The 71,017-nt window shown below is 48.6% G+C and overlaps 7 protein-coding genes across 7 annotated transcripts; 3 read left to right on the top strand and 4 right to left on the bottom strand.

The window, feature by feature from the left end:
- Window positions 1-11,298: 11,298 nt before the first annotated feature.
- Window positions 11,299-18,423, bottom strand: LOC141057125 (lysine-specific demethylase 8-like). The gene is made up of 3 exons (XM_073553671.1): window positions 17,861-18,423; window positions 12,867-12,949; window positions 11,299-11,483 (listed from the first exon to the last, which is right to left on the bottom strand). The coding sequence occupies exons 1-3, from the start codon at window positions 18,342-18,344 to the stop codon at window positions 11,319-11,321; spliced, it is 732 nt and encodes a 243-aa protein (XP_073409772.1). The 5' UTR covers window positions 18,345-18,423; the 3' UTR covers window positions 11,299-11,318.
- Window positions 18,424-26,988: 8,565 nt separating this feature from the next.
- Window positions 26,989-29,502, top strand: LOC141057123 (histone H1.5-like). The gene has a single exon (XM_073553669.1). It carries the CDS (start codon window positions 27,043-27,045, stop codon window positions 27,655-27,657), a length of 615 nt encoding a protein of 204 aa, XP_073409770.1. The 5' UTR covers window positions 26,989-27,042; the 3' UTR covers window positions 27,658-29,502.
- LOC141057124 (histone H3) lies at window positions 28,896-29,502 on the top strand. The gene has a single exon (XM_073553670.1). It carries the CDS (start codon window positions 29,039-29,041, stop codon window positions 29,447-29,449), a length of 411 nt encoding a protein of 136 aa, XP_073409771.1. The 5' UTR covers window positions 28,896-29,038; the 3' UTR covers window positions 29,450-29,502.
- A 4,191-nt stretch (window positions 29,503-33,693) lies between these two features.
- LOC141056991 (histone H4) lies at window positions 33,694-34,005 on the bottom strand. Its single transcript, XM_073553465.1, has one exon. The coding sequence runs from the start codon at window positions 34,003-34,005 to the stop codon at window positions 33,694-33,696; it is 312 nt and encodes a 103-aa protein (XP_073409566.1).
- Window positions 34,006-35,894: 1,889 nt separating this feature from the next.
- LOC141057121 (histone H2B 1.1-like) lies at window positions 35,895-36,345 on the bottom strand. Its single transcript, XM_073553668.1, has one exon. It carries the CDS (start codon window positions 36,324-36,326, stop codon window positions 35,949-35,951), a length of 378 nt encoding a protein of 125 aa, XP_073409769.1. The 5' UTR covers window positions 36,327-36,345; the 3' UTR covers window positions 35,895-35,948.
- A 275-nt stretch (window positions 36,346-36,620) lies between these two features.
- Window positions 36,621-37,088, top strand: LOC141057120 (histone H2A type 1-like). The gene has a single exon (XM_073553667.1). The coding sequence runs from the start codon at window positions 36,644-36,646 to the stop codon at window positions 37,034-37,036; it is 393 nt and encodes a 130-aa protein (XP_073409768.1). The 5' UTR covers window positions 36,621-36,643; the 3' UTR covers window positions 37,037-37,088.
- A 31,698-nt stretch (window positions 37,089-68,786) lies between these two features.
- On the bottom strand, window positions 68,787-69,706 carry LOC141056984 (histone H3). The gene has a single exon (XM_073553460.1). It carries the CDS (start codon window positions 69,248-69,250, stop codon window positions 68,840-68,842), a length of 411 nt encoding a protein of 136 aa, XP_073409561.1. The 5' UTR covers window positions 69,251-69,706; the 3' UTR covers window positions 68,787-68,839.
- Between the last annotated feature and the right edge of the window lie 1,311 nt (window positions 69,707-71,017).

The raw sequence follows: 71,017 nt of genomic DNA, 5'->3' as shown, positions 1-71,017 counted from the left end.
AGAAATACAGAATTCCCCTATTACACCTTGCTCATGATATTCCTACTGCTGGCCATCAAGGCAAAACCCGCACCGAGAGGCAATTGACTCAATCTTTCTATTGGCCTGGGATTTCCCAAGCAGTGGCGCATTTCTGCCGAACTTGCGACATATGTCAGCGTAGAGGGCGACCCGGAGATCACCCAAAGGCACCCCTGCAACCGCTCCCTATAATAGAAGAACCCTTTCAAAGAGTAGCTGTTGATATCATTGGACCTCTGGCTAAACCAAGTAAATCTGGAAAGCAGTACATTCTCACTGTTGTGGACTATGCCACCCGATATCCAGAAGCGGTGGCCTTGTCAAGTATTTCTGCAGCCAAGGTGGCCGAGGCCCTGGTTACCATTTTCACCAGAGTAGGATTTCCCAGTGAGATCTTGTCGGACCAAGGCTCCCAGTTCATGTCAGAGCTGGTCCAGTGTCTGTGGCGCACCTGTGGAGTACGAGCGATCCGCACGACCCCGTATCATCCCCAAACAAATGGACTTTGTGAACGATTTAATGGCACTCTGAAGAATATGCTGAGGGCCTTCACTGACAGAGATTCAAACTGGGAGAAGTACCTACCCCATCTCTTGTTTGCCTATCGGGAAGTTCCCCAGGAGTCCACTGGGTTCTCCCCCTTTGAACTACTCTATGGAAGAAAGGTCCGAGGACCCTTAACCCTGCTCAAGGAATACTGGGAGGGGCAAGTTGAAGATACAGGGGCCCCTGTTGTCCCTTATGTCCTAAAGCTGCGAGAAACCCTGGCCCAACTTGATAGTTTTGCCCAGAGTCATGTGCGGATGGCTCAAACCAGACAGAAGACATGGTATGACCGTAAAGCACGCTACCGGGAGTTTGTAGAAGGACAACAGGTCTTAATGATTGTTCCCCATCGGCAGAATAAACTGCAGACAACATGGGAGGGTCCCTTCCGGGTTCTCAGAAAACTGAATGACACCAATTACCTTCTTGCTTTAGATGATCAGGGGCTAAGACAAAAGACTGTCCATGTGAATATGATTAAGGAGTACCATGACCGGACCCTTCCAATGATAGCAAGCTGTCGGCTAGCTTCAGAGGACGGTCAAGAGGATGAGGACTCCCTACCTGATCTCCTGGAAGCAGCGAGAGCCCCATCCACTGTGGAACAGGTTCCTCTGGGAGATCACCTGGATTCCTTACAGAAAATCCAGATGCTGGGAGTGCTTCAACAGAGACGTGCTGCTTTCTCATCCCAACCAGGTCGAACCACCGTCACCCAACATCATGTGGACACTCAGGGCATCCGTCCCATACAACAGGCTCCTTACCGGGTACCTGAATCAGTTCGAAACACCATGCAGCACGAACTGGAGGAGATGCTACAGCTTGGGGTAATCCAGGCCTCCCATAGCCCTTGGGCCTCTCCTGTGGTGTTAGTACCCAAGAAGGATGGGAGTACTCGATTTTGTGTGGACTATCGACGACTAAACGACCATACCGTCAGTGATCCTTACCCAATGCCTCGTATTGACGAACTTCTAGACCGACTGGCTGGATCCCGATATGTCATTATCTTTGATCTCAGTAAGGGATACTGGCAAATCCCTCTGACGGAGGAGGGGAGAGAACGGTCCGCTTTTATAACCCCCTTTGGTCTGTATGAATTCCTAAATATGCCCTTTGGAATGAAGAATGCCCCGGCCACCTTCCAGAGAATGGTGGACCAGATCCTCCGGGGATGTGGTGACTTTGCTTGTGCCTACTTGGATGATATCGCCATCTTCAGCCAGACGTGGGAGGAACATCTGAACCAAGTAGCCGTTATTCTTGACCTGCTTCTTGCAGCAGGCCTAACCATTCGACCAGATAAATGCCAATTGGGGATGGGTGAAGTCCAGTACCTAGGGCATAGAGTAGGAGGAGGGAAGCTCCGTCCCGAACCTGCCAAAATCCAGGCTATTAGAGACTGGCCTGTACCCCAAACTAAGAAACAAGTTATGGCTTTTTTGGGCACTGCCAGTTATTACCGAAAATTTGTTTCTCATTTCAGCACTGTGGCCAAGCCTCTTACCGACCTGACCAAGAAAACGATGCCCTGGTTGGTGATCTGGACTCCAGCCTGTGATGAGGCTTTTAACCAGCTGAAGGACGCTCTGGTCTGTGACCCTGTTCTGGCTGCTCCAGACTACAAGAGGAGATTCATTGTGCAGACGGACGCCTCTGCTTATGGACTGGGAGCTGTCCTCAGCCAGGTGAATGCAGCTGGGGACGAGCACCCCATTGCCTACCTCAGCCGGAAACTGCTGGACCGAGAAGTGGCCTATGCAACTGTTGAAAAAGAATGTCTGGCTGTAGTGTGGGCCCTTAGGAAACTAAGGCCGTATCTGTATGGACGAGAATTCACTGTCATTACTGATCACAATCCCCTCACCTGGCTGAACAGAGTCTCTGGGGACAATGGACGCTTACTACGATGGAGCCTGGCACTGCAGCCCTATAACTTTACCATACAATATAGAAGAGGCAGCCAACCCCAAAATGCAGATGGACTGTCCAGGCAAGAGGAGCCCTGAGTCCTGTCAGCCATGCCTGTGTGTACTTAACCAGTGACCTGTAGAGGTCCCTAGTACGTACACAAATTGGGAGGGGAAGGGATTGTCATGATTTGTAGTTTTGCCCTGTCCTGTATTTTGTATAATATGTCATGTAACTTTCCTCTGGTTGTATTTGCTGTAAATTAACCATGTCTCCTTCCCCCAATACTTTGCAATGTCTTGTGATGTACCTGGACCATAATCTAATTTAGGCTTGTGTCAACAGCTAGTGGAACTTTGGCTATTGTTTTCCTAAGCAGAAGATAACCTACAATACACATCCTGTAGACCAAGTGGAGCCCTTACATTTCTAGACTCTTCTGATGGACCAAACCATTGAATAGTAGGTGTGACCCCTACCCCCCTTCAGATGGACTGATCCCAGGAGCCCTGACAATACATTCTTGCTTTAAGATCAGATGTGAGTTGGATGCTAAAAGAGAAGGACGAGGCTGTCTGAGGAAGCTTCGGCCTCTGTGCGATCGTGGTGGATTTCTGGGACTCTTAAAGGACTATGGTTTTGTGATCTGGCACAAGGATTGTCGGGAGGTGCCCCCGAATCAGTTTCCTGTGGACTTATTTTGGGACTCTGCAAATTACCTTCGTGTTGTTCCTGTTTTTTGGTCAATAAATCTGTTGGATTATTCCTACTACCAATCTTAGATATTGTTGGTGTTCCCCCCCATATTGGGACATGGTAATAGGCGTCGGTAAGATCTATTACTGCCATGTAGCAACCCGGGTCGAGTAGCTTCACTGCTGACCCCATGGTCTCCATTTTGAATTTCTCTGTTCTGATGTATTGATTCAGGGCTTTGAGATTGAATATTGTTCTTAGTGACCCATCTGGTTTTGGCGTGAGGAACAGAGTGCTGTACAATCCTCTCCCTACTTGATAACACGGTACTTTTATTAGTACCTCCTTTTGCATGAGGAGTTGAATCTCCTTTTCTAGCGTGGCCTGATTCTTTTTGGCTACCCGGGTCACTTTTACTCTTTGAGGTGGAAGGCTTAGAAAACTTAGTCATAGGCCCTCGGCTAACAGGTCGGTTACCCACTTTGAGGCGGGCAATGCTACCCATTGATGGACAAAGAACCGAAGCCTTCCCCCAACCGCCCTGGCGTCATTGCTTAGTATCGGGTCTCGGTGTGGTTTTACTAAAGGGGAATCCTTTCTCTTCTCCCCTCCAGGGTCTGCCCCGCGTGGTTCTATCGTCTGGCCGCCCTCGGCTCCCTCTGTTCCCTGCTCCACGAAAGGACGAGCGAGCTTCAGTCCACCGACGCCTAGGGAAGGGGAGTGGAAACCGTTTTTTCTTATCTGACACTTTTTCTAAAATTTCGTCCAATGCTTTCCCAAACAGGTATTGACCCTCACAAGGGACGGCGCAGAGTTTAACCTTTGACTGGAAGTCTGCCGACTAGTTCTTTAACCAAAGTGCTCTGCGGTCTGAATTTGAAAGGGCGCATGCACGGGCGGCACCTCGGACAGAATCTACTGCGGCATCAGCCAGGAATCCCGCTGCCTTCTGTAGGGAAGGTATTGCCTCCAGTAGTGTCTCCCTAGGGCATTTATTCTTAATTTGGTCACTTAATTCGTCTAACCACTTGACCATAGCGTGCGCTGTACAAGTGGCAGCCACCCCCCGGCTTAAATGACTAAGCCAATGCTTCCCAAGCAGATTTTAGAAAAGCGTCTGCTTTCTTGTCAAGGGGATCTTTTAAGGTGCCCATGTCCTCAAATGGCAATGCTATTCCCCTGGATGTACTAGCAATGGCGGCATCTAGCCTGGGAGCTTTTTCCCATTTATCGCATACCTCCTCATCAAACGGGTATTTACGTTTGAGCGCCTGCGGTATGGACATTTTTTTGTTGGGTTTCTTCCATTCCCTCTTGATCAAATTTAACAGGTTATCATGGAAGGAAAAAACCTTTGTATTGTCCCGTCAAGATTGCTAAACATAGCATCTTGAGTTGACTTTGGCTCTTTTGGTGTTTGAAGTCCCATTGTGGACCTTACAAGCTTTAGTAATTTCCCAATGTCCTCAGAAAGGAAATATGGACGACCATTTTCCTCGTCCGAGGAGTCTAGGTCCGAGTCCGAGGGCCCTATCTCCCCTTGTTCTTCCTCAGACTCTATGTCTGTAGTTATTTCTGTGGGAGGGAGAGGAGGAGGTGGGGGCGGGGGTGAAGCAGTAGTTATATCGGAGCCAAGTGTAGTCTGCTCCTTTAATTCATCTTTTACCGTCGACTTTACTTGATCCCGGATCATAGTTTTAATGCTCTGGAGCAGGGATGGTGACTCTTCGGCCACTGTTTTTTTTAATGCACGAGCGACAAAGTCGCTTCTCATAAGATTTAGCTAGTGCCGTTTTGCATAATGCAGATTCCTTGTTGTGCTTTGATGTGGCCTTTCCCTACAGAATACATACATAGGGCAGTTGTTAATATATTGTGCTGCCTTACAAAAGGCACTCACCTGGCCCTCTGGGTACCCCGGTAGCAGGTGGCTCTTCCTCCTGCGCGCGCATCTCGCCTTCAGGATCCATATCTGCGCTCCGCTGCTGATCTGGCTCTACAACTCCGAAGCCTGTGTGCAGCCTCTCAGGGACCAGTGGCACCTGCCTTGCCTCCTTTTTATGGAGGAGCGGTGCGCGCTTCTGGGACTGCTCCCGCCCGGAAGAGCCCAGTACACCGCTCCCCCGTCGTGTGACGTCACTTCCGGTGAGACCCCAGAAGCCGTCGCCACTCAGTCGGCGCCAGCGTCATGGTGGCCATGCCTCCCCCAGCCCAGCCTCCCACTGGAGCGGCCACCAGGGAGTCTCACGAGGAGGACACCACTCACAGCGCCCACCGAGCTGGTCTGACAGGCGCGCGCCACCACGCCTCGCTGCCTCTCCCCGCGGAATTCGGCCTCCTGACCGGACGACATCAGAGGGGGATCCCTCCGGAGGTACGGACTCTGCAACCGGCATCCGCCTGCGGGAAACAGGAAACCAAACTGAGGAAGAGAGGTGCCGCCCCCTTCTTATGTCTCTGCTACAGGTTTCCTGTTTCCTGGGGGCAGATACCATCTCTCATGTCTGCGGTGCTGTCATGGGGAAAGAAAAAAAAGTGTATGTATGTGTGTATGTCCGGGATTGGCATCCGCACCGTCGCAGCTACAGCCGCAAAATTTGGCACAGTCACACGTCTGGACCCCGAGAGCGTCACAGGCTATGTTGTGAGGCGAAATTTTAACCCAGCGCGTTCCAATTCTCCAAACAATTTTGCCTATTATTCTTAACATTTCTATGGTGTTATCGTCCTTCTGTAAAGCTGGAAATAACACAATTTATTACCGTGCCAACACAGACCACCCTCTGACACAGACTGCAGGGGGAGCCTAGTATCACACAGGATAGGATTAGATATACAGCTCAGCAGTCAGTATCACACAGGAAAGGATTAGACACATGGCTCAGCAGTCAGTATCACACAGGACAGGATTAGATACACAGCTCTGCAGTCAGTATCACACAGGATAGGGTTAGATACACGGCTCGGCAGACGGTATCACACAGGATAGGATTAGATACACGGCTCAGCAGTCAGTATCACAGGAAAGGATTAGATACACGGCTGAGCAGTCAGTAACACACATGATAGGATTAGATACACAGCTCAGCAGAAAGTATCACACAGGAGAGGATTAGGTACACACCTCTCAGCAGACATTATCACACAGGATAGGGTTACATACACAGATACACGTTTATCAAAAGGCTCTTGAATGAGTTGAAAAAAAATACTGTCAATAATTGGGTAATCATTTAGTTAATTTGTGTTGCAAATCTGTAGTGTTGAATATATGATGTGAAATGTTTTTATGTGCAATATAATCATTATAATTTGCTATAACTAACCACAGTTAGTTACTATGCCCAGGCAACGCCGGGCTCTTCAGCTAGTATATAATAAATTGGGTACAGTAATTCAGTGCAGAATGTGCTGAATATTTTTTCATAGGAATTTGGGAAAGTTATGAAATATCCTATGAATGGCTGTTCTATTCCTGATCTAAGGCTACATTCACACACAGCGTTTTTTGAGGATACGTTTTTCAGCTGCAAAAGCAGATCAGATTTTCAAAAAAAACTTATCACCTGAAAGGTTTTTGAGCTCATAGATAATGTTTTTCAATAGCAAAAGCAGATTAGAAAAACGCCACCCAAACTGACATGCTCATTCAGCCCAAAAACGGATCCTCACAAAACGATGTGTCTGAATGTCATATCTTGAAACCCATTGACTTTGCTGGGATGCCCAGTCACTGCATTTTACTGCAAAAAACGGATCCGCAAACACGCTGTGTGTGAATCATGGCCGTAGCCATCGAGGGGCGGGGGGGAACCTATCAAAACTCACTTGTATGCTGCAGTGCTCCCGTCCTGCACCGGCTCCAGACTGCAGGGGGCAATCTCCCCTCCTCTGTCCTGTCTTCTGCCGTCTTCACCAGAGAGAGGAGGGGTGCCTGCCCTGCACAGGATCTGATTCCTGGGCCCCGAGCTGGAGAAAGTGAGAAAGTTGTGCACACGCTGCAGCTGGCAATAAGAGATAGTCTGCAAGAGGGACATGCTGGAAATCTGATTGGAAAATTCCATTTTGAGGAGACGTGTTGGGAAAGGGGCAATTGTCGATCAAGCCACTCAGTGCGGCAGCACTTATTTAATGATTGAGCGATTGCTTGAACTAAAACCGTTTCTTATAGATATGGCGAACCCTCAGGTAACCCTAAATGAAGGTCAATGGACACAGGTGGCTGAATTGAAGGAATTGCTTAATCACCTATTTACCGTGACTAAAAAATTACAAGCTGAGGATTTAACTCCTGGCATTTTCATAAGGGAGTGGAAGAACTTGCTATTTTGCCTGTCCCAAAGAGGAGGTTTAATCGCAGATGGCATTTCTGCTTCAATGAAATGGAGACAGACACAGCTGTTGGAAAATAATTTTTTTCTGGCAGCTGTTTATGTGGACCCAAGTTATCGTATATTGCTTGATGATCAACAGCTTACTAAAGGAAAAGAAGCTCTGACTGAGGTAGCAGTTAGGAAGAGTGGCCTACAGGAGGACTGCCAGGCGCAAGAGGACTTGGGTCCTGAGAGTGCTACTGCTGCCATATGTTCTCATCAGATGAGGAGTTTGACTTTGGCATGTATTTTGATGACATGGAGCAGCCAAAGCGTTGCCGCAAGGAAAAAGATTTCACTCCGTCTCCTATAGCAAGCAGATTGACCATATTTCAGCAAAATGTTTCATCAAAACTGACTGTGCATAAGGCAATTCCTTTATACCCGTAAATTGTTAGAGATGTTGTCCATGTGGTTACGGCTTTGCCTCCAACCCAAGTTACTGTAGAGAGGTTGTTCTCTAGCCTTAAAATTATTAGGTCAGATTTGAGGTCATCTATGAAGGAGGATCTGATGGAGGCAATTCTATGTCTTAGAAAAAATTAATAGACTGCACAAATGTTATTTAGTATGTTTTTGTTGAAAACTGTTTTTTTGCCACTTATATAGTTTATTAAATAGTGTGTGTGTGTGTGTATATAATATATATATATATATATATATATATATATATACACACACACACACACACACACACACACACACACAGTGGCATTTAAAAGTTTGGGCATCCCTGGTCAAAATTACTGTTATTGTAACCAGTTAAGCAAGTTGAAGATGGAATGATCTCTAAAAGGGCTAAAGTTAAAGATGACACATTTTCTCTGTATTTTAGGCCAAAAAAATTATATATTGTCATTTTTTACATTTTAAAAATTACAATAAGGAAAATAGGCCAATGCAAAAGTTTGGGCATCCTGCATAGTTAGTACCTAGTAGCACTCCCTTTTAAAAATATCACAGCTTGTAAACGCTTTTAGTAGCCAGCCAAGAGTCTTTCAATTCTTGTTTGATGGATTTTCATCCATTCTTCCTTGGAAAATTCTTCCATTTCTGTGAGATTCCTGGGTCGTCTTGCATGCACTGCTATTTTGAGGGCTAGCCACAGATTTTCAATGATGATCGAATCGGGGGACTGTGAGGGCCATAGAAAAACCTCTAGCTATCGCCTTTTGAGGTAGTCTATTGTGGATTTTGATGTGTGTGATCATTATCCATTTGTAGAAGCCATCCTGTTTTCAAATTCAGCTTTTTTTTTTACACATGGTGTTATGTTTGCATCAAGAATTTGTTATTGATGCCATTTTTCCCTCTACCTGTGAAATGCTCCCTGTGCCATTGTCTGCAACACAACTCCAAAGCATGATTGATCCATCCCCATGCTTAATGGTTGGAGAGATGTTCTTTTCCTGAAATTCTATGCAATTTTTTCTCTGCACATACCTTTGATCATTGCGACCAAAGAGTTTTATTTTAACTTCAACGATTCACAGGACTTGTTTCTAAAATGCATTGGGCTTGTTTAGATGTTCTTTTGCATACTTCTGATGCTAAATTGTATGGTGAGGGTGCAGGAGAGGTTTTCTTCTGATGACTCTTCCATGAAGGCCATATTTGATAAGGTGCCTCTGAACAGTAGAACAATTACCACAACTCCAGAATCTGCTAAATCTATCTGAAGGTCTTTTGCAGTGAAGTGGGGGTTCTGATATGCCTTTCTAGCAATCCTACAAGCAGCTCTCTCTGAAATTTTGCTTGGCCTTCCAGACCTTATCTTGACCTCCACTGTTTTGAAAACGCTTTGCTATCTTCTTATAGCCTTCTCCTGCTTTGTGGGCCTCCACCATTTTCATTTTCAGAGTGCTAGGCAGCTGCTTAAAAGAACCCATGGTGGCTGTTTTTTCGCACAAGGTTGGAGGAGGCTATGTGTTTCTAAACCTGTGGAATCTGCATCAGCTGGCCTTTCCTAACATTGAGGGTGAACAAGCCATATCCCTTACAGGCTAATTAAGGTCAGAAACCTTGGTCAAAGTTATCTGAGCACACAAATCTCCAAAGGTGCCCAAACTTTAGCATCGGACCATTTTTCGTTTGTCATTTTTTCACATTTTAAAAATTACTAATGTGTATTACTTTTTAGCCTAAAATACAAAACAAATGTGTCATCTTTAACTTTAGGCCTTTTAGAGATCATTTTATCTTCAACTTGCTTAACTGTTCACAATAACAGTAATTTTGACCAGGGGTGCGTAAACTTTTGCATGCCACTGTGTGTGTATAATATATATATATATTATACATACATACATACATATATATATATATATATATATATACTGACCAGCACCTCCTAGTGTGAACACGTGCAAGCTGCAAAAACTGCACAATATAGAGAAAAAGAATACAGCAGCACATGTACATGAATCTAGGCCATGTGAAAACACTGAAAAACATTATAACCATTCAATTTAGATAATAATCCTCAAAAATATTTTTTTCAAAAACCATTTTTTTTTTTTTTTATTTACAGTAATATAAAAATGAAGGTTCTTAGTGCACAAATTGGTCAATTCATGTAAGCCCACCAACCACGGCAAGGTGACCTCCCCTGATGGGTCCCTGCTCTACCGTACATAAGCCACTTCTGGGCCACCAGCCTTTTTCTCTATATTGTGCAGTTTTTGCAGCTTGCACATGTTCACAATAGGAGGTGCTGGTCAGGTTTTTTTTTTTTCTATTTAGTTGCTGGATGCTAGCTGCCTCTAGCCTGATCTTGCACCCCTCCCATTGGCCTTGCAGGTGGCCGCAATCAGCTATACCTGCCCATAAATTGTAGGCTTAGCCCGGTAGTGACATGTTTGTCCAAAATTGTAGGCTGGTGGCCCAGAAGTGGCTTATGTACGGAAGAGCAGGGACCCATCAGGGGAGGTCACCTTGCCGTGGTTGATGGGCTTACATGAATTGGCCAATTTGTGCACTAAGAACCTTCATTTTTATATTACTTTAAGTAAAAAAAATGTTTTTTTGAACAAAATATTTTTGAGGATTATCTAAATTGAATCGTTATAATGTTTTTCTGTGTTTTCACATGGCCTGAATTCACGTACATGTGCTGCTGCATTCTGTTTCTCTCTCTCTCTCTCTCTCTCTCTATATATATATATATATATATATATATATATATATATATATATATTTTATGTATAAAATCGATATTACATAGTGTATTGCATATTTACAATGTATTCGTTTTTTGTGTTCTAAAGTTGTATTCTAATAAATATATATTATGTTCTATCTAAATATCTTGATCATTGTATCATAAAAATGATTAAATGTCTGATGTTCACATTGTACTACAATAAATTTTTCACTTAAATACAAGCAATATATGTGGGAGTCGGAGTCAGAGTCGGTGTAAGGGAAATTGAGGAGTCGGAGTCGCAGGTTTGGTTTACCGACTCCACAGCCCTGCTTTTCAGTACACTTGGAAACTACTGGTCTCCTATAACCCCACCGCAGACAGGGCTTCCCACGAGGCCGAAGATGGCGGTGACAAAGGCTTTCAGGGTTGCGGGTAGGGTGAATGGAGGGGATGAGAGTCTGAACTACCACTCACACAGATGGTAACGATTTAAACTCGTCTTTCAGAAATTAAAGGTGCATCTAAATGGTTAACAGCAGCATTCAGAGCAAGTTAATTGACACCCGCCATGTACATAGCACTCTACGCTGCTGGGCCTGCTCCTTACACCCCGATGTACCATCTTACCTCCATTTCTTCATGCATGGCCAGTGATCGATGACCCCATCCAATATTACAGCTTTCTGGGGTATCAGGTAATTGCGCCTGAAGTGTTCCAGTGAGGGGCAGCGCACTGTAGGAATTGTGGTATCGGCACACAGGACCGGGGAGAGTGGACGGGGTATTTTCTGCACAGAGAAATAACCATAAGATTGTTACGCCACCATCTTCTATAAAACACACATTGGGACTCATTTATTATAATGGTCTCCGTTTCCCATAGCAACCAGAGATCAGCTTCCATTTTGTTTTTTTAAACAGATTTAGAAAAATCAAAGCTGATCTGTGATTGGCTGGAAGGAACAGAGACAGTTTTAACAAACTACAACATCTCACAAACAAATATGTCTAATCTCTAAGGTCAGTTTCACACGTCAGTGGCTCCGGTCCGTGTAGTGACAGTTTCCTCACGTACCGGAGACACTGACACACGTAGACACATTAACATGAAAATGTCTCTGCACATGTCAGCGTGTTTTCACGGACGCACGGTCTGTGTGTAAAACATGGAGACATGTCAGTGCTTGTGGGAGCGCACAGTCCGCAAAACGTGCTGAACACGGCACACGGAGAACAGTTCACACTGTAAATGGAAGCAGCGGGCGCAGTGATGAGCGTTGACGTCACTGCTAGTTAATGAGCATGCGCCGGCTGCTACCATTCATTCCCCAGTAGTTTACAGTCCGAGCGGTCGCATTAGCATCACTCCGCCAGTAAATTGATTAACCCCTGAGATGGATTTACGCCATGAGACTTGACTAATTGTGGGACAGGTATGGGATATTGTTAGTTTATTATTTTACACTTTTTTACAGAACGATGGCGTCGATATGGAATTAGGAGTATAATAAAGCTTTAAACAATGTGTGTAGTGTATTTTTTCATTAAAATACTTTGCTCTAATTGTGTGTGTTTATTTAACCCTTTTCTTACAAATAGGATTAGTAATGGAGAGGTGTCTTATTGACACCTCTCCATTACTAATCCGGGCTTAATGTCACCTTACAATAGAAAGGTGATATTAACCCCTTATGACCCCATTTGCCACCACTACAGAGCAAGTGGGAAGAACCTGACAAAGCTCCAGAAGAGGAGCATCTAATAAATGCGCCTTTTCTGGGCAGCTGTGGGCTGCTGTTTTTATGCTGGGGGGGCCAAGATCAATGGCCTCTTACAAGCCTCAGAATAGCAGCCCCCCGCTGTGAGTTTTGCCGGCTTGGTTTACAAACAGAGGGGGGCCCAACGTCAGGGTTTTCATTCATTCTTCTCTCCTGCTCGCTGTTGCCAGCAGAGCAGGAGAGAACAATGACAGCCGCGTTCAGCACCAGCCGCTGGGGAACAGCGCTTACTGTAGCACTTCTTCCCCGGTGGCCTCCTGTGTGGTCCTGATGTGGCACACGGTTGCCACATGGAGGTACCACATATCCACATGGACACACGGCCAGCTCCGATAACGTTTTTTCCGGTACCGGAATTATCTGGACGTGTGAGACCACCCTAAGAAAAACTACCTCTGGGATTTGGCCGTTTGGTTCCACATCCACCCGATGCCCTTGAGTATCTCTCAGACGTTTCTGTCTTCTGTGGGTCAGGACTGAAAGAGAGGAAGGAAATATCAGCAAATGAACAAACAGATGAAAAGTTTCACCAAGATGGATCAGATTTAAGTTAAACTTGAAAATAAAATAACAAAAAAAGTTTTACCTGAAGACAGAATTAGTCATCTTTTTATTTTTGCAAATCACACTATGTGGTATAGGGCCATCTATGCAAGATGTTCATAAGCTGCTTGGACAAACTAGATTTTTGGGCATCCAATTGTCAGATGAGATTCAATGTGGAGAAATGTAAAGTTTTGAACTTGGGCACTAACAATATGGGGGGGGGGTAAAATTAGGTGAGTCACTGGTAGACAAGAATCTGGATGTGCAAGGGAGTAAAACTAGAAGAGTTACTGGTAGGGAAGGATCTGGATGTAGGGGAGAGAAAAATTAGGAGAGTCACTGGTAGAGAAGGATTTGGGTGTAGGAGGGAGTAAGGGCCCCGTCACACACAGCTTAGTCACAACTTTTGTGACACAACAGCAATCTCACCAGCGAGATCGCCGTGTGTGACAGCGATCAGCGACCAGCCCCCCTGCCGGTATCGCTGATCGCTGCAAGAAACCTCTGGACATTTTTTTCGTCGCTGATCTCCTGCTGGCCAGCACGCATCGCTGCGTGTGACAGGCGGGAGACCAGCGATCAGGTGAAATGAAAAAAAAATAAAAAATATTGTTATTCTCACCTTCCGGCGTCCCGCGCAGTCTTCCCGCCTCTCTCCACGCTCCGGTCCCAGTAATCCTTTGCAAGAATGACCGTGAGACTTTGCCATCCAGCGAGAACGGACGTCATCGCGATAATTCTCGCAAAGGATTACTGGGACCGGAGCGTGGAGAGAGACGGGAAGGCTGCGCGGGACGTCGGAAGGTGAGAATAACAATATTTTTTTATTTTAATTTATTTTTGACATGAATATTTCATCAGCTCTAACGAACACAGTGATGCCGCGCGCTCGGCGTCGCTGTACTAATCGCTGGTGAAGCTGTCTGACAGATCACCAGCGATCACATAGCGACTCACCAGCGATCCTGACACGTTGATATCGTTGTCGGGATCGCTGGTAAGTCGCTATGTGTGACTCCAGCTTAAGACTAGGAGAATCTCTGGTACAGAAGGATCTGAATGTATGGGACAGTAAAATTAGGAGAGTCACTGGAAGAGAAGGATCTGGATTTATTTGTGGATCACAGGCTATATAACTTGCAATGTCAAGTAGCATTATATTGTCATGTATTAAAGGGGGCATGGACTCGCGAGACAGGGACAGGATATCACAAGTTTACTAGGTTTTAGACTATGATCGCATGCTTTTGCTGTGTTTTCTTTCTGCAGGCAAAATAAGATCTCTTGGCAGCAAAGACACTTCTTACAAAAGGCAGGATTTGGTGTGTTTCTGATGCATTCTTGCTGCACATTACAGCTGTCATTTGTCTACAGTACATGTTTCATAAAGTTAGTTTTATTCACCAAAAACACACGGTTGTGTCTTTTTTGCACTCTCTTGTTGCTTTCTATGGTAAAAAGAATTGACACGCTACAGATTTTTTTTTTTTTTAAAGCGGCAGTTTTCCAATTGAGTCAGGGCAAAAAAAAAAGCAAGTGTGTGCATAAGATTTCTGAGATTTCATAGCTTTTGCTAGTACTGTGAAGATCTTAATTTCCATTAAAAAAAAAAAAAAATCCTGTAAAAAATACAATGTGTGAGCATAGCCTTTAGCGCCAGTTCAGAGAAAGAATAGCCAAGGTAAAAAAAGAAGAGCCACAAAACTGATAAGAGGCATGGGGGATATTAACTATGATGAAAGATTAAAATAATTTAAGTCTTGAGAAGAGAAGGAAAATATGATGTAAATAAATAAGACACCACAAGGGGGCACTTCTGCCTGGACCATGCTGCATTAAAGGGGTTATCAAAGTCTGTTTCATTTCTTTTTTGTACTATGAGTGTAAGTAGTAACAGGCCTGTTCTACCCGGCGCCGGCTCATAGCGGTAACGGACCACTCTGAGACGGCAAAGATTTCCAGCAGACTGAACAGGCAGGTAATCAGCAACTACCTGCAAGATCTTAGCTTCACAATAGAAAAAATAAATAGAAAGTCCAGGATAACCCCATTTATTTATGCACCGTAACCCCTTCCCTTTTTTCTTTCCCATCCCTCAACTGAAATTAATAAAGAGGTTCGGACTGGCTCATCGGAGAACAAGAGGATTCTCCGGTGGGCCCAGGCACTGACATTTGCTGGCATACAAGGTCGGCAGCTGCCTAGGACCCCCGCTGCCCCAGTCAGTGGCTTGTCTCCAATAGCGGCACACTACACAGCTGCAATAAGGCACGAGTCAGGAGAACCCGCTGCCGTTGGAGCAAAAGGTGACAGGGGCAGATTGCTGCGGCTAAAGCCTGTGCCCGATGCTCAAGAGCAGTGAATATTCTCTCCTTTTCACGCGCCTGCCTCCTGCCACCCGCTGCTGCTCCCCAGCATTCCACTATATCGGCAGATGCCAATACAACTGAAAGCAATAATGGAGGAGAGCGCGTCAGATAACGCTCCCCTCTCCCATCATTCCCCTCTGACACAGCTGATGCGCGATCACGTCCCTTCATCGTGTAACCGCTGTGTGTCGGGCAGACTACAGTACAGCTGCTGAGACGGAAACAGACCGGGATCAGCGGGGGGAACGAGGAGGAGAGATGAGTATTGAACCTATTGTTTGCTATATAAACTAGTGAGTGAGTACTGATGGTCATAATACTGTGCAGGGGGCTATATTATATTCTATAGAAGGGGGGCTGCATTATATTCTATGGAGGGGGAGGCTGCATTATACTCTATGAGGGGGCTACATTACATTCTATGGAGGGGGGGGCTGCGTTATACCCTATGAGGGGGCTATATTATATTCTATGGTGGGGGGCTGCATTATATTCAATTATATTCTATGGGGAGGCTGCATTATATTCTATGGAGGGGGCTACATTATATGCTATGGGGAGGCTGCATTATACCCAATGAGGGGGCTACATTATAATCTATGGGGAGGCTGCATTATACTATATGAAGGGGCTACATTACATTTTATAGAGGGGGGCTACATTATATTCTCTGGCGCTGCTTTATAGTGTATGAGAGGTCTACATTATATTCTAGGGGGGAGAAACTTCATTATACCCTGTGAGGTGGCTGCTTTATACTATATTAGTGGGGCTGCATTATATTATATGGGGATGGCTACATTATACCTTATGAGGGCTGCATTATATTCTATGAGGGGGCTACTCCAACAGCTGCTATATCATTAAGATGTGTACTACCTTATATTATACCCTGATATTAGCGTGTTTTACCGCACAATTGGTGGTTTTGTATTTATTTTTATGCAGCTACATAGTCGGCACACCATAGAAAATCCTTCTTGGGTTCCAAGGTGCACCAGTCCGACGCTGTTAATAAACGTGTATTTTTTCAACTGTACCATTTAACTTTTCAAAAAAAAAAAAAGTTTATGGCCATGGGGACCAATTACATCCAGGGTTGTCTAAGGACGTAACTAGAAATCATGGGGTGTCATAGTGGACATACCAGAAAATGCCATCTATTTATGATTGAAGGGGGCTGGACCTCTGAGATCCCCTCCAAAAGAGGATGAAGGGGAGTTACTGCACTTGCCGTGCAGAGAATTGCAGCCCCCTTCCCCTTGAATAAAGCTATGCTTCCGCTCCCCTGCAGAGTGTGTGGCCATAATACTGCAGCGGGAAAACCGGTTGAGCGGCAATAGTACCTATTTAGAGCTGTATGCCCTTTTATTTTTCAGGACGGAGCTGTGGGTCCCACTGGTTGTCATAGGTCTTCATGTATCAGATAGGCATGCTCCTTTAACCCCTTAATCACCCACGAGCCGCTAAAAGCAGCGAACAAACTAGCTCCGTTCGCTGCTGTTTAACCCCTTAAATGCCGTTACTAATTTCCAACAACGGCATTTAAAACAGTTTGAACAGTGTGCGGGCTTCCGATCAGCCGCACGTCGGCCCATCACACAATGCTTTTAACCCAGAATCAGCGCCAGTCGCTGCACTCGTCCCTGCCCAAAAAAGATAACAATGGTTTATGTACCCTAAAATGTCACCCATAAAAATTACAGCTCTACACGCAAAAAGCAAGTTGTCCTGCAGCTCCATCCATAGGAACAAAAGTTACTGGTCAGAAAATGGCGACACAATCCAACCTTACAAAGTCAGAAATTTCAAAAGAAATAAAAGAAATAATATATTCCACTTAGAAGGATGGTATCGCCACAGTCACACGGAGAATCATATCACCGCAAAATGAATGCTGTAAAAATAAAACCAATGGTGGATTTTTTGTTTCCTCTCCGCTACCATTACACTTTTTTTTTCCTTTTTTTCCGGTGTCATTTAAAACTTCAATTTGTCCTGCAAAAAAAATCATGCCCTCATATATTTGTATTGACGGATAAAAAAAAATTACATGAAATTAAAAAAATTAAATAAAAATGTACTTGGCTCTTGGAAAGTGGCCTCTGGGGGGGGGGTTAGAAAAGAATAATCATATCACTAGCGTTCATGGCATGGCAGCACAGTACATCCCACCTAAAAAATTGGGGGCCCCAACTCTTACATGGCTGCTGATAAGTCAAGTTGCAAAGGCTCCGCCATAGCTGTGGTCATCCATATTGACTACTGTTATGTAAAGAGTTCGCACTCCCCATGGATCCACATGGTAAGAGCGCCTGCTCTGGGACTTATGTTCTTCAAACGGAAAAGGGTTTCAGAGACGGGACCCTCAATTATTAGGGATAATTCTTTACAAAGGCTTCCCATCTGAGTAGGTGACGGCATGCAGCTAGGTGCTTCCCACTGACTCCACATTACCCATGGATGAATTACCTGTTGTGGACTTTGGAGGCCGCACAGAGTCCTTGGAGAGCGAATCCCTCAATATTTGGATTATTTTACTTATCACATTGTCCATGATCTCAGCTCCCAGGAGCAATGACATGTCACACACCCGCAGAACCTCGTCCTTACTGAATACCGGCTCCCCACAATGCCCGACCACTTTAAACAGGCAGCCATAAGAATACGCAATCCTCCAGTCCCGGGACATGTCCCTCCAGTTACGGCCATTCAGCTTCTCCCAGCTATAGTCCATAATCATCTCCCCCAGGTGTCCACACCGGCCCAGATCACACGTATAGACGCAGGCTGCTGCCTCGTTCACACACATGACAATGGCCCCGTCCACCTCCGGGCCCAGCTGATGCAGAAACTCATCGAGGTTAGAAGGGAATAGGGACCGGATCTGGGTCCACACCGAGCTCTGCATTTGCTCCTCTAGGTTTATCCTTGAATCCTGGGCACTCTTCATCATCTCATACTGGTTCCACCAGTTACATACTGGGTCCCGCTGTCACCCCTGTGAATAGAAAGAAAAATATTCACCAATACAACATATATGGCTCGTTACATCAATGCTTCCCTTTGTAACAAATCATAGAGTGATGCAATCATAGAATCATAGAATCGTAGAGTTGGAAGGGACCTCCTGGGCCATCTGGTCCAACCCCCTGCTCAAAGCAGGATTCGCTAAATCATCCCAGTCAGATGTCTGTCCAGCCTCTGTTTGAAGACTTCCATTGAAGGAGAACTCACCACTTCTCGTGGCAGCCTGTTCCACTCATTGATCACTCTAACTGTCAAAAAGTTTTTTCTAATATCTAATCTTTGTCTCCTCCCATTCAGTTTCATCCCATTGCTTCTAGTCTTTCCTTGTGCAAATGAGAATAAAGTTGATCCTTCTACAATGTGACAGCCCTTTAGATATTTGTAGACAGCAATTAAGTCTCCTCTCAGTCTTCTCTTTTGCAAACTAAACATTCCCAAATCCTGCAACCTTTCCTCATAAGACAGGGTTTGCAGACCGGTCACCATTCTAGTCGCTCTTTTCTGAACTTGCTCCAGTTTGTTGATGTCTTTTTTAAAATGTGGTGCCCAAAACTGGACACAATATTCCAGATGAGGTCTGACCAAAGAGGAGTAGAGGGAAATAATGACTTCACGTGATCTAGACTGTATGCTTCTGTTAATACATCCTAGAACTGCATTTGCCTTTTTTGCTGCTGCATCACACTGTTGACTCATATTCAGTCTGTGATCTATTAGTATACCCAAGTCTTTTTCACATGTGCTGTCACTTAGCCCTATTCCTCCCATTCTATATATGCTTTTTTCATTTTTATTGCCCAGATGTAGTACTTTGCATTTCTCCCTGTTAAAAACCATTCTGTTAGTTACTGCCCACTTCTCCAGTTTATTTAAATCTTTTTGAATCCTCTCTCTCTCTTCTCTAGTATTAGCTATCCCTCCTAGCTTTGTGTCATCAGCAAATTTAATCAGTTTACCCTCAATTCCTTCATCTAAATCGTTGATAAAGATGTTGAACAATACAGGGCAGAGGACAGAGCCCTGTGGTACCCCACTTGAGACATTCTTCCAACTGGATGTGCAGCCATTTACGACCACTCTTTGGGTCCGATCACTAAGCCAGCTATGAATCCACCTAACAGTTGCCTTGTCCATTCCATACTTAGTCATTTTTTCAATAAGGATTGTATGAGAGACTTTGTCAAATGCTTTGCTGAAGTCAAGATATACTATATCTACAGCATTTCCTTGATCCACCCAATCAGTGATACCGTCATAGAAGGAAATTAAGTTAGTCTGACATGACTTATTAGTTACAAACCCATGCTGACTCTGTTTGATCACTTCATTCTTATCCAGGTATTGACTTACATGTTGTTTAATAATTTGTTCAAAGATCTTTCCTGGTATAGAAGTCAGACTCACCGGCCTATAGTTGCCTGGGTCCACCTTCTTCCCCTTTTTGAAGATAGGAACAACATTTGCTCTTCTCCAGTCTTCTGGCACTTCTCCTGTTCTCCAAGAATTTTCAAAGATTATGGAGAGTGGTTCAGAAATTTCTTCTGCTATCTCCTTCAGTACTCTGGGGTGTAATTCATCTGGACCTGGAGACTTGAATTCATTTAGGTTAGCTAAGTGTTTCCTCACTATCTTTCTGTTTATAGATATCCTGGATTCTTCTATTCCCTTAATAGGACAGTGAATAACAGTTGGTGTTACATTTCCTTTCTGAGAGAAAACAGATGCAAAATAGGAATTTAAAAGTTCAGCCTTCTCAACATCCTGTCTTACCATTTCATCATTTTCATCCTGTAAAAATCCTATAGCATCTTTGACTTTTCTTTTACTTTTGACATATCCCCAAAATCCTTTATTATTGCTTTTGACATCTCTTGCAAGCCTCAATTCATTTTTAGCTTTAGCTAATCTGATTTGTGCCCTGCAGATTCTGCAGACAGCATTATATTCTTCTTTAGATATGCCTCCCTCTTTCCATTTTATAAACATTTTTTTCTTCCTTTTTAGCATGTGCTTTAGTTCTGTGTTCACCCATCCTGGTTTCCTTAAATGCTTCCTATTCTTCCCTCTTTTCGGAATTGTTAACAACTGTGCTTTGAGAATTTCATTTTTCAAGATTTCCTATCCTTCCTGGACATTTTTGTCTTTAAGGATATCCAGCCATTGGATCCCTCCAATTATCTTTCTGAATCCCTTAAAATCTGCCTTTCTGAAATCTAACCTTGACGTCTGAGTCTTCACAGGTCTTCCGCCTCTAGTTATCCAAAATTCTAAAATAGCATGGTCGCTACCTCCTAGGGTTCCAGCCACTTTTACCTCCTCAACCATTTCCTCCCTGTTTATAAGGATTAGATCCAAGGTAGCAGTTCCCCTTGTTTTCTCCCCTACCTTTTGGAAGATAAAGTTGTCAGCAAGAGAGGATAAGAATTTCCTTGACCTGTTAGTTTTGCCTGAGAGAGATTCCCAACAAATGTCTGGATAGTTGAAATCTCCCATGACAACTATGTCATATTTTTTGGAGAACTTGGCCATTTGATGCATAAAGAGTTCATCCATATCTTCAGCTTGCACAGGCGGCCTGTAGTAAATGCCTACAATGGTGTCCTTTCCATTGTTCTGTCCTTGTATTCTTACCCAAACAGTTTCCACAGATCTCCCAGTCTCTGAAGCTTCAATCTCTGTGCAGATATACGCGTTTCTAACATACAATGCAACACCTCCTCCTCGTTTATCAAGTCTGTTTCTTGCAAATAAGTTGTATCCTTCTAGTCTTGTATTCCAATCATGTGTATCGTCCCACCAAGTTTCAGTGATTCCAATGACATCATATTTCTTTTCCTGTGTTAGTAGTTCCAATTCTCCTTGTTTGTTGCCCATGCTTTGTGCATTAGTATAGAAACATTTTAGTTTGTGATTGGTTTCTCTTTCTCCAATATTTTTATTAATTAGATTCTTTCGTCTTTGTTCTTCCTTTCCACTTCTAATAGCAGAGTTCTCAATAGCATTTGTCAGGTGTATGGCTTTTTCTGGTCTTTTGCTTCCCTTCCCATGTTGTTCTAGTTTAAAGCTCTCCTTACAAGTGTAGCAAGGCGACTTCCAAATACATGCTTTCCAGTCTTCGTAAGGTGCACCCCATCTCTAGCAAGTAGTCCATCGTATAAGTAGTTCACTCCGTGATCCAGAAATCCAAATCGTTGCTGACGGCACCATCGACGTAGCCAGTTGTTCACCTGCAGAATCTTATTCCACCTCCTTGTTCCATGGCCATCCACTGGGAGGATGGAAGAGAAGACCACCTGCGCTCCCAGTTCTTTCACTTTCTTGCCTAAGTCTTCAAAGTCTCTGCAGATGTTTCCAGGTCGTTTCTTGCGGTGTCATTTGTCCCCACATGTAGTAGCAGGAATGGGTAGTCATCTGTAGGTCTGAAGAGTCCTGATATCCTGTCAGACACATCTTTAATTTTTGCACCTGGAAGACAGCACATTTCTCTTGTAGTTATATCCGGTCTGCAGATAGCGGCCTCTGTTCCTCTCAGCAGGGAATCCCCCATGACCACCACTCTCCGTTTCTTCTTCACAACATTTTTCTTTCTCCATCCAGGAGGACTCTGAGGGCGTACAAGGTTGCTGTTTGTTGGCAAAGTCTTATCCTGATGTATTTCTTCATCGTTTTCCTGCGTGAGAGCCTGGTACTGGTTTCTTCAGGTGCACTTCGAATTTCTTCTCTTTCTGTAACATGAAGAGATAATTCTGCTCTGTCCAAGAACTCTTCACCTTCCTTAATGATCTTCAACGTAGCCAACCTCTCTTCGAGATTTTGCAACTTTTCCTCCAACAGGGACACAAGCTTGCATTTGTGGCATGTGAAATTTGGCTTTTCCACTGGTAAGTCTGTGAACATGTAGCAAGAAATGCAGCTCACCAAATGGCTCCTGGCCTCTTCCATGTTGAGATCTCTTAAAAACGATGAAAGATGAGCCAAAATTTGCGCGCCGATAGGCGCGCGGTTTTTCCGATTTCCTCTTTTCAGCTGCAACGGCCAAAACCCAGTGATCGTAGAGCTCGCGGAGACGCTTCACTTATCCCAGAAGGCACTGGGAATATGCAAATGATCTCCTCAAGACTCTTCCCCTGGTTTTCCGATTTCCTCTTTTCAGCTGCAACGGCCAAAACCCAGTGATCGTAGAGCTCGCGGAGACTCTTCACTTATCCCAGAAGGCACTGGGAATATGCAAATGATCTCCTCAAGACTCTTCCCCTGGTTTTCCGATTTCCTCTTTTCAGCTGCAACGGCCAAAACCCAGTGATCGTAGAGCTCGCGGAGACTCTTCACTTATCCCAGAAGGCACTGGGAATATGCAAATGATCTCCTCAAGACTCTTCCCCTGGTTTTCCGATTTCCTCTTTTCAGCTGCAACGGCCAAAACCCAGTGATCGTAGAGCTCGCGGAGACTCTTCACTTATCCCAGAAGGCACTGGGAATATGCAAATGATCTCCTCAAGACTCTTCCCCTGGTTTTCCGATTTCCTCTTTTCAGCTGCAACGGCCAAAACCCAGTGATCGTAGAGCTCGCGGAGACTCTTCACTTATCCCAGAAGGCACTGGGAATATGCAAATGATCTCCTCAAGACTCTTCCCCTGGTTTTCCGATTTCCTCTTTTCAGCTGCAACGGCCAAAACCCAGTGATCGTAGAGCTCGCGGAGACTCTTCACTTATCCCAGAAGGCACTGGGAATATGCAAATGATCTCCTCAAGACTCTTCCCCTGGTTTTCCGATTTCCTCTTTTCAGCTGCAACGGCCAAAACCCAGTGATCGTAGAGCTCGCGGAGACTCTTCACTTATCCCAGAAGGCACTGGGAATATGCAAATGATCTCCTCAAGACTCTTCCCCTGGTTTTCCGATTTCCTCTTTTCAGCTGCAACGGCCAAAACCCAGTGATCGTAGAGCTCGCGGAGACTCTTCACTTATCCCAGAAGGCACTGGGAATATGCAAATGATCTCCTCAAGACTCTTCCCCTGGTTTTCCGATTTCCTCTTTTCAGCTGCAACGGCCAAAACCCAGTGATCGTAGAGCTCGCGGAGACTCTTCACTTATCCCAGAAGGCACTGGGAATATGCAAATGATCTCCTCAAGACTCTTCCCCTGGTTTTCCGATTTCCTCTTTTCAGCTGCAACGGCCAAAACCCAGTGATCGTAGAGCTCGCGGAGACTCTTCACTTATCCCAGAAGGCACTGGGAATATGCAAATGATCTCCTCAAGACTCTTCCCCTGGTTTTCCGATTTCCTCTTTTCAGCTGCAACGGCCAAAACCCAGTGATCGTAGAGCTCGCGGAGACTCTTCACTTATCCCAGAAGGCACTGGGAATATGCAAATGATCTCCTCAAGACTCTTCCCCTGGTTTTCCGATTTCCTCTTTTCAGCTGCAACGGCCAAAACCCAGTGATCGTAGAGCTCGCGGAGACTCTTCACTTATCCCAGAAGGCACTGGGAATATGCAAATGATCTCCTCAAGACTCTTCCCCTGGTTTTCCGATTTCCTCTTTTCAGCTGCAACGGCCAAAACCCAGTGATCGTAGAGCTCGCGGAGACTCTTCACTTATCCCAGAAGGCACTGGGAATATGCAAATGATCTCCTCAAGACTCTTCCCCTGGTTTTCCGATTTCCTCTTTTCAGCTGCAACGGCCAAAACCCAGTGATCGTAGAGCTCGCGGAGACTCTTCACTTATCCCAGAAGGCACTGGGAATATGCAAATGATCTCCTCAAGACTCTTCCCCTGGTTTTCCGATTTCCTCTTTTCAGCTGCAACGGCCAAAACCCAGTGATCGTAGAGCTCGCGGAGACTCTTCACTTATCCCAGAAGGCACTGGGAATATGCAAATGATCTCCTCAAGACTCTTCCCCTGGTTTTCCGATTTCCTCTTTTCAGCTGCAACGGCCAAAACCCAGTGATCGTAGAGCTCGCGGAGACTCTTCACTTATCCCAGAAGGCACTGGGAATATGCAAATGATCTCCTCAAGACTCTTCCCCTGGTTTTCCGATTTCCTCTTTTCAGCTGCAACGGCCAAAACCCAGTGATCGTAGAGCTCGCGGAGACTCTTCACTTATCCCAGAAGGCACTGGGAATATGCAAATGATCTCCTCAAGACTCTTCCCCTGGTTTTCCGATTTCCTCTTTTCAGCTGCAACGGCCAAAACCCAGTGATCGTAGAGCTCGCGGAGACTCTTCACTTATCCCAGAAGGCACTGGGAATATGCAAATGATCTCCTCAAGACTCTTCCCCTGGTTTTCCGATTTCCTCTTTTCAGCTGCAACGGCCAAAACCCAGTGATCGTAGAGCTCGCGGAGACTCTTCACTTATCCCAGAAGGCACTGGGAATATGCAAATGATCTCCTCAAGACTCTTCCCCTGGTTTTCCGATTTCCTCTTTTCAGCTGCAACGGCCAAAACCCAGTGATCGTAGAGCTCGCGGAGACTCTTCACTTATCCCAGAAGGCACTGGGAATATGCAAATGATCTCCTCAAGACTCTTCCCCTGGTTTTCCGATTTCCTCTTTTCAGCTGCAACGGCCAAAACCCAGTGATCGTAGAGCTCGCGGAGACTCTTCACTTATCCCAGAAGGCACTGGGAATATGCAAATGATCTCCTCAAGACTCTTCCCCTGGTTTTCCGATTTCCTCTTTTCAGCTGCAACGGCCAAAACCCAGTGATCGTAGAGCTCGCGGAGACTCTTCACTTATCCCAGAAGGCACTGGGAATATGCAAATGATCTCCTCAAGACTCTTCCCCTGGTTTTCCGATTTCCTCTTTTCAGCTGCAACGGCCAAAACCCACCTTGTCCCTGCAAAGCTGTAACATAAGTGCCACCACTTTGTCCGAGCAGAGCTGCATGATCAGTGCCACCACCTCCTCTCTGCAGAGCTGTATGATAAGTGCCACCACCTGGTCCTTGCAGAGCTGTATGATCAGTACCAACACCTTGTCGCCGCAGAGGTGTATGATCAGTGCCACCACTTCCTCTCTGCAGAGCTGTATGATAAGTGCCACCACCTGGTCCTTGCAGAGCTGTATGATCAGTACCAACACCTTGTCCCCGCAGAGCTGTATGATCAGTGCCACCACCTTGTCGCCGCAGAGGTGTATTATCAGTGTCACCACCTTGTCCCCGCAGAGCTGTATGATCAGTGCCACCTCCTCATTCCTGCAGAGCTGTATGATCAGTGCCACCACCTCCTCCCTGAAAAGCAGTATGATTAGTGCTACCAACTCCTCACTGCAGAACTTTATGATCAGTGCCACCACACATTCCCTTCAGAGCTGTATGATCAGTGCCACCACCTCCTCTCTGCAGAGCTGTATGATCAGTACCACCACCTTGTCGCCGCAGAGCTGTATGATCAGTGCCACCACCTGGTCCTTGCAGAGCTGTGTGATCTGTGCCACTACCTCATCCCTGCAGAGCTGTATGATCAGTGCCACAACCTCATCCCTGCAGAGCTGCATGATCAGTGCCACCATCTTATCCACACAGAGCTGTATGATCAGTGCCACCACCTACTCCCTGCAGAGCTGTATGATCAGTGCCACCACCTCGTCCCTGCACACCTGTATCATCAGTGCCACCACTTAATCCCTGCAGAGCTTTATGATAAGTGCCACCACCTCATCCCTATACAGCTGTGCTCTGTGTGTAGAAATTGGATTTTGTGTCTCCTCTTTTCTCCCAATATTCCCCTTTTGCACAATAGTTGGGTCACATAAATCCAGGAATATCTCACAGTTTTCTCCCCGGAGATGCGTCTGGTTGGGGAGTGAGTCGCATTATGAAGCTGCCCCTTATCAGTTCTCTTCCACCATTACAGGCCTCAGCGGTCACAGCTCCACAATGGGTGAGACCAGATATTAGCAGGTCATTGCAATCAGCCGATGTGGATCATCTCCTGATGTGGAGCATCTGTCACCCCCAATACTCCGCACATACGGGGTACAGGGAGGTCACAGGTCAGGGAGGCGGCAGTCAGCGAAGCCATCGCCTGTGTTACCCTTCTGGGCTCTCAGCAGCTCCAGGTCGTCCCCACATCGTACAATCAGCGTCCTGTACGATAGACATTGTAGTAAAGATCCCTGTGATGGTGACAGGAGCCGGGAACAGGAGGAACGAGTTCCCCCAGCAGATGTATCTTCCCGGATACACAGCGATGTGCAGATCTGGAGGACGACGGCGATGATCCCGGGACCTCCTCTCCGCTCTTCCCCGGCGTCTCTGCTAGTGACAGCTACAGACGGTCGGTGGAGAAGATGGCGAAGAAGAAGCGGCGGAGGAAGCGCGCTCTGCTGTCCGGTGTCAGCCGGTAAAGGGCTTTTATTCCGGGCAGGGAAGCACAAGGGGAGAGCGGAGCTTCACTCGTTCTCAGCTGGGAAGAGGCGGGGCATGTATGCAGTGTCAGCCAATAGATGCTCAGGACGGTGTAGCTCAGCAGCCAATCAGTGCACAGTAAGCCTGTAGCTCAGCAGCCAATCAGTGCACAGTAAGCCTGTACATATAACAGACTCCTCCAGCTCCGGCCTTAGTGTTTTCCTATCGGGAGATTTTTGTGTTTTGGCTCCGTAGCATAAGGATGGCAGAGACCGCGCCAGCCGCCGCTCCCCCTCCCGCAGAACCGGCTGCCAAAGCCAAGAAGCAGCCAAAGAAATCCGCCGCCAAGAGCAGCAAGAAATCCTCTGGTCCTGGCGTCTCCGAGCTGATCGTGAAAGCCGTGTCAGCCTCTAAGGAGCGCAGTGGGGTGTCTCTGGCCGCCCTGAAGAAGGCGCTGTCTGCCGGAGGGTACGATGTAGAGAAGAACAACAGCCGCCTGAAGCTGGCCGTCAGGTCTCTGGTCACCAAGGGCACCCTCCTCCAGGTGAAGGGCAGCGGCGCCTCCGGGTCCTTCAAACTCACCAAGAAGCAGGAGACTAAAGTGGCCAAGAAGTCAGCCAAGCCCAAGAAACCCGTTGCTGCTAAGAAAGCCGCCAAATCTCCGAAGAAGCCCAAGAAGGCTCTGACCACGGCCAAGAAGAGCCCGAAAAAGGCCAAGAAGCCTGCAGCTGCCAAGAAAGCGGCCAAGAGCCCCAAGAAGTCGAAAGCCGCTCCCAAGCCTAAGAAGGCGACGAAGAGTCCGGCTAAAAAGGCGGCCAAACCTAAAGCTGCCAAGAGTCCGGCTAAGAAAGCCAAGAAGCCCGCGGCCAAGAAATAAGTTGCGGACCCAGTTATTTTACACAAAGGCTCTTTTCAGAGCCACCACCCTGTCCCCGCAGAGCTGTATGATCGGTGCCACCACCCTGTCCTCGTAGAGCTGTATGATCAGTGCCACCACCCTGTCCCCGCAGAGCTGTATGATCAGTGCCACCACCCTGTCCTCGCAGAGCTGTATGATCTGAGCCACCACCCTGTCCTCGTAGAGCTGTATGATCGGTGCCACCACCCTGTCCTCGTAGAGCTGTATGATCTGAGCCACCACCCTGTCCTCGCAGAGCTGTATGATTAGTGCCACCACCCTGTCCTCGTAGAGCTGTATGATCAGTGCCACCACCCTGTCCCCGCAGAGCTGTATGATCAGTGCCACCACCCTGTCCCCGCAGAGCTGTATGATCTGAGCCACCACCCTGTCCCCGCAGAGCTGTATGATCAGTGCCACCACCCTGTCCCCGCAGAGCTGTATGATCTGAGCCACCACCCTGTCCCCGCAGAGCTGTATGATCAGTGCCACCACCCTGTCCTCGTAGAGCTGTATGATCAGTGCCACCACCCTGTCCCCGCAGAGGTGTATGATCAGTGCCACCACCCTGTCCCCGCAGAGCTGTATGATTAGTGCCACCACCCTGTCCCCGCAGAGCTGTATGATCAGTGCCACCACCCTGTCCTCGCAGATCTGTATGATTAGTGCCACCACCTTGTCCCCCGCAGAGCTGTATGATTAGTGCCACCACCCTGTCCCCGCAGAGCTGTATGATTAGTGCCACCACCCTGTCCCCGCAGAGCTGTATGATCAGTGCCACCACCTTGTCCCTCGCAGAGCTGTATGATTAGTGCCACCACCTCCTCCCCGCAGAGCTGTATGATCAGTGCCTCCACCTCCTCCCCGCAGAGCTGTATGATCGGTGCCTTCAGGTGACAGTTCTGTGTAATGGAGGGAAGGGGCCGATGTGCAGCAGAAATCACGTTACTTCCATCATCCTAATTATCACCACCTGTAACCCACATCTTAGTAAGAGTGGTGTGAGGTTATAACTCCGATGTGAGAGTTGGAGCGTCAGTGACTGATTATAGAGGAGCTGCTGTACCGCTCTGGGTACTGGGAATATAGAATCGGAGCTTCCGCTGTAGAAGCCGCCTGGAGATTGGATGTGACCCTGTGTATCAGAGCAGTGGGTGATAGCTGAACTGTGAGTCAGGTTGAGCCTTCTCTGTACAGTGATTGGTCGCGGACATCAAACGCTATTCGCTGCTCACATTCTACAAAATAACCAATGGAATGCAGGGGACGTGTCCTCATGAAGCGTGAATAGGGGCAGAGGAGTATAAATAGCCGCTCACTCTGCTCCTCTCATCACTTCTGTTCTCTTCTATACAGAGCTATGGCCAGAACTAAGCAGACCGCTCGGAAATCCACCGGAGGGAAAGCGCCCCGCAAGCAGCTGGCCACTAAAGCCGCCAGGAAAAGCGCTCCCGCCACTGGCGGAGTGAAGAAGCCGCACAGATACCGGCCAGGGACAGTTGCTCTCCGTGAGATCCGCCGCTACCAGAAGTCCACCGAGCTGCTGATCCGTAAGCTTCCCTTCCAGCGCCTGGTGAGAGAAATCGCCCAGGACTTCAAGACCGATCTCCGCTTCCAGAGCTCCGCTGTCATGGCCCTGCAGGAGGCCAGCGAGGCTTATCTGGTGGGGCTGTTTGAGGACACAAATTTGTGCGCGATCCACGCTAAGAGGGTCACCATCATGCCCAAAGATATCCAGCTGGCCCGCCGGATCCGTGGGGAGAGAGCTTAGATCTGTCCTGCCCACCTGACTGCAACACAAAGGCTCTTTTCAGAGCCACCCAATCCTCCCTCAAGAAGAGCGAATTCCTGACCTTTAATACTGCCGGCTTTGCTACCAACCATGGTCCTGATCATGCTCGTGGTGGTGAGGCTGGTAGTTTTGCTACCCCTGCTGATGCTGGCATGGCAGGTGGTGCAAATGACCTCTTTTGGGGTTATGGGCAGAGTATTAAAAAACAACTAGACTTGAGAAGGCCTAACAGATGGACAGGCAACTTCCATCATGTTGGTGTTACTGTTAATAGTCGCCGGCCTTCTGTCTGCGGCAACCACACTGCTTCTTCCTGGCTGTTGGGGCGCTATGCCTCCCTCCCCCTATGCTGCTGTCCTCACTTTGCATGTCCTCCTGCTAGCTTGGGTCAGTTACTATATCATCCACCACTTCATCCTGCTAAACTGTCTCTTGTGCCTCCTTCGAGCCTGCCACCTGGTTCCAGCAGTCATGGTACTTTATTTCCCAGGGCGTTCTGATGCTTCCTGTATCCCTGGGTGGTCCTTACCAGGTCAGCTCGCCCAGGGTGGGTTGGAATCATGGCCCAGAGGGTCCACTCCAGGAGTCCTCACACGAACAAGGGTGGGTGGTTTTGCTGGGCGTAAAATACTGGTTATGGAAAAGGTTGAGGTGTAACCCACAGGGCAACATGTTTGCCAGCCAACACACTTAGTGTATGGGCATTACAAGTCTAGGAGATCCGGTTCTTTTTTTAATGAGACATTTTTTAAAAGGCCCTCTATATTTTATTCCAAGGGGGGATTGGGGTGCATATGACTTGGTAGCAGGGCAGGCCTTGCCGTGAATCCATAAGAAAACAGAATTGGAGTACGAAAGTAATAATGTTCTTTGATTCTATGTGAAGTGGATTGTCCTGGGCCCAACCAGTATGTGGGTTCAAAGGTTTATTGGGGTGCACATGACTTTGTAGCAGGGCAGGCCTTGCATTCAATGCAACATTTTTTATGGAGGCCCTCCTGGACATCTCGTGAAAGGGGTATTGGGTGTGTTGTAATTCTTGGTAGCCCATCCAGTCACTGCATAGACAATAACCATTTAGGAGACCCACTGTTTAATAATGGCCCTTTAAGTAGATTAATGCCGCCTGAGGCCCCTGTAAAAATAGGCTCTGTGACCGAGTCCCTCCTTCATAAATAAAACAAGATGTGTCTGCTTATGTGTCACACACCGCATGGCCAGCTAGGGTTGTTAAATGTTACAATGACATTTCCAAGTGAATGCATTAGTTTTGATTGAAAGCAATGTTAAAGTTGCAAAACGCTTCAAAAACGCTGCGTCTGAACATAGACCAAGTGGTGGAGGAACATTTTGACTTGGGGTTATTTATTTTGCCTTATATACTAGTCTTTAACCTGGAAAGGATGTACCTTAAAATTTATCCCAGCAAAATCCGTTTTGGTATATTATTTGGTGCACTGGTAACAATGGCATGAAACTCTGACAACATTGTTTGAAACTGTGACCTAGGAGTCAGGAATGGTTCCAGAAGCGATCCGCATTATGTCCCCGTGTCATTTGAGCAGTGTTTCCTTCATTTTCAGATGTTTTTAGACCTTAAATGGACCCCTGGGGGGAATCGCTGCAAAAATGCTCAGGTCTCCCATAGACTTACATGGGGCTCGTTGTCCTGACCGAGTACCCGAGTATTCTAATTTGCTTGACCTTAACAACGAGCACCCGAGCATTTTAGTGCTCGCCCATCACTAATCCGAAATCATCCTGACCCGCAATAATGAGGTCAGAAAACGTGAGGAGAAGTGACGAGATCCCGCAGTAACTTCATCTCTGTGGTGCGCAGTGTTGTGGGGATTGTAGATCAGGAGCTCGGAGTCCAGAATATCCGATATATGGATTATTCAGCCCTTTCAGGAGCATACATGTCACTCTATGGGGGTATACAGCAATACATGAGGGTGTGCACGAATATATGGGGAGTATACAGCACTGTATGGATACAGGATATTCAACTATAAAATACTATATGTTGGATTATCAGCACTATATGGAGGTATATAATACTACTTGAAGGGTATACTGCACAATGTGTCCGTATACAACAGTATTTGGCAGCTTACAGCACTATATGGGGGTATACAGCCACATATGATGTTATATAGAACAATATGGAGGGCCCACAGCACTTTGTGCAGAGTATTCAGCAATATGTAGGTATCAGCACTACCTTATGCTCATGTCACTATATGGAGGGTATCCAGCACTATGTGAGCCTATACATACAATAGCTATTTGGGGTTTACAGCACTATATGGGGGTATTCTGTAGATGATTCTGAATGGGAGGAGACACGGATTAGATATTAAAGAGAACTTTTTGACAGTGAGGATGATCAATAAGTGGAACAGGCTGCCACTGGAGGTGGTGAGTTCTCCTTCAATGGAAGTCTTCAAACAGAGGCTGGACAGACATCCGTCTGGGAGGATTTAATGAATCTTGCACTGAGCTGGAACATTCCATGATTCAGGCTTATATAGAACAGATGCTCTCGGATTTGTGTCTGCAGCACTAGATGGGGAGTATACAGCACACGTAGGCTTTGTAGTGCTGTATACCACCCAGTAGGTGGTATGGAGGATGTGCAGCACCGTACGGGGTGTGTATACATTGCCTGCAGCTCCAGGGCTGATCAGTCTCAACTCCACTTCCAGCAGTGATCGGAGCGGACCCCACACGGAGACCCGGTAACGTTATATCTGGGCGTCTCCGTGTGGGGTCCGCACTGATCACAGGAGGCCGCATCTAGCACAGATCGGATGATACAATCCGCACATGTTCTACCAGGAGGAGCCCGATGTGCTGAGCGCTGCCGGGAGAACACGTGTACATGAGGAGCAGCAGGTAGAAGGGCAATAAGGAGTTAAACGTAGGAGGAAGCACGTCTATCGATTGGTCGGTTCCTGTGGGCGGAGCTTTATAACCGTTTGATGATTTGAATCTCCCGCTCAGTCGTGCTCTCGGCCCTCGATCATTAACCCTTCAGTGACTGTTCTCTGCTTGTGGAAGAGACATCATTTCCCAATCACTGTCAGGAGTAAGCGGCCATTATACCTGCAGATCATGTGGTAAAGTGAGATTGTATTAACCCCTCAATCCCCAGAACGGTGGCCGCTGCTCATTATCTCACCAACCACATTTATGCAGTTATCTTGTATGCGAGACTTTTTCTCCTCTGGAGGGATGGCGCTCTCCGCACTCAGAAATACACAGGCTCCGGAGCCGCCTCATCTCCAGTCCTCGCTATGGTCCGCCAGGCTCGGATGACGGCGCTGTACATTCGGGGTGCGGACTCTGTTCTCTCTTCTGGCTCCGACTACTGATAAATAGGATAAGACACCAGAAACCTCCCCGTCATGAGGGGAACGAGCCGCTAATGTCCGGCTGCGGGGAGGGAGCGGCTTCATCCATCAGCCCGAGCACAGGAGACCGCTGCCGGCTGTAGCTCCAGTCCATGTTATTAGGAGCAGTCAGGAGGTCACAATCAGTGGCCACATGTAGATGGTAAATGAGGAGGGTGGTAGTGATGAGATGCAGGCGCTGAACATACCGGGGAGCCGCCACTAACAAGGGGGAGCAGTTACCGGTACAGGATGTGACCGCTCCTCACTGGATTTACACCAATCCTGAGAAATAGGATCTGACCAGACTCCATCACCGCAGTCATCAAATATCAGGAATTGTAGCTTCTCCAGAACACATGTGTGCGGCTCTGATAGGAGCCTTTGGGGGAGGCGCATCTATCCAGCGACAATCCCCGGGAGTATTCGCTGCCTCCTGACACACACACTGATCTGATCAGGAAGACCTGTAGCAGAATCACGTTCATCTCACGGCAGAACTTGGATTTCTGCTCTGTAGTGACCACATCACAGCGAGGTATGTACTGTGGTGCAGAGATGTCTGTGCTGCACAGTGCGGATATACTGTATGCCCCCAGAACCTGGCAGCTGTATATTATAGATCAAGGAGAATAAACCACATCACCCCAAGTCCGCGGTGCCAGCTCCAGTATGGAAGGAGGAAAGTGCAAGACACATGCCAGGCTGTGACAACTAGTATACTTACAGGCACCAGAATGCAGGAATAGGAAATCGTAGCCTCTCAGGTAGAAGATGTGGGTGGCTCTGAAAAGAGCCTTTGGGTTGTCAGCACAGAAAAGAATACAATTAACCTCCGAAGCCGTAGAGAGTGCGGCCCTGGCGCTTGAGCGCGTACACCACGTCCATAGCGGTGACGGTCTTCCTCTTGGCGTGCTCGGTGTAGGTGACGGCGTCACGGATCACGTTCTCCAGGAAGACTTTCAGGACCCCGCGAGTCTCTTCATAGATGAGGCCGGAGATGCGCTTGACGCCTCCTCTGCGAGCGAGACGGCGGATGGCAGGCTTGGTGATGCCCTGGATGTTATCACGGAGCACCTTCCTGTGCCGCTTAGCGCCGCCCTTCCCAAGACCTTTTCCTCCTTTGCCGCGACCAGACATCTTCCAAGTAGTCAGCTGTAACTGATGCTAAAACCGAACGACTCCTCCTTTATATACAGGAGAGACGGACCAGAGAGAGAACTGCAGAGATGACGCGCCCCAGGGCGGGGCTTACAGAATCCACATGAGCTCCTCCCTTCCTCTGCTGTTTGGCTGAGCACAGAACTGTTGGAGAGTTTGAATTTCCCGCTCATTGTTCAGTTTCCCTTTTCTTTCCAGCTTGTAATATAATGTCACTTCTTCCCCTGTGATGAGAATTATTCCAGATTCAGCCTATAGATAAATGGGCAGCACAAATAGAGGGGAGCAGACTCGGCCCCAGTATATGTCAGGAGGACAGAACAGACTGTAACCACAGATATTACAGGCAGCCGCCCAGGGGATCTCACACCGGTAGATACACTGCCTGATATAAGGCTCAGTCCTCAGTAATCACAGGATCTCCGGTTTTCATAGAGAATATTACATTTATATTAACCCCAGGGCTAAGCCCTCTCTGCCTTTATTCAGGTCTTATATTCCCGCATTAGGGACATTTGTGCTATGATAGGAGTCATCATTACTTCGGGCAATTATGACACTATTGTCCTTATATTTGTGTTTTCTTCTTCCCCTGGCAATGATTCTTTTTTCCACCACATCATAGCTCACATTGCTGCAGAGTAGGGACCTGCTGTCAGCTACAATTAATTAGGAAAAACAATTATTAACATAATGACAGAAAAGGCTGAAAATCAGAGCTCAGCAGTGATCCTGACTGATCCCAGCCGCCAATATCGCCCCATATCCTGCAGTAATTATTTAAAAAACATCTGTGAGGAGGATGTGATGGGAGATGATGTCATGACATGTCTGACCTAGAGGATCCTGACATCACAGTGTAATGTATTGTGCACTGAGCTCTCGGCAATCTTCTCTACATGATCGCACATTTCCCATCACAGACCTCCTGCCTGGAGCTGCAGGTGGGATCTGCTTGGAAGAGCAGAATTGGTCTCCCCTGAAATGTCTCTTGTAGGATACATCTCTAGCCAATATATTGTCTCCACAATACGGATTATGACGAGAAAGGGAGATGTGATCGCCTGCAGGTCAGACACACGGGGCATCACAGCATCTGCCTAACGCGGATTCATTCTCTAACCAGGAACAGCTGCAGACTCCTGTATGGGATGTAAGCGACCAGCGACCTCTCAACACCTGCAGATTCCCCGACATCGCTCCGTCCTGGGACCGCGCGTTATATGGAGACAAAGAACAGAAAAAGCGGGAACTGCAAACGTGTCAACCATTGGGAACATTAGCTCCTCCCCTCCCTCTGCGGATTGGCTGAACACAGGACGGTTAGGGGGTTTGAATTTCCCGCTGCTTCTAAAATGTCGTCACCGCTTCCCTTTACAGTGAAGACTCCAGCATAATCTCTAGATAAAACTGCACCGACTACAAATGTCTCCTGTTATTTGAGGAAAAACACGAGAATCATGAACTAAGTGCAGAGAGGAAAATCGTCAGCTCACTGTCTGGTGCTGCATGGGGGAGAAAATTCAGTCTCAAAGCATCCCGGCTTAGAAAGTGTTATTAGTCATCATGGTGTATCATGAACTAAACCGAATCATGTTATACCAAATGAATGAGACCCCAGAATATCAAGATCTGTGGAGCAAGGGGTTAAAGAGTAGTCCCTGAACACAGAGCAACTTATGGAGAAGTGACCAGGTTATTATTTAGAAGGTCCTCGGTTCTCACAATCTCCTTGGTAGCATTCATCATCCCTACTTCCTTCACCTGTCACTTCCCGTCACTAGACGCAGAGACCCAGGCGGTGGAGCAGACAACTCGGGGAGACGGGAAAGGACACAGGAGCAGCCACAGCTCTGATGGAGATGGGGTGGTGGCTCTTAGAAGAGCCTTTGGGGTGATGGCGGAGCAGCAGACTGAGCAGATCACTTGGCGCTGGTGTACTTGGTGACGGCCTTGGTGCCCTCGGACACGGCGTGCTTGGCCAACTCTCCAGGCAACAGAAGGCGCACGGCGGTCTGAATCTCCCGGGAGGTGATGGTGGAGCGCTTGTTGTAGTGAGCCAGGCGGGAGGCTTCCCCTGCGATGCGCTCGAAGATGTCGTTGACGAAGGAGTTCATGATGCCCATGGCCTTGGAGGAGATGCCGGTGTCGGGGTGGACCTGCTTCAGCACCTTGTACACGTAGATGGCATAGCTCTCCTTTCTGCTCTTCCTACGTTTCTTGCCGTCCTTCTTCTGAGTCTTAGTGACGGCTTTCTTGGAGCCCTTCTTGGGCGCTGGCGCAGATTTGGGATCAGCCATAACGAAAGCAAAGTTCTCAAAAGAGAGAAGACTAATGATCCCAAGCCTCCCAGAGCGGCGATATTTATAGGCCCGCCATGCAAATGACACTGTTGTCAGATCGCCGTGCTATTGGGTGACAAAGTCATGTGACCAACAGAACCGTCAATCGCTCCGCCCACTGCAGCTGATTGGTAGCTACACAAGTCTGTTTTCCATTGGTAACTTGAGATCCATCCAATGACAGGAGAGGAGGGCGGGGCAGACGATTACGAAAGCGACAGCAGCCGCCGCTAGTTCTTCATTTCGCCCAGATTCTTTATTGTTTGTTATCAACCATGTCTGGACGCGGCAAACAAGGAGGGAAGGTCCGAGCTAAGGCCAAGACCCGCTCATCCCGGGCAGGACTCCAGTTCCCAGTCGGCCGTGTGCACAGGCTTCTCCGCAAGGGCAATTATGCCGAGAGAGTCGGCGCCGGCGCTCCGGTGTATCTGGCCGCTGTGCTGGAGTATCTGACTGCTGAGATCCTGGAATTGGCCGGCAATGCTGCCCGGGACAACAAGAAGACCCGCATCATCCCCCGTCACCTGCAGCTGGCGGTGCGCAATGACGAGGAGCTCAACAGGCTGCTGGGTGGGGTGACCATTGCCCAGGGGGGCGTCCTGCCCAACATCCAGGCCGTGCTGCTGCCCAAGAAGACCGAGAGCAGCAAGGCGAGCAAGAGCAAGTGAGCGCTGCCGCCGATCTCTGTCCACAACACCAAAGGCTCTTCTAAGAGCCACCCACACCGTCGCCACAAGAGCTGACGCCGCTGATCTCTGCGTGCTCACATGGGACTGACGTTAGGCACCACGGGCTGCCGCCACCAGTTTGTAGGTTGGTGCCCATACACACTTGATTCCGGGGTTCAACACAAAACACTGAGGATGCCCATGTCTGGGTTATCACATGAAGCCTCAGACCTGTGTGGGGAGAGGAGTCCTCGAATAGTCACAGGAAATGTCCCTCATTAGTGAATGTCTTGATACTCGGGCCCCTGACTCCGCTGTGGAGATTACATGCGGTTATCACGTCCCGGAGTATCGGGGGATGGCGGCCGGTGATTGTCCACATCAGTGACTGCTGCTCCTCCCGGAGGGCGATCCCGTGATGGCGGCTCTGGAGGGCCGGACTCTGCGCGGTTCTCTGTGTGACCGGATTGTGATGTCCGCTAATAATCCTCGGCGGAAGAAGAGCGGGAAGTTCAAATCCCCAAACGGATCCTGCGATCAGACAATGAGCGGGAATCCTCGGTTAAGCGCCGCCCTCAGCCTTCAGCGATGTACATAGACGCCTTTCCTCCTCTGTTTAACCTCTTACTTGCCTTGTTCCTGCTGATCCCCTCTTATTTACCAGTGTTCACAGATGCGCCACCTTCATCTCACATCGGGCTCCTCGAGAACATCTGCTGCTTATAGCCCCCTGTAATCAGTGCAGAAACAGCTGGGAGTCCCGATAATACTGTAAGTGACTGAGGAGATTGCGGCACGTGCAGATCGAGCTAATTGCCATCATTGGTGAAAAGTCCTAGAGCTACACAGAGGGTTAACCCCACATTAGTGTAGTGTAATTATCCGCAGGTTCACTGAACAAATATTATGTAACAGAAGAAAATTAATTAAGCCAATAAACCACAAATCCTCCTGCTTTTCTGTAATTACTAAAAAAAAAAAAGCACAGATGAAAACCTATGTACTGATGGGGGAGCGTGATAGGCGACGCGCTGGTTCCAGCATCAATGTGCTCTCCATCCGCATGCCATACTCCATACCCCGTCCCCCATTTTTGGCCTGTATGATCAGTGCCACCACTTCACCCCTGCAGAGTTCTATAATGAGTGCCACCACCTCGTCCCTGCTGACCTGTATGTTCAGTGCCACCACCTTTTCCCTGCAGAGCTGTATGTTCAGTGCCACCACCTTTACATGCAGAGCTGTATGATCAGTGCCACCACCTTTTCGCCGCAGAACTGTATAATCAGTGCCACCACATTGTCAACGCAAGCTGTATGATCAGTGCCACCGCCTACTCCTTGCAGAGCTGTATGATCAGTGCCACCACCTAATCCCTGCAGAGCTTTTTGATCAGTGCCACCACGTCATCCCCTCAGGGCTACCTGATTAGTGCCACCACCTTGTACACGCAAAGCTGTCTGATCAGTGCCACCACCTTGTCCACGAAAAGTTGTATGATCAGTGCCACCACCTCGTCTCTGCAGACCTGTATGATCAGTGCCACTACATCATCCCTGCAGAGCTTTATGATCAGTACCACCATCTTGTCCCAGCAGAGCTGCACGATCAGTGCCACCACCTATTCCCTGCAGAGCTGTATGATCAGTGCCACAACCTCATCCCTGCAAACCAGTATGTTTAGTGCCACAACCTCCTCCCTGTAGAGCTGTCTGATCAGTGCCACCACCTTGTCCGCGCTGAGCTGTATGTTCAATAACACCACCTTTTCCCTGCAGACCTGTGTGATCAGTGCCACCACCTTGTCGCCGCAGAACTGTATAATCAGTGCCACCACCTTGTCGCCGCAGAGGTGTATGATCAGCGTCACCAACTTTTCCCTGAAGAGCTGTATGATCAGTGCCACCACCTCATCCCTGCAGGGCTGTATGATCTGTGCTACTGAAACATCCCTGCAGAGCTGTATGATCGGTGCCACTACCTCATCCCTGCAGAACTGCATGATCAGTGCCACGACCTCGTCACTGCAGAGCTGTATGATCAGTGCCAACATCTTGTCCCCACAAAGCTGTATCATAAGTGCCACCACTTTGTCCGAGCAGAGCTGTATGATCAGTGCCACCATCTCCTCCCTGCAAAGCTGTATAATCAGTGCCACCACCTCCTCTCTGCAGAGCTGTATGATCTGTGCCACCACCACATCCCTGCAAACCAGTATGTTCAGTGCGACAACCTCCTCCCTGCAGAGCTGTATAATCAGTGCCACCACCTTGTCTCTGCAGAGCTGTATGATTAGTGCCACCACCTGGTCCTTGCAGAGCTGTATGATCATTAACACCACCTTGTCGCCGCAGAGGTGTATGATCAGTGCCACCACCTCATCCCTGCAGGCTGTATGATCTGTGCTACTGAATCATACCTGCAGAGCTGTATGATCGGTGTCACTACCTCATCCCTGCAGAACTGCATGATCAGTGACACCACCTTGTCCCCACAAAGCTGTATCATAAGTGCCACCACTTTGTGCGAGCAGAGCTGTATGATCAGTGTCACCAACTTTTCCCTGCAGAGCTGTATGATCAGTGCCATCACCTCATCCCTACAGGGCTGTATGATCTGTTCTACTGAATCATCCCTGCAGAGCTGTATGATTAGTACCACCACCTTGTGGCCGCAGAGGTGTATGATCAGTGCCACCTCCTCGTCCCTGCAGAGCTGTATGATCTGAGCCACTATCTCATCCCTGCAGAACTGCATGATCAGTGCCTCCAACTTATCCCTAAAGAGATGTATAATCAGTGCAACCACATTATCCCCGCAAAGCTGTATGATCAGTGCCAACACCTCCTCCCTGCTGAGCTGTATGATCAGTGCCACCACCTCCTCCCTGCTGAGCTGTATGATCAGTGCCACCACCTCCTCCCTGCAAAACAGTATGATTAGTGCCACCACCTCGTCACTGCAGAACTTTATGATCAGTGCCACCACATATTCCCTTCAGAGCTGTATGATCAGTGCCACCACCTCCTCTCTGCAGAGCTGTATGATCAGTACCACCACCTTGTCGCCTCAGAGGTGTATTATCAGTGTCACCACCTTGTCCCCGCAGAGCTGTATGATCAGTGCCACCTCCTCGTCCCTGCAGAGCTGTATGATCAGTGCCACCACCTGGTCCTTGCAGCGCTGTGTGATCTGTGCCACTACCTCACCCCTGCAGAGCTGTAAGATCAGTGACACAACCTTGTCCCTACAGAGCCTTATGATCAGTGCCACCGCCTCCTCCCCATAGAGCTGTATGATCAGTGCAACCACCTCATCCCTACAGAGCTGTATGATCAGTGCAACCACCTCATCCCTACAGAGCTGTATGATCAGTGCCACCACCTATTCCCTTCAGAGCTGTATGATCAGTGTCACCACCTCCTCTCTGCAGAGCTGTATGATCAGTACCACCACCTTGTCACCGCAGAGGTGTATTATCAGTGCCACCACCTTGTCTCCACAGAGCTGTATGATCAGTGCCACCTCCTCGTCCCTGCAGAGCTGTATGATCAGTGGCTCCAACTTATCCCTAAAGAGATGTATAATCAGTGCAACTACATTGTCCCCACAAAGCTGTATAATCAGTGACACCACCTCATACCTGCAGAGCTGCATGATTAGTGCCACCATCTTATCCACACAGAGCTGAATGATCAATGCCACCACCTACTCCCTGCAGAGCTGTAAGATCAGTGACACAACCTTGTCCCTGCAGAGCCTTATGATCAGTGCCACCGCCTCCTCACCACAGAGCTGTATGATCAGTGCCACCTCCTCGTCCCTGCAGAGCTGTGTGATCTGTGCCACTACCTCATCCCTGCAGAGCTGTATGATCTGAGCCACTAACTCATCCCTGCAGAGCTGTATGATCAGTGCCACAACCTCATCCCTGCAGAGCTGCATGATCAGTGGCTCCAACTTATCCCTAAAGAGATGTATAATCAGTGCAACCACATTGTCCCTGCAAAGCTGTATGATCAGTGCCAACACCTCGTCCTTGCAGAGCTGTATGATCAGTGCCACCATCTTATCCACACAGAGCTGAATGATCAATGCTACCATATCCTCCCTGCAAAGCTGTATAATCAGTGCCACCACCTCCTCTCTGCAGAGCTGTATGATCAGTGCCACCACCTCATCCCGGCAGAGCTTTAAGATCAGTGCCACCACCTTGTTGCTGCAGAGGTGTATGATCAGTGCCACCACCTCCTCCCTGCAGAGCTGTATGATCAGTACCAGCACCTTGTCGCCACAGACGTGTATAATCAGTGTCACCACCTTGTCCCCGCAGAGGTGTATGATCAGTGCCACCACCTCCTCTCTGCAGAGCTGTATGATCAGTGCCACCACCTCATCCCTGCAGAGCTTTAAGATCAGTGCCACCACCTGGTCCTTGCAGAGCTGTATGATCAGTACCACCACCTTGTCGCCGCAGAGGTGTATGATCAGTGCCACCACCTCATCCCTGCAGGGCTGTATGATCTGTGCTACTGAAACATCCCTGCAGAGCTGTATGATCGGTGCCACTACCTCATCCCAGCAGAACTGCATGATTAGTGCCACAACCTCGTCACTGCAGAGCTGTATGATCAGTGCCACCATCTTGTCCCCACAAAGCTGTATCATAAGTGCCACCACTTTGTCCAAGCAGAGCTGTATGATCAGTGCCATCAAATTGTCCCCGCAGAGCTGTATGATCATTGCCACCACCTACTCTCTGCAGAGCTGTATGATCAGTGCCACCATCTCCTCCCTGCAAAGCTGTATAATCAGTGCCACCACCTCCTCTCTGCAGAGCTGTATGATCTGTGCCACCACCTCATCCCTGAAAACCAGTATGTTCAGTGCGACAACCTCCTCCCTGCAGACCTGTATGATCAGTGCCACCACCGTGTCGCCACAGAACTGTAAATCAGTGCCACCACCTTGTCACCGCAAAGTTGTATGATCAGTGCCACCACTTTGTGCGAGCAGAGCTGTATGATCAGTGCCACAACCTCATCACTGCAGAACCACATGATCAGTGCCTCCAACTTATACCTAAAGAGATGTATAATCAGTGCAACCACATTGTCCCTGCAGAGCTGTATGATCAGTGACACCACCTCTTACCTGCAGAGCTGTATGATCAGTGCCACCAACTCCTCCCTGCAGAGCTGTATGATCAGTGCCACCACCTTATCCACACAGAGCTGTATAATCAGTGCCACCTCCTACTGCCTGCAGAGCTGTATGATCAGTGCCACCATCTAATCCCTGCAGAGCTGTATAATCAGTGCCACCACCTCGTCTCTGCAGTGCTGTATGATTAGTGCCACCACCTGGTCCTTGCAGAGCTGTATGATCAGTACCACCACCTTGTCGCCGCAGAGGTGTATGATCAGTGTCACCACCTTGTCCCTGCAGGTCTGTAGGATCTGTGCCACCACCTATTCCCTTCAGAGCTGTATGATCAGTACCACCACCTTGTCGCCGCAGAGGTGTATGATCAGTGTCACCAACTTTTCCCTGCAGAGCTGTATGATCAGTGACACGCCACCACCTCATCCCTGCAGGCTGTATGATCTGTGCTACTGAATCATCCCTGCAGAGCTGTATGATCGGTGCCGCTACCTCATCCCTGCAGAAGTGCATGATCAGTGCCACCACCTTGTCCCCACAAAGCTGTATGATAAGTGCCACCACTTTGTGTGAGCAGAGCTGTATGATCAGTGCCATCAAATTGTCCCCGCAGAGCTTTAAGATCAGTGCCACCACCTACTCCCTGCAGAGCTGCAAGATCAGTTCAACCACCTCATCCCTGCAGAGCTGTATCTTCAGTGCCATCACCTCATACCGGCAGAGCTGTATGATCAGTGCCACTACCTCCTCCCTGTAGAGCTGTCTGATCAGTGCCACCACCTTGTACACGCTGAGCTGTATGTTCAGTGCCACCACCTTGTACACGCTGAGCTGTATGTTCAGTGCCACCACCTTTCCATGCAGAGCTGTTTGCTCAGTGCCACAACCTCCTCCCTGCAGAGCTGTACGATTAGTACCTCCACCTCATCCTTGTAGAGCTTTAAGATCAGAGCCACCACCTTGTCCACGCTGAGCTATATGTTCAGTGCCACCACCTTGTCCCCGCAAAGCTGTATCATAAGTGCCACCACTTTGTCCGAGCATAGCTGTATGATCAGTGCCATCAAATTGTCCCAACAGAACTGTATGATCAGTGCCACCATCTGCTCCCTGCAAAGCTGAATAATCAGTGCCACCACCTCCTCTCTGCAGAGCTTTATGATCAGTGCCACCACCTGGTCCTTGCAGAGCTGTATGATCAGTACCAACACCTTGTCGCCGCAGAGGTGTATGATCAGTGTCACCAACTTTTCACTGCAGAGCTGTATGATCAGTGCCACCACCTCATCCCTGCGGGGCTGTATGATCTGTGCTACTGAATCATCCCTGCAGAGCTGTATGATCGCTGCCACTACCTCATCCCTGCAGAACTGCATGATCAGTGCCACAACCTCGTCACTTCAGAGCTGTATGATCAGTGCCACCACCTTGTCCCCACAAAGCTGTATCATAAGTGCCACCACTTTGTCCGAGCAGAGCTGTATGATCAGTGCCACCATCTCCTCCCTGCAAAGCTGTGTAATCAGTGCCACCACCTCCTCTCTGCAGAGCTGTATGATCTGTGCCACAACATCATCCCTGATCAGTGCATCCAACTTATACCTAAAGAGATGTAGAAACAGTGCAACCACATTGTCCCCGCAAAGCTGTATGATCAGTGCCAACACCTCGTCCTTGCAGAGCTGTTTGATCAGTGCCACCACCTTGTCCATGAAAAGCTGTATGATCAGTGCCACCACCTCGTCCCTGCAAAGCTGTATGAGGAGTGCTACCACCTCATCTCTGCAGACCTGTATCATCAGTGCCACCACATCATCCCTGCAGATCTTCATGATCAGTGCCACCATCTTGTCCCCGCAGAGCTGTATGATCAGTGCCACCATCTCCTCCCTGCAGAGCAGTATGATTAGTACCTACACCTCATCCTTGTGGAGCTTTAAGATCAGAGCCACCACCTTGTCCACGCTGAGCTATATGTTCAGTGCCACCACCTTGTCCCCGCAAAGCTGTATCATAAGTGCCACCACTTTATCTGAGCAGAGCTGTTTGATCAGTGCCATCAAATTGTCCCCACAGAGCTGTATGATCAGTGCCACCATCTCCTCCCTGCAAAGCTGTATAATCAGTGCCACCACCTCCTCTCTGCAGAGCTTTATGATCAGTGCCACCACCTGGTCCTTGCACAGCTGTATGATCAGTACCACCACCTTGTCGACGCAGAGGTGTATGATCAGTGTCACCAAATTTTCCCTGCAGAGCTGTATGATCAGTGCCACCACCTCATCCCTGCAGAACTGCATGATCAGTGCCACAACCTAGTCACTGCAGAGCTGTATGATCAGTGCCACCACCTTGTCCCCACAAAGCTGTATCATAAGTGCCACCACTTTGTCCGAGCAGAGCTGTACGATCAGTGCAATCAAATTCTCCCCGCAGAGCTGTATGATCAGTGCAATCAAATTCTCCCCGCAGAGCTGTATGATCAGTGCCTCCACCTACTCCCTGCAGAGCTTTATGATCAGTGCCACCATCTCCTACCTGCAAAGCTGTATAATCAGTGCCACCACCTCCTCTCTGCAGAGCTGTATGATCTGTGCCACTACCTCATCCCTAAAGAGCTGTATGATCAGTGCCACAACCTCATCCCTGAAGAACCGCATGATCAGTGCCTCCAACTTATACCTTAAGAGATGTATAATCAGTGCAACCACTTTGTCCCCGCAAAGCTGTTTGATCAGTGTCACCACCTCTTCCCTGCAGAGCAGTATGATCAGTGACATCACCTCTTACCTATATAGCTGCATGATCAGTGCCACCTCCTCATCCCTGCAGAGCTGTGTGATCTGTGCCACCAACTCCTCCCTGCAGAGCTGTATGATCAGTGCCACCATCTTATCCACACAGAGCTGTATAATCAGTGCCACCTCCTACTTCCTGCAGAGCTGTATGATCAGTGCCACCATCTCCTCCCTGCAGAGCTGTATAATCAGTGCCACCACCTCGTCTCTGCAGAGCTGTTTGATTATTATTATTATTATTATTATTTATTGTTATAGCGCCATTTATTCCATGGCGCTTTACATGTGAGGAGGGGTATACATAAAAACAAGTACAATAATCTTAAACAATACAAGTCATAACTGGTACAGGAGGAGAGAGGACCCTGCCCGCGAGGGCTCACAATCTTCAAGGGATGGGTGGTAATACAGTAGGCGAGGGTAGAGCTGGTCGTGCAGCGGTTTAGTGCCACCACCTGGTCCTTGCAGAGCTGTATGATCAGTACCACCACCTTATCGCCGCAGAGGTGTATGATCAGTGTCACCACCTTGTCCCTGCAGAGCTGTATGATCAGTGCCACCACCTTGTCCCTGCAGGTCTGTAGGATCTGTGCCACTACCTCATCCCTGCAAAGCTGTTTAATCAGTGCCACCACCTCCTCTCTGCAGAGCTGTATGATCTGTGCCACTACCTCATTCCTGAAGAGCTGTATGATCTGTGCCACTACCTCATCCCTGCAGAGCTGTATGATCAGTGCCACAACCTCATCCCTGAAGAACCGCATGATCAGTGCCTCCAACTTATACCTTAAGAGATGTATAATCAGTGCAAACACATTGTCCCCGCAAAGCTGTATGATCAGTGCCACCACCTGGTCCTTGAAGAGCTGTATGATCAGTACCACCACCTTATCGCCGCAGAGGTGTATGATCAGTGTCACCACCTTGTCACTGCAGAACTGTATAATCAGTGCCACCACCTTGTCACCACAAAGTTGTATGATCAGTGCCACCAGTTGGTCAGCACAGAGCTGTATGATCAGTACCACCACCAAGTCCCCGCAGAGCTGTATGATCAGTGCCACCGCCTACTCCCTGCAGAGCTGTATGATCAGTGCAACCACCTCACCCCTGCACAGCTGTATCTTCAGTGCCACCACCTCTCACTGCAGAGCTGTATAATCAGTGCCACTACCTCATCCCTGCAAACCAGTTTAGTGCCACAACCTCCTCCCTGTAGAGCTGTCTGATCAGTGCCACCACCTTGTCCGCGCTGATCTGTATGTTCAGTGCCACCACCTTTTCCCTGCAGACATGTATGATCAGTGCCCCCACCTTGTCGCCGCAGAACTGTATAATCAGTGCTACCACCTTGTCACCGCATGAACAGTGCCACCAGTTGGTCAGCACAGAGCTGTATGATCAGTACCACTACCTACTTCTCGCACAGCTGTTGAATCAGTGCCACCGCCTACTCCTTGCAGAGCTGTATGATCAGTGCCACCACCTAATCCCTGCAGAGCTATTTGATCAGTGCCACCACGTCATCCCCTCAGAGCTATATGATCAGTGCCACCACCTTGTCCACGCAAAGCTGTATGATGAGTGCTACCACCTCATCCCTGCAGACCTGTACGATCAGTGCCACCACATCATCCCTGCAGAGCCTTATCATCAGTGCCTCCATCTTGTCCCCGCAGAGCTGTATGATCAGTGCCACCACCTCCTCCCTGCAGAGCTGTATGATTAGTACCACCACCTCATCCTTGTAGAGCTTTAAGATCAGTGCCACCACTTTGTCCACGCTGAGCTGTATGTTCAGTGCCACCAACTCCTCCCTGCAGAGCTGTATGATCAGTGCCACCACCTTGTCCCCGCAAAGCTGTAACATAAGTGCATACACTTTGTCCCCGCAGAGCTGTATGATCAGAGCCACCACCTACTCCCTGCTGAGCTGTATGATCAGTGCCAACTGGTGTGATTGAGTCACCGTAGGAGGCAGACACAAAAATAGAAGCTACGTCCAGAAAAAAAGAGAAGTTGGCAACTATCAGATTGAAGACCCCTGAACCTATCAACACAACTAGCAGTAGCCGTGGGGGGTTCCTACGGTGCCCTAGACCCCTCGATCACAGCCAGAGAGCTAATTAGGCTAAAGACAGAAAAGGAAATCTAAACTGCCCCAGAGCAGACCCCAAAGTAAAAGGCAGCCCCCAACATATAATGACGCTGAAGCAAGATGAAAAAACACTCACACAGATAGAAATATAGGCTGAGCAAACGATGGGGCCCAAGCTAACTAAACAGAACAGGAAAGAAAGGTTGCTGTCTGCAATCTGCCAAAACCCTATCAAAGACATAAGCCAACAAGCTGATATGGAAAAAGACCCTGAAGCAGCTAGGCTTCAAAAACTAAATCAGCACTCAGGTATTTTCAGAAGACAGAGCTAAAGGAATTCAGCTCACCCCAGCAGGGAATGGCAGAAATCCAGAAAAACAAAGCAAAACAAAGTCAAAGCACAAATGCAAAAAGCCGAGCAGAAAACTTAGCTTTAGAAGAGCAGGAATTCAGACTGGTCTCCAAGGATCCCACAGAGAATTCACCCGCAGGGCAGAAGGGCGTCGGCGGCCTTATATCCAGTCAGTAACTCCACTCAGCCAGTCATCATCATTAGGCTCAGGTGCTTGATAATCAGGCTCACTACCTTTCTTTACCAGAAGAGGGAGTTCATCGGGCCTCAGTAGTGAAGGGGAAAATGAACTCACAACAGTACCTCCCCCTTGAGGAGGGGTCACCGAACCCTCATCCATGCCACCAGGGCGATCCGGGTGAGACCGATGAAAGGCACGCACCAATCTTTTGGCATGAATATCAGAGGCAGAGACCCAGGAATTATCCTCCTGACCATAACCCTTCCACTTAACCAAATACTGGAGTCTCCGTCTAGCCAGACGGGAATCCAGTATTTTTCTACCTCATATTCCATGTTACCTTCAACCAATACAGGGTCTGGAGGTGCCACCCCCGGAACAACAGGTTCAACAAACCTCTTCAACAAAGATTTATGGAACACATTATGGATTTTAAATGTGACAGGAAGAGCCAAACGAAAAGAGACCGGATTAATAATCTCCAAAATCTTGTAAGGTCCAATAAATCTAGGCTTAAACTTAGGAGGAGCCACCTTCATAGCAATATTTTTTGATGATAGCCACACCATATCACCAACCTTAAACTGGGGACCAATGGTCCTATGTCGGTTGGAAAACCGCTGGGCCTTTTCCTGGGAGAGAGATAACTTATCCACCACTTGGTCCCAGATCTGGTGCATTCTCTCCACCACAGTGTCAACACCTGGGCAGGCAGAGGGCTCCACCTGCCCTGAAGAAAATCGAGGATGAAACCCAAAGTTACAAAAAAAGGTGACATCAAAGTGGCAGAACTAGCTCCATTATTTAAAGCAAATTTGGCCAAGGGCAAAAATGAAACCCAATCATCCTGATCAGCAGAAATAAAACATCTCAAATATGACTCAAAGGTCTGGTTTGTTCTCTCTGTCTGCCCATTGGTCTGATGGTGAAAAGCAGTGGAGAAGGACAACTGAATTCCCAGCTTGGAACAGAAAGTTCTCCAAAATCTAGACACAAACTGAACTCCTCTGTCAGATACAATGTTCTCAGGAATCCCTTGCAAGCGAACCACCTGTTGCAAAAACAGGGGCACCAACTCAGAGGAAGACGGCAACTTAGGGAGTGGTACAAGATGAACCATCTTAGAGAACCTATCACAAATCACCCAAATAACAGTCATCCTTTGAGAGACAGGCATATCAGAGATGAAATCCATTGAAATATGGGTCCATGGCCTCTTGGGGACAGGCAAAGGCATCAACAACCCACTAGAGCGAGAACACGATTTAGACCGGGAGCACGTCCCACAGGACTGCACAAAATTCCTGACATCACGAGACAAGGAGGGCCACCAAAAAGATCGACTCACCAGATCTCTAGTAAAAAAAATACCTGGATGACCAGCCAAAGCAGAGCAATGAACTTCAGACATCACTCTCTTCTTCCACTGGTCAGGAACATACAACTTTCCACTGGGACAACGCTCAGGTTTGTCCTCCTGGAACTCTTCCAGAGCACGTCTCAAATCGGGCAAGATGGCAGAAAGAACTACCCCTTCGCCTAAGATGGTAGCAGGCTTGGTCACCACAGGAGAATCAGCAAAGAAGCTCCTAGAGAGGGCGTCTGCCTTGACATTCTTAGTTCCAGGAAGAAAAGAAACCACAAAATCAAAACGTGTAAAAAACAAGGCCCACCTAGCCTGTCTAGGGTTCAAGCGCTTAGCCGACTCTAGGTAAATCAAATTCTTGTGGTCAGTGAGGACCACGACTTGATGCTTAGCTCCCTCCAACCAATGTCTCCACTCCTCAAATGCCCCTTTCATGGCCAACAGTTCCCGATTCCCCACATCATAGTTACGTTCAGATGGAGAGAACTTTCGGGAAAAGAAAGCACAGGGATTCATTTTAGATGTTACAGGATCCTTTTGGGACAAAACAGCTCCTGCACCAATCTCAGAAGCATCCACCTCTACCTGGAACGGAAGTGAGACATCAGGTTGCCGCAAAACCGGGGCGGAGGTGAATCTTCGCTTCAGCTCCTGAAAGGAAGAAACAGCCTCCGGAGACCAATTTAACACATCAGCACCCTTCTTAGTCAAATCAGTCAATGGCTTGGCAATACTAGAAAATTTTGCTATAAATTTCCGATAAAAATTAGCAAAACCCAAAAACTTCTGAGGGCCTTCAAAGAAGTGGGCTGAACCCAATCGTAAATGGCCTGTACCTTGGCCGGGTCCATTTCAATAGTTGACGGGGACAAAATAAATCCCAAAAAAGAAATCCTCTGTACTCCAAAAAGGCATTTAGATCCTTTAACATACAGGGAATTCTCCCTCAAGATCCGGAACACAGTACGAATATGTTCCACATGAGAATCCCAGTCCTTGGAGAAGATCAAAATATCATCCAGATAGATAATCAAAAATTTATCGACAAAATCTCGGAAAATATCGTTCATGAAGCACTGGAAGACAGAAGGGGCATTAGTGAGCCCAAAAGGCATCACCAGGTACTCAAAATGTCCCTCCGGAGTATTAAACGCCGTCTTCCATTCATCCCCATGCTTAATGCGAATAAGATTATACGCCCCCCTGAGGTCAAGCTTGGTAAACCAGCAAGCACCTTTAACTCTGGAGAATAGATCAGAAATCAGGGGTAACGGATACTGATATTTAACAGTAATTTTGTTGAGGGCACGATAATCAATACAAGGTCTTAATGATCCATCCTTTTTGGCTACAAAAAAAAAACCGGCACCTAAGGGTGACGAGGATGGTCTAATATGACCCTTCTCCAACGCCTCCTTAATATAGGATCGCATAGCCTCGTGCTCGGGTACAGATAAATTGAAGAGCCGACCCTTGGGAAATTTACACCCCGGGCTCAGTTCAATTGCACAGTCATAACTCCTATGAGGAGGCAGAGACGCAGACTCATTCTCACTAAATACATCATAAAAGTCCGCCAAATAATCAGGAACATCATGCGACTGAGGAGAGGTGGAAAACACCGGAGCCTCACTAAAGGCACACCGACAACCCCCAACTCACCACAGACACAGATTTCCAATCCAAAACTGGATTATGAATTTGTAACCAGGGAAACCCCAGAACAATAGTATCATGCAGATTATGCAACACCAAAAATCTGCAATTTTCTTGATGGTCTGGGGCGACCCGCATTACCACCTGGGTCCAAAACTGAGGTTTATTTTTAGCCAAAGGAGTAGCATCAATCCCCCTCAAAGGGATAGGCGTCTGCAGAGGTGTCATCGGAAATCCACAACGTTTAGCAAAATCCAAGTCCATTAGGTTTAGGGCTGCTCCCGAATCCACAAAAGCCTTGGCGGAAAATGTGGACAGGGAGCAGATCAGAGTAATAGCCAGAAGAAACTTAGGTTGAACACTACCAACAGAAAACGTGTGTGCAAAGCGTTTCTCTCGTTTAGGGCAGACAGAAATAATATGCGAGGCATCTCCACAGAAAAAAAAACACAACTTATTACGCCTTCTGAACTCCTGACGCTGCTCTCTGGACAAAACTCTATCACATTGCATAGGTTCAGACATTTGTTCAACAGGTGGCAACACCTCTCGTGCAGTTTTGCGTTCGCGCAAACGCCGATCAACCTGAATCGCTAATGACATAGAATCGTCAAGACCAGAGGGAACAGGAAATCCCACCATAGTATCTTTTACGGCTTCTGACAACCCCTTCCGAAAGAGAGCAGCCAAGACATTATCATTCCAGGTAGTAAGTACTGCCCATTTTCAGAATTTTTGACAGTACAATTCTGCAGAATCTCGACCCTGGTTCAATGCCAGCAGGGTCTTTTCAGCCTGATCAATGGCATTAGGTTTGTCATACAACAACCCCAAGGCTTGAAAAAATGCGTTCACATTAGTCAGAAAAGGATCATCTGGTTTCAAAGAAAACGCCCAATCCTGGGGATCGCCACGCAGCAAAGAGATGACAATTTTAACCTGCTGCGCGGAGCTCCCTGACGAGTTAGGCTTCAAGGCAAAAAATAATTTACAATTATTTTTGAAATTCAAAAATTTAGACCGATCCCCAAAAAATACATCAGGTGTAGGAATCTTTGGTTCAGCAGCATGTGAATGAGCAAGGTAGGCGGAAATTCCCCGCACTTCCGCAGCGAGCTGCTCCACACGATCAGACAATTGCTTTATCTCCATTGAGAGAAAAAAAAAAAATCCCCCTACGGCCTCAGAGATATAGAGGAAAAAATATACACACTTTTTTTTTTTTTTTTTTACAATTCTTTCCTGCTATTGAGTACCCTAGGATCTGCGGTAGGAGGAGGCAGACACAAAAATAGAAGCTACGTCCAGAAAACCAGAGAAGTTGGCAACTATCAGACTGCAGACCCCTGAACCTATCAACACAACTAGCAGTAGCCGTGGGGGGTTCCTACGGTGCCCTAGACCCCTCAATCACAGCCGGAGAGCTAAATAGCCTAAAGACAGAAAAGGAAATCTAAACTGCCCCAGAGCAGATCCCAAAGTAAAAGGCAGCCTCCAACATATAATGACGGTGACGCAAGATGAAAAAACACTCACACAGATAGAAAGATAGGCTGAGCAAACGATGGGGCTCAAGATAACTAAACAGAACAGGAAAGAAAGGTTGCTGTCTGCAATCTGCCAAAACCATATCAAAGACATAAGCCAACAAGCTGATATGGAAAAAGACCCTGAAGCAGCTAGACTTCAAAAACTAAATCAGCACTCAGGTATTTTCAGAAGACAGAGCTAAAGGAATTCAGCTCACCCCAGCAGGGAATGGCAGAAATCCAGAAAAACAAAGCAAAACAAAGTCAAAGCACAAATGCAAAAAGCCGAGCAGAAAACTTAGCTTTAGAAGAGCAGGAATTCAGACTGGTCTCCAAGGATCCCACAGAGAAATCACCCGCAGGGCAGAAGGGCGTCGGCGGCCTTATATCCAGTCAGTAACTCCACTCAGCCAGTCATCATCAGTAGGCTCAGGTGTTTGATAATCAGGCTCACTACCTTTCATTACCAGAAGAGGGAGTTCATCGGGCCTCAGTAGTGAAGGGGAAAATGAACTCACAACAGCCAACATCTCCTCCCTGCAAAGCTGTCTAATCAGTGCCACCACCTCCTCTCTGCAGAGCTTTATGATCAGTGCCACCACCTGGTCCTCGCAGAGCTGTATGATCCGTACCACCACCTTGTCGCCGCAGAGGTGTATGATCAGTGCCACCACCTCATCCCTGCAGGCTGTATGATCTGTGCTACTGAATCATACCTGCAGAGCTGTATGATCGGTGTCGCTACCTCATCCCTGCAGAACTGCATGATAAGTGCCACCACCTTGTCCCCACAAAGCTGTATCATAAGTGCCACCACTTTGTGCGAGCAGAGCTGTATGATCAGTGTCACCAACTTTTCCCTGCAGAGCTGTATGATCAGTGCCACCACCTCTTACCTGCAGAGCTGTATGATCAGTGACACCACCTCTTACCTGCAGAGCTGCATGATCAGTGCCACCAACTCCTCCCTACAGAGCTGTATGATCAGTGCCACCACATTATCCACACAGAGCTGTATAATCAGTGCCACCTCCTACTGCCTGCAGATCTGTATGATCAGTGCCACCATCTCCTCCCTGCAGAGCTGTATAATCAGTGCCACCACCTCGTCTCTGCAGAGCTGTATGATTAGTGCCACCACCTGGTCCTTGCAGAGCTGTATGATCAGTAACACCACCTTGTCGCCGCAGAGGTGTATGATCAGTGCCACCACCTCATCCCTGCAGGCTGTATGATCTGTGCTACTGAATCATACCTGCAGAGCTGTATGATCGGTGTCGCTACCTCATCCCTGCAGAACTGCATGATCAGTGCCACCACCTTGTCCCCACAAAGCTGTATCATAAGTGCCACCACTTTGTGCGAGCAGAGCTGTATGATCAGTGCCACCACCTCATCCCTACAGGGCTGTATGATCTGTGCTACTGATCATCCCTGCAGAGCTGTATGATCGGTGCCACTACATCATCCCTGCAGAACTGCATAATCAGTGCCACGACCTCGTCACTGCAGAGCTGTATGATTAGTACCACCACCTTGTAGCCGCAGAGGTGTATGATCAGTGCCACCTCCTCGTCCCTGCAGAACTGCATGATCAGTGCCTCCAACTTATCCCTAAAGAGATGTATAATCAGTGCAACCACATTATCCCCGCAAAGCTGTATGATCAGTGCCACCACCTTGTCCCTGCTGAGCTGTATAATCAGTGCCACCACCTCCTCCCTGCAGAGCTGTGTGATCAGTGCCACCACCTCCTCCCTGCAAAGCAGTATGATTAGTGCCACCACATCGTCACTGCAGAACTTTATGATCAGTGCCACCACATATTCCCTGCAGAGCTGTATAATCAGGGACACCATCTCCTCCCTGCAGAGCTGTATGATCAGTAACACCACCTTGTCGCCGCAGAGGTGTATTATCAGTGTCACCACCTTGTCCCCGCAGAGCTGTATGATCAGTGCCACCTCCTCGTCCCTGCAGAGCTGTATGATCAGTGCCACCACCTGGTCCTTGCAGAGCTGTGTGATCTGTGCCACTACCTCATCCCTGCAGAGCTGTATGATCAGTGTCACCACCTACTCCCTGCAGAGCTGTAAGATCAGTGACACAACCTTGTCCCTACAGAGCCTTATGATCAGTGCCACCGCCTCCTCCCCATAGAGCTGTATGATCAGTGCAACCACCTCATCCCTTCAGAGCTGTATGATCAGTGTCACCACCTCCTCTCTGCAGAGCTGTATGATCAGTGCCACCACCTTGTCCCCACAGAGCTGTATGATCAGTGCCACCTCCTCGTCCCTGCAGAGCTGTATTATCAGTGGCTCCAACTTATCCCTAAAGAGATGTATAATCACTGCAACCACATTGTCCCCGCAAAGCTGTATGATCAGTGCCAACACCTCGTCCTTGCAGAGCTGTATGATCAGTGTCACCACCTCTTCCCTGCAGAGCTGCATGATTAGTGCCACCATCTTATCCACACAGAGCTGAATGATCAATGCCACCACCTACTCCCTGCAGAGCTGTAAGATCAGTGACACAACCTTGTCCCTGCAGAGCCTTATGATCAGTGCCACCGCCTCCTCACCACAGAGCTGTATGATCAGTGCCACCTCCTCGTCCCTGCAGAGCTGTATGATCTGAGCCACTAACTCATCCCTGCAGAGCTGTATGATCAGTGCCACAACCTCATCCCTGCAGAGCTGCATGATCAGTGGCTCCAACTTATCCCTAAAGAGATGTATAATCAGTGTAACCACATTGTCCCCGCAAAGCTGTATGATCAGTGCCAACACCTCGTCCTTGCAGAGCTGTATGATCAGTGTCACCACCTCTTACCTGCAGAGGTGCATGATCAGTGCCACCATCTTATCCACACAGAGCTGAATGATCAATGCTACCATATCCTCCCTGCAAATCTGTATAATCAGTGCCACCACCTCCTCTCTGCAGAGCTGTATGATCAGTGCCACCACCTCATCCCTGCAGAGCTTTATGATCAGTGCCACCACCTGGTCCTTGCAGAGCTGTATGATCAGTACCACCACCTTGTCGCCGCAGAGGTGTATGATCAGTGTCACCAACTTTTCCCTGCAGAGCTGTATGATCAGTGCCACCACCTCATCCCTGCAGGGCTGTATGATCTGTGCTACTGAAACATCCCTGCAGAGCTGTATGATCGGTGCCACTACCTCATCCCAGCAGAACTGCATGATCAGTGCCACAACCTCGTCACTGCAGAGCTGTATGATCAGTGCCACCATCTTGTCCCCACAAAGCTGTATCATAAGTGCCACCACTTTGTCCGAGCAGAGCTGTATGATCAGTGCCATCAAATTGTCCCCGCAGAGCTGTATGATCAGTGCCACCACCTACTCCCTGCAGAGCTGTATGATCAGTGCCACCATCTCCTCCCTGCAAAGCTGTATAATCAGTGCCACCACCTCCTCTCTGCAGAGCTGTATGATCTGTGCCACCACCTCCTCCCTGCAAAGCAGTATGATTAGTGCCACCACCTCGTCACTGCAGAGCTGTATGATCTGTGCCACCACCTCATCCCTGAAAACCAGTATGTTCAGTGCGACAACCTCCTCCCTGCAGACCTGTATGATCAGTGCCACCACCGTGTCGCCGCAGAACTGTAAATCAGTGCCACCACCTTGTCACCGCAAAGTTGTATGATCAGTGCCACCACTTTGTCCGAGCAGAGCTGTATGATCAGTGCCACAACCTCATCCCTACAGAACCACATGATCAGTGCCTCCAACTTATACCTAAAGAGATGTATAATCAGTGCAACCACATTGTCCCTGCAGAGCTGTATGATCAGTGACACCACCTCTTACCTGCAGAGCTGCATGATCAGTGCCACCAACTCCTCCCTGCAGAGCTGTATGATCAGTGCCACCACCTTATCCACACAGAGCTGTATAATCAGTGCCACCTCCTACTGCCTGCAGAGCTGTATGATCAGTGCCACCATCTCCTCCCTGCAGAGCTGTATAATCAGTGCCACCACCTCGTCTCTGCAGAGCTGTATGATCAGTACCACCACCTTGTCGCCGCAGCGGTGTATGATCAGTGTCACCACCTTGTCCCTGCAGGTCGGTAGGATCTGTGCCACCTCCTATTCCCTTCAGAGCTGTATGATCAGTACCACCACCTTGTCGCCGCAGAGGTGTATGATCAGTGTCACCAACTTTTCCCTGCAGAGCTGTATGATCAGTGTCACCACCTATTCCCTGCAGGCTGTATGATCTGTGCTAATGAATCATCCCTGCAGAGCTGTATGATCGGTGCGGCTACCTCATCCCTGCAGAAGTGCATGATCAGTGCCACCACCTTGTCCCCACAAAGCTGTATGATAAGTGCCATCAAATTGTCGCCGCAGAGCTTTATGATCAGTGCCACCACCTCATCCCTGCAGAGCTGTATCTTCAGTGCCATCACCTCATACCTGCAGAGCTGTATGATCAGTGCCACTACCTCATTCCTGCAAACCAGTATGTTCAGTGCCACAACCTCCTCCCTGTAGAGCTGTCTGATCAGTGCTACCATCTTGTACACGCTGAGCTGTATGTTCAGTGCCACCACCTTTCCATGCAGAGCTGTTTGCTCAGTGCCACCACATTTCCATGCAGAGCTTTATGATCAGTGCCACCATCTTGTCCCCGCAGAGCTGTATGATCAGTGCCACCACCTCCTCCCTGCAGAGCTGTACGATTAGTACCTCCACCTCATCCTTGTAGAGCTTTAAGATCAGAGCCACCACCTTGTCCACGCTGAGCTATATGTTCAGTGCCACCACCTTGTCTCCGCAAAGCTGTATCATAAGTGCCACCACTTTGTCCGAGCATAGCTGTATGATCAGTGCCATCAAATTGTCCCCACAGAGCTGTATGATCAGTGCCACCATCTGCTCCCTGCAAAGCTGAATAATCAGTGCCACCACCTCCTCTCTGCAGAGCTTTATGATCAGTGCCACCACCTGGTCCTTGCAGAGCTGTATGATCAGTACCACCACCTTGTCGCCGCAGAGGTGTATGATCAGTGTCACCAACTTTTCATTGCAGAGCTGTATGATCAGTGCCACCACCTCATCCCTGCGGGGCTGTATGATCTGTGCTACTGAATCATCCCTGCAGAGCTGTATGATCGCTGCCACTACCTCATCCCTGCAGAACTGCATGATCAGTGCCACCACCTTGTCCCCACAAAGCTGTATCATAAGTGCCACCACTTTGTCCGAGCAGAGCTGTATGATCAGTGCCACCATCTCCTCCCTGCAAAGCTGTGTAATCAGTGCCACCACCTCCTCCCTGTAGAGCTGTATGATCTGTGCCACTACCTCATCCCTGCAGAGCTGTATGATCAGTGCCACAACATCATCCCTGATCAGTGCATCCAACTTATACCTAAAGAGATGTATAAACAGTGCAACCACATTGTCCCCGCAAATCTGTATGAGGAGTGCTACCACCTCATCTCTGCAGACCTGTATCATCAGTGCCACCACATCATCCCTGCAGAGCTTTATGATCAGTGCCACCATCTTGTCCCCGCAGAGCTGTATAATCAGTGGCACCACCTCCTCCCTGCAGAGCAGTATGATTAGTACCTCCACCTCATCCTTGTGGAGCTTTAAGATCAGTGCCACCACCTTGTCCCCGCAAAGCTGTATAATAAGTGCCACCACTTTGTCTGAGCAGAGCTGTTTGATCAGTGCCATCAAATTGTCCCCACAGAGCTGTATGATCAGTGCCACCATCTCCTCCCTGCAGAGCTTTATGATCAGTGCCACCACCTGGTCCTTGCACAGCTGTATGATCAGTACCACCACCTTGTCGACGCAGAGGTGTATGATCAGTGTCACCAAATTTTCCCTGCAGAGCTGTATGATCAGTGCCACCACCTTGTCCCCACAAAGCTGTATCATAAGTGCCACCACTTTGTCCGAGCAGAGCTGTACAATCAGTGCAATCAAATTCTCCCCGCAGAGCTGTATGATCAGTGCCACCACTTACTCCCTGCAGAGCTTTATCATCAGTGCTACCATCTCCTCCCTGCAAAGCTGTATAATCAGTGCCGCCACCTCCTCTCTGCAGAGCTGTATGATCTGTGCCACTACCTCATCCCTGAAGAGCTGTATGATCAGTGCCACAACCTCATCCCTGAAGAACCGCATGATCAGTGCCTCCAACTTATACCTTAAGAGATGTATAATCAGTGCAACCACATTGTCCCCGCAAAGCTGTTTGATCAGTGTCACCACCTCTTCCCTGCAGAGCAGTATGATCAGTGACATCACCTCTTACCTATAGAGCTGCATGATCAGTGCCACCTCCTCGTCCCTGCAGTGCTGTGTGATCTGTGCCACCAACTCCTCCCTGCAGAGCTGTATGATCAGTGCCACCATCTTATCCACACAGAGCTGTATAATCAGTGCCACCTCCTACTTCCTGCAGAGCTTTATGATCAGTGCCACCATCTCCTCCCTGCAGAGCTGTATAATCAGTGCCACCACCTCATCTCTGCAGAGCTGTTTGATTAGTGCCACCACCTGGTCCTTGCAGAGCTGTATGATCAGTACCACCACCTTATCGCCGCAGAGGTGTATGATCAGTGTCACCACCTTGTCCCTGCAGGTCTGTAGGATCTGTGCCACTACCTCATCCCTGCAAAGCTGTATAATCAGTGCCACCACCTCCTCTCTGCAGAGCTGTATGATCTGTGCCACTACCTCATCCCTGCAGAGCTGTATGATCAGTGCCACAACCTCATCCCTGAAGAACCGCATGATCAGTGCCTCCAACTTATACCTTAAGAGATGTATAATCAGTGCAAACACATTGTTCCCGCAAAGCTGTATGATCAGTGTCACCACCTCTTCCCTACAGGGCTGTATGATCTGTGCTACTGAATCATACCTGCAGAACTGCATAATCAGTGCCACAAACTCGTCACTGCAGAGGTGTATGATCAGTGCCACCTCCTCGTCCCTGCAGAGCTGTGTCATCTGTGCCACTACCTCATCCCTGCAGAGCTGTATGATCAGTGGCTCCAACTTATCCCTAAAGAGATGTATAATCAGTGCAACCACATTATCCCCGCAAGGCTGTATGATCAGTGCCAACACCTCGTCCTTGCAGAGCTGTATGATCAGTGTCACCACCTCATACCTGCAGAGCTGCATGATCAGTGCCACCAACTCCTCCCTGCAGAGCTGTATCTTCAGTGCCACTACCTCATCCCTGCAAACCAATATGTTCAGTGCCACAACCTCCTCCATGTAGAGCTGTATGATCAGTGCTATCATCTTGTCCGCGCTGAGCTGTATGTTCAGTGCCACCACCTTGTCGTCGCAAAGTTGTATGATCAGTGCCACCGCCTACTCCTTGCAGAGCTGTACGATCAGTGCCACCACCCTGTCCACGCAAAGCTGTATGTTCAGTGCCACCAACTCCTCCCTGAAGAACTGTATAATCACTGCCACCACCTTGTCCCCGCAAAGCTGTAACATAAGTGCCACCACTTTGTCCGAGCAGAGCTGCATGATCAGTGCCACCATTTCCTCCCTGCAGAGCTGTATAATCAGTACCACCACCTTGTCGCCGCAGAGGTGTATGATCAGTAGAGTTGAGCGACTTTTGGTTTTTTAGGGTCGCGTTTCGTTTCGTGAAACCCGACTTTTCCAAAAGTCGGGTCGAGCAAGATCGTCCGATTATAGGGAAAAGTCGGGGTCGTCCCGAAACACGAAACCCAATGTAAGTCAATGGGGAATAAAAGTCGGCAGTGAGAGGAGGACAGGAAACACACCTACAGTGCCCATTTGAATGCCAAAAGCATCAATTCTTCTTACTTAAGCTTGTCAACCTTAATTAACTTCATAATACAAGTTACGCACTGAAAAATGGGGGTTATTTGGCTACAAACTGTGGGGGGGGAGGGCTGGCTGCAGGTTTTCATGTGCCCTGGGCGAAAGAGCGCCCCTTTAACACATACCACAACTCATCATGCTCCGATACGGCAGAGAAATAGCGGTATAGTACAATGAAAAATACCTCACTTTTTACATCTCATGACGAGGCCCATCTATTTCTCCATACAGAATCATTGGTCCCATATAATGTTTGAAACAGTATATGATGAGCTCCACATAATGCTACAGTATATGTTGGTCCCCATGGATGAAGCTCCACTGTCTTATGGGCCCAAATAATGCTCCAAACATAATGGGCCCCATTTCTAATGCTCTAGTGTATAATGGGCCCTGTAAATGCTGCTCCAGTGTCTGATGTTCACCTTTGGAATGTTCCAGTGTATGGTGGGCCCCATCTATCATTCTCAGACGGTGTTAGGCCCAGTATGGATTGCACGTGATTGCACAAAGGTTAGAAAGGGTACCGTATCCCTGGATAGCATGTATGGATAGCGTACACATTCAAAATATATGTCTATACAGCATGAGGCAGGCTCAGACGGTGTTAGGCCCAGTATGGATTGCACGTGATTGCACAAAGGTTAGAAAGGGTACCGTATCCCCGGATAACATGTATGGATAGCGTACACATTCAAAATATATGTCTATACAGCATGAGGCAGGGTCAGACGGTGTTAGGCCCAGTATGGATTGCACGTGATTGCACAAAGGTTAGAAAGGGTACCGTATCCCCGGATAACATGTATGGATAGCGTACACATTCAAAATATATGTCTCAGGAGGCAGGCTCAGACGGTGTTAGGCCCAGTATGGATTGCACGTGATTGCACAAAGGTTAGAAAGGGTACCGTATCCCCGGATAACATGTATGGATAGCGTACACATTCAAAATTTATGTCTATACAGCATGAGGCAGGCTCAGACGGTGTTAGGCCCAGTATGGATTGCACGTGATTGCACAAAGGTTAGAAAGGGTACCGTATCCCCGGATAACATGTATAGATAGCGTACACATTCAAAATATATGTCTATACAGCATGAGGCAGGCTCAGACGGTGTTAGGCCCAGTATGGATTGCACGTGATTGCACAAAGGTTAGAAAGGGTACCGTATCCCCGGATAACATGTATAGATTGCGTACACATTCAAAATATATGTCTATACAGCATGAGGCAGGCTCAGACGGTGTTAGGCCCAGTATGGATTGCATGTGATTGCACAAAGGTTATAAAGGGTACCGTATCCCCGGATAACATGTATGGATAGCGTACACATTCAAAATATATGTCTATACAGCATGAGGCAGGCTCAGACGGTGTCAGGCACAGTATGGATTTGACGGCCCAGATTACACAGCGGAGGAGCAGGGAGAGGTAAAGATTGCAAATGCTGGGGCCCTGCCCAAGCAAGGGGGGCTCACTCGTGGGCGTCGGTACTGGCACTGGGCCCCTCATAGTACAGCGGTGTGTCTGACGGCGGGTGTGCACCACCACCGTCAGAGACACTTGATTGCACTATGAGAGACCCTGTGCCAGTGCCCGCGCCCAAGACTCGGCCTACCCACCTGTCCAGGGCAACGGCACTCGCACGGTGTCGTGCGGTAGGTGGTGACCCCGGCCATGGGGGGGGAGGCAGCACAGTTAGGGAGTTTTAGAAAGTGGCATATGTTGATGTTGGACATTCAGCTGATGCAAAAGGCGAAATAGGTGAAGTACCAGGAAGAGGTGGACCAAAGCAAGCCATTTTTCTGTCACCCTATGTGTCATCAGGGGAAGGTGGGACAAAATCCTTGGAAACCCATGCGTGGTTCATTTTAATGAAGGTTAGATCATCCACATTTTGGGTTGACAGACGGGTCCTTTTTTCTGTCAGGATTGATCCAGCTGCACTGAAGACTCTTTCCGATAGCACACTTGCAGCTGGGCAAGCGAGCTCCTGTAAGGCATATTGGGCCAATTCAGGCCAGGTGTCCAGTTTAGCGGCCCAATAGTCAAAGGGGAATGACCTGTGTGGGAGAACATCGATATGGGATGAATAGTAGTTTGTAACCATAGTTGACAACTGCTGTCTCCTGTCACTTTCCATCGATGCAGTATTACCAGTTGTGTGAGCGGTATTTGAAAAATCAGTCCACAACATTGTCATGAAACCCCTGTCTCCAACGCCACTTCTGCTGTGTGCACCACGAACACCTCTGCCAAGCTGCCCCCGGCCCGTACGGCTCGTGTGAGAACCATCACCGCTGCTGTGTGCTGGGAATGCCTCAAGCAACCGATTTACCAGAGTTGCTTGTTTATTAGCCAATATTAGGTCAAGGTTCTCCTGTGGCATGATGTTTTGTAATTTGCCTATATAGCGTGGATCCAGGATGCTGGCCAACCAGTAGTCGTCATCGTTCATCATTTTGGCAATGCGTGGGTCCCTTTTTAGGATCCGCAAGGCATAATCTGACATGTGGGCCAATGTTCCCGGTGTCAATGATGCACTGCGAGTGCTGGGTGGAGGAGCACTTTCTGGCAAATCCACATCCCTCCAGTCACGCACAAACCCTGTACCAGACCTTGCCACGCCAACATTTTCACTTGCCCCACGAGATGCATCCTCCTCCCCTAAGTAATCATCCCCATCATCCTCCTCCTCCTCCTCTTCTTCCTCCACCTCGTCCAGGAGAGGTCCCTGAGCAGACAATGGCTGAATGTCATCAAGGATTCCCTCCTCCTCTTCCTCCTCATCAACATTGGCAGCAGACGCCTGCTCCTTAAGGTGCGTCAAAGTTTGCATGAGCAGACGCATAAGTGGGATGCTCATGCTTAGGATGGCGTCGTCTGCGCTTACCAGCCGTGTGCACTCCTCAAAACACTGAAGGACTTTACAAAGGTCTTTCAGCTTCGACCACTGCACGCCTGTCAACTCCATGTCTGCTCTCAAAGTGCCTGGCCGTGTATCCTCCCACAAATGCATTATGGCCTGCCTCTGCTCGCACAGCCGCTCCACCATGTGCAGGGTGGAGTTCCACCTTGTTGCAATGTCGATAATGAGGCGGTGGTTGGGAAGGTGGAGCAATCGCTGCAGCTTCTGCATACGAACGGAGTGTAAAGGCGACCGGCGGATGTGCGCACACAGTCTTCGCACCTTCTGGAGCAGGGCTGTTAACTCCGGATAATTTTTGAGGAAGCACTGCACCACCAGGTTCAAGGTGTGAGCCAAGCAAGGTATGTGGCTGAGTTTTGAAAGGGCTATGGCTGCCACAAAATTACGGCCGTTATCACTAACTACCTTGCCTGCCTCCAGATGTATACTGCCCAGCCATGACTCAGTTTGTCGCTTCAAGTACTCGGCCAGCACCTCGGCGGTGTGTCTGTCGCCCAAACACATCATCTGCAACACAGCCTGCTGACGCTTTCCACCAGCTGCTCGATAGGGGGACACATCGTGTGCAACAGTGGCAGCTGCAGATGGAGTGCTCGTACGACTGCGCTCTGTGGACAAGCTTTCGCTTCTGGAGGAGGAGGAGGAGGGTCGAACGCACACAGCCAACTGTTTCCTATACCGTGGGCTAGGCAGCACTGTCCCACCACCGCTGTCCCCTGTGGACCCTGCATCCACCACATTAACCCAGTGCGCAGTGATGGACACGTAACGGCCCTGGCCATGCCGACTGGACCATGCATCAGTTGTGAGGTGCACCTTTCCGCTCACTGACTGCTTGAGTGCATGGACAATGCGGTCTTTCACATGATGGTGGAGGGCTGGGATGGCTTTGCGAGAGAAGAAGTGGCAACTGGGTAGGTCATAGCGTGGTACTGCATAGGCCATGAGTTCGCGGAAAGCTGTGCTTTCCACCAACCGAAAGGGCATCATCTCAAACGAGATTAGTTTGGCAATGTGGGCGTTCAAACCCAGTGTACGCGGATGAGAGACTGAGTACTTTCTTGACCTACTCATAGTGTCTGGGAGGGTGAGCTGGACTTGAGAGCTGCATATGGTGGAAGTAGCGGTGGACAGGGCGGACTGAGAGAGGGTTGATGATGGTGATGGAGTTGGTGTTCTTTCTGATGGCCTAGAATCAGTCTTTCGTTGATATAACAGTGGGATTCCCTGACTGCTGTGGCCTTGCAACGACACCTCAACATTTGCTGCTGTGCTAACCGGTGGGCTTACAGTGGGGGAAACAATGTAGCGTTGCTGACTACCTTCGTTGTGATCAGTTGCACATGTGGCACTTGAGGTTTGGTGTTGTGTCCACGCTTGCAAGTGCATGGTGTTTAAATGTCTAAGCATGCAACTGGTATTCCAATTTTTCAGATTTTTCCCTCGGCTAAAGGTCTTTGCGCACTTCTTACAGATAACCTTGGCCTGATCATGAGGATTTTGGTCAAAAAAGTGCCACACTGCACTCTTCCTACTTTGGCAGACATTTTGCGGCCTAGCACGCTGTGATCTTTTGACCCTCTGGACAAGCTGTCCAGCAACTCTTTTGATGTGTGGAACCTGTCTTTGGAGTGCTCCGGGCCTGCCAGATAACAGCTGTTGCGATGTCGATGTCTGCTGTGGATGCTCCTCATCTGAGCTATTGGAAGCAGCACCCTCTTCCCCCAATGGATGCCAATCTGGGTCAACAACTGGGTCATCCATCACCTCCTCTTCTATGTCATGTGCACCTTCCTCTGTGTCACCGTGTATGGTGGTATAGTGTGCGGGAAGGGGCACCTGAGTCTCATCAGGGTCAGAATCTGGCTCTGTACACTGCGAGGACAATGTAGTGCTCTGAGTGAATGTACCAGCAGAATCATCCATCAGCGGCTGTGCATCAGTGCACTCCATGTCAGATTCATCTTGGCCTGGGTAATTCACCATTTCACTTGATAATCCAGGCATGGTATGTGAAAACAGCTCCATGGAGTAATCAGTAGTATGGCCTGCGTCATCCTTCAATCTTGGTTGGGGTGAAGGACACAAGGAAAGGTGTGGTTCATGAACATGAGCCTCCAATGACGACTCAGTGCTTTTACTTTTTACAACTGAAGAAGAGGAGGCGATAGAGCTGGAGGCTGAGTCAGCAATGTAAGACAAAACTTTTTCCTGATGCTCTGGCTTTAAAAGCGGTTTGCCAACTCCTACAAAACTAAGCGTTCGAGGCCTTATGTAGCCAGACGATGACGCAGGCTCAACACCTCCTGCATTCGGTCCTATTTTGCTCTTGCCACTACCATCAGATCCACCACCAACACCATCATTACCAGCTGCCAACCCCCGCCCAATTCCACGGCCTCTTCCACCAGCCTTCCTCATTTTTGGTAGAAATGTAGACAAAATCCAACAAACTATATAGTAATGTAAAACAAGGTACAAGGTGTCTATAGGACAGGGGAGATTTTGAATTTCTGCAGACACTTGTGGACACTGGACACTTATGGATTGTGTGAGGCCCACTGATATCTGAGCGCTATGTCACAGGCTCGATGGCACAGCTGTGACAAAAGTGACGAGAGGATAAGGGAGATTTTGAATTTCTGCACACACTTGTGGACACTGGACACTTTTGGATTGTGTGAGGCCCACGGATATCTGAGCGCTATGTCACAGGCTCGATGGCACAGCTGTGACAAAAGTGACGAGAGGATAAGGGAAATTTTGAATTTCTGCACACACTTGTGGACACTTTTGGATTGTGTGAGGCCCAATGAATATCTGAGCGCTATGTGACAGGCTCGATGGCACAGCTGTGACCAAAGTGACTAGAGGATAAGGGAGATTTTGAATTTTTGCACACACTTGTGGACACTGGACACTTTTGGATTGTGTGAGGCCCACTGATATCTGAGCGCTATGTCACAGGCTCGATGGCACAGCTGTGACAAAAGTGACTAGAGGATAAGGGAGATTGGATTGCTTTTAAAAAAGCAGTTTGCAGAGCAGTGGGTAATCAGCAATACCAGCCTGTCAGGAAGCCTTAAAAGGCAGCCCAACAACCAACACCACTGATACACCACAATATAGCCTCCCCTTGCACTGCACACACAGTGACTGGTGTGTTGTGCATTCCAAATCGCTAGCAGCAGAAGCAGTTTTTTTTTCTTCTCAGCAGGACAAAAAAAAAAATTGGGATTGCTTTTAAAAAAGCAGTTTGCGGAGCAGTGGGTAAACAGCAATGCAGGAATGTCAGGAAGCCTTAGAAGGCAGCCCAACAACCAACACCACTGATACACCACTATATAGCCTCCCCTTGTACAGGCCAAATCGCTAGCAGCAGAAGCAGTTTTTTTTTCTTCTCAGCAGGACAAAAAAAAAAAATTGGGATTGCTTTTAAAAAAGCAGTTTGCGGAGCAGTGGGTAAACAGCAATGCAGGAATGTCAGGAAGCCTTAGAAGGCAGCCCAACAACCAACACCACTGATACACCACTATATAGCCTCCCCTTGCACTGCACACACAGTGACTGGTGTGTTGTGCAGGCCAAATCGCTTGCAGCAGAAGCAGTTTTTTTTGTCTTCTTCCCTGCCTAACGCTCTCCCTACAGAATCAGCAGCAACCTCTCCCTATACTAAGATCGGCAGAAATAACATGGCGGTCGGCGTGCACGCCCTTTTATACCCCCTGTGGCGCCCACCAAAGCAAGCCAATCACTTGCATGCCCTTCTGAAAGATGGTGGTGACCCCTGCCTATGTCATCACGTTGCCCACAGTGTCCGTGGATCCTGATTGGCTGAAAAAGAGCGCAAAACAAACTTTTGAAACGCGACTTTGGCGCGTAAGTCGCCGACCTCGTGGCCGACCTCATCCTAGGGTCGGGTTTCGTTTCATGAAACCCGACTTTGCCAAAAGTCGGCGACTTTTGAAATTTTTCGACCCGTTTCGCTCAACTCTACTGCGCACCACAGAGATGAAGTTACTGCGGGATCTCGTCACTTCTCCTCACGTTTTCTGACCTCATTATTGCGGGTCAGGATGATTTCGGATTAGTGATGGGCGAGCACTAAAATGCTCGGGTGCTCGTTGTTAAGATCAAGCAAATTGGAATGCTCGGGTACTCGGTCAGGACAAAGAGCCCCATGTAAGTCTATGGGAGACCTGAGCATTTTTGCCGCGATTCCCCCCGGGGGTCCATTTAAGGTCTGAAAATGAAGGAAACACTGCTCAAATGACATGGGGACATAATGCGGATCGCTTCTGGAAGCATGCCTGACTCCTAGGTCACAGCTTCAAACAATGTTGTCAGAGTTTCATGCCATTTTTACCAGTGCACCAAAAAACATACCAAAACGGATTTTGCTGGGATAAATTTTAAGGTACATCCTTTCCAGGTTAAAGACTAGTATATAAGCCAAAATAAATAACCCCAAGTCAAAATGTTCCTCCACCACTTGGTCTATGTTCAGACGCAGCGTTTTTGAAGCGTTTTGCAACTTTAACATTGCTTTCAATCAAAACTAATGCATTCACTTGGAAATGTCATTGTAACATTTAACAACCCTAGCTGGCCATGCGGTGTGTGACACATAAGCAGACACATCTTGTTTCATTTATGAAGGAGGGACTCGATGTCACAGAGCCTATTTTTACAGGGGCCTCAGGCGGCATTAATCTACTTAAAGGGCCATTATTAAACAGTGGGTCTCCTAAATGGTTATTGTCTATGCAGTGACTGGATGGGCTACCAAGAATTACAACACACCCAATACCCCTTTCACGAGATGTCCAGGAGGGCCTCCATAAAAAATGTTGCATTGAATGCAAGGCCTGCCCTGCTACAAAGTCATGTGCACCCCAATAAACCTTTGAACCCACATACTGGTTGGGCCCAGGACAATCCACTTCACATAGAATCAAAGAACATTATTACTTTCGTACTCCAATTCTGTTTTCTTATGGATTCACGGCAAGGCCTGCCCTGCTACCAAGTCATATGCACCCCAATCCCCCCTTGGAATAAAATATAGAGGGCCTTTAAAAAATGTTTAATTAAAAAAAGACCTGGATCTCCTAGACTTGTAATGCCCATACACTAAGTGTGTTGGCTGGCAAACATATTGCCCTGTGGGTTACACCTCAACCTTTTCCATAACCAGTATTTTACGCCCAGCAAAACCACCCACCCTTGTTTGTGTGAAGACTCCTGGAGTGGACCCTCTGGGCCATGATTCCAACCCACCCTGGGCGAGCTGACCTGGTAAGGACCACCCAGGGATACAGGAAGCATCAGAACGCCCTGGGAAATAAAGTACCATGACTGCTGGAACCAGGTGGCAGGCTCGAAGGAGGCACAAGAGACAGTGTTTAGCAGGATGAAGTGGTGGATGATATAGTAACTGACCCAAGCTAGCAGGAGGACATGCAAAGTGAGGACAGCAGCATAGGGGGAGGGAGGCATAGCGCCCCAACAGCCAGGAAGAAGCAGTGTGGTTGCCGCAGACAGAAGGCCGGCAACTATTAACAGTAACACCAACATGATGGAAGTTGCCTGTCCATCTGTTAGGCCTTCTCAAGTCTAGTTGTTTTTTAATACTCTGCCCATAACCCCAAAAAAGGTCATTTGCACCACCTGCCATGCCAGCATCAGCAGGGGTAGCAAAACTACCAGCCTCACCACCACGAGCATGATCAGGACCATGGTTGGTAGCAAAGCCGGCAGTATTAAAGGTCAGGCATTCGCTCTTCTTGAGGGAGGATTGGGTGGCTCTGAAAAGAGCCTTTGTGTTGCAGTCAGGTGGGCAGGACAGATCTAAGCTCTCTCCCCACGGATCCGGCGGGCCAGCTGGATATCTTTGGGCATGATGGTGACCCTCTTAGCGTGGATCGCGCACAAATTTGTGTCCTCAAACAGCCCCACCAGATAAGCCTCGCTGGCCTCCTGCAGGGCCATGACAGCGGAGCTCTGGAAGCGGAGATCGGTCTTGAAGTCCTGGGCGATTTCTCTCACCAGGCGCTGGAAGGGAAGCTTACGGATCAGCAGCTCGGTGGACTTCTGGTAGCGGCGGATCTCACGGAGAGCAACTGTCCCTGGCCGGTATCTGTGCGGCTTCTTCACTCCGCCAGTGGCGGGAGCGCTTTTCCTGGCGGCCTTAGTGGCCAGCTGCTTGCGGGGCGCTTTCCCTCCGGTGGATTTCCGAGCGGTCTGCTTAGTTCTGGCCATAGCTCTGTATAGAAGAGAACAGAAGTGATGAGAGGAGCAGAGTGAGCGGCTATTTATACTCCTCTGCCCCTATTCACGCTTCATGAGGACACGTCCCCTGCATTCCATTGGTTATTTTGTAGAATGTGAGCAGCGAATAGCGTTTGATGTCCGCGACCAATCACTGTACAGAGAAGGCTCAACCTGACTCACAGTTCAGCTATCACCCACTGCTCTGATACACAGGGTCACATCCAATCTCCAGGCGGCTTCTACAGCGGAAGCTCCGATTCTATATTCCCAGTACCCAGAGCGGTACAGCAGCTCCTCTATAATCAGTCACTGACGCTCCAACTCTCACATCGGAGTTATAACCTCACACCACTCTTACTAAGATGTGGGTTACAGGTGGTGATAATTAGGATGATGGAAGTAACGTGATTTCTGCTGCACATCGGCCCCTTCCCTCCATTACACAGAACTGTCACCTGAAGTCACCGATCATACAGCTCTGCGGGGAGGAGGTGGAGGCACTGATCATACAGCTCTGCGGGGACAGGGTGGTGGCACTGATCATACAGCTCTGCGGGGAGGAGGTGGAGGCACTGATCATACAGCTCTGCGGGGACAGGGTGGTGGCACTGATCATACAGCTCTGCGGGGAGGAGGTGGTGGCACTGATCATACAGCTCTGCGGGGAGGAGGTGGAGGCACTGATCATACAGCTCTGCGGGGAGGAGGTGGAGGCACTGATCATACAGCTCTGCGGGGACAGGGTGGTGGCACTGATCATACAGCTCTGCGGGGACAGGGTGGTGGCACTGATCATACAGCTCTGCGGGGAGGAGGTGGAGGCACTGATCATACAGCTCTGCGGGGACAGGGTGGTGGCACTGATCAAACAGCTCTGCGGGGAGGAGGTGGAGGCACTGATCATACAGCTCTGCGGGGAGGAGGTGGAGGCACTGATCATACAGCTCTGCGGGGACAGGGTGGTGGCACTCATCATACAGCTCTGCGGGGAGGAGGTGGAGGCACTGATCATACAGCTCTGCGGGGACAGGGTGGTGGCACTGATCATACAGCTCTGCGGGGAGGAGGTGGAGGCACTGATCATACAGCTCTGCGGGGACAGGGTGGTGGCACTGATCATACAGCTCTGCGGGGAGGAGGTGGAGGCACTGATCATACAGCTCTGCGGGGACAGGGTGGTGGCACTAATCATACAGCTCTGCGGGGACAGGGTGGTGGCACTGATCATACAGCTCTGTGGGGAGGAGGTGGAGGCACTAATCATACAGCTCTGCGGGGAGGAGGTGGAGGCACTGATCATACAGCTCTGCGGGGAGGAGGTGGAGGCACTGATCATACAGCTCTGCGAGGACAGGGTGGTGGCACTAATCATACAGCTCTGCGAGGACAGGGTGGTGGCACTGATCATACAGCTCTGCGAGGACAGGGTGGTGGCACTGATCATACAGCTCTGCGAGGACAGGGTGGTGGCACTGATCATACAGCTCTGGGAGGACAGGGTGGTGGCACTGATCATACAGCTCTGCGAGGACAGGGTGGTGGCACTGATCATACAGCTCTGCGGGGGACAAGGTGGTGGCACTGATCATACAGCTCTGCAGGGATGAGGTGGTGGCACTGAAGATACAGCTCTGCATGGATGAGGTGGTTGCACTGATCATACAGCTCTGTGGGGAGGAGGCGGTGGCACTGATCATAAGGCTCTGCAGGGACAAGGTTGTGTCACTGATCTTTAAGCTCTGCAGGGATGAGGTT

Source organism: Dendrobates tinctorius, unplaced genomic scaffold (assembly GCF_039654945.1).
Source record: "Dendrobates tinctorius isolate UK_male_01 unplaced genomic scaffold, ASM3965494v1 ptg000202l, whole genome shotgun sequence".
Taxonomy (NCBI): Eukaryota; Metazoa; Chordata; class Amphibia; order Anura; family Dendrobatidae; genus Dendrobates; species Dendrobates tinctorius.
This window is presented reverse-complemented; position numbering and strand designations above follow the sequence as displayed.

Excerpts from the sequence above, each read along its gene's own strand:
- LOC141057125 (XM_073553671.1), bottom strand. The coding sequence starts at position 18,344 with ATGATGAAGAGTGCCCAGGATTCAAGGATAAACCTAGAGGAGCAAATG. Across the intron at positions 12,950-17,860 it reads GCCTCCAAAGTCCACAACAG|TCCTGACCCACAGAAGACAG; the intron begins GTAATTCATCCA and ends CCTCTCTTTCAG. Across the intron at positions 11,484-12,866 it reads CAAACGGCCAAATCCCAGAG|AAAATACCCCGTCCACTCTC; the intron begins GTAGTTTTTCTT and ends TTCTCTGTGCAG.
- LOC141057123 (XM_073553669.1), top strand. The coding sequence starts at position 27,043 with ATGGCAGAGACCGCGCCAGCCGCCGCTCCCCCTCCCGCAGAACCGGCT.
- LOC141057124 (XM_073553670.1), top strand. The coding sequence starts at position 29,039 with ATGGCCAGAACTAAGCAGACCGCTCGGAAATCCACCGGAGGGAAAGCG.
- LOC141056991 (XM_073553465.1), bottom strand. The coding sequence starts at position 34,005 with ATGTCTGGTCGCGGCAAAGGAGGAAAAGGTCTTGGGAAGGGCGGCGCT.
- LOC141057121 (XM_073553668.1), bottom strand. The coding sequence starts at position 36,326 with ATGGCTGATCCCAAATCTGCGCCAGCGCCCAAGAAGGGCTCCAAGAAA.
- LOC141057120 (XM_073553667.1), top strand. The coding sequence starts at position 36,644 with ATGTCTGGACGCGGCAAACAAGGAGGGAAGGTCCGAGCTAAGGCCAAG.
- LOC141056984 (XM_073553460.1), bottom strand. The coding sequence starts at position 69,250 with ATGGCCAGAACTAAGCAGACCGCTCGGAAATCCACCGGAGGGAAAGCG.